The sequence below is a fragment of the Anguilla rostrata genome, chromosome 11, assembly GCF_018555375.3.
Source record: "Anguilla rostrata isolate EN2019 chromosome 11, ASM1855537v3, whole genome shotgun sequence".
In the NCBI taxonomy this organism is placed as follows: Eukaryota; Metazoa; Chordata; class Actinopteri; order Anguilliformes; family Anguillidae; genus Anguilla; species Anguilla rostrata.
The window spans coordinates 11,814,127-11,886,215 of record NC_057943.1 but is presented as its reverse complement, the minus strand read 5'-3'; the positions used below and the strand labels follow the sequence as shown (position 1 = coordinate 11,886,215).

The window sequence follows — 72,089 nt, the reverse complement described above, 5'->3', positions numbered from 1 at the left end:
CAGGTGCAAACACTCCATCTCCGTGACCCAGGAAGATTTTCTACTTCGGGCCCGTACAATTTACCTTGTAATCAAATTATTAGAGCATGCACGGCACGCCACGCCAGCCCAACGAACCTTGCACACTGCCGGTTCAAATCAATTTGTGAAGAGCAGTGTCATTTACTCTTATAGCAGGCGCTCAGGTACGGCACTAAGGTCGGAATACAATGCATATTGACATTTTGTTTCAGTATGCAAAAAAAAAAACAGCGTGCAAGAAAGAGTGTCTTTTTAAATCGTATGGCTTTTTACATTATATTGCTTCACATTTTATAACGCAATCGGTAGGCCTACGCGTTAATTGAAAGGCATTGGGAAATTTATTTGTTTCCTAATTCAGTTATTTCAATTAAATAACTACTACGCTTAGCCTATATTATTTCAGTTATCAAACACATTGAAATGCTGCAATGTGCATTGATTGCAATGCCAATACATGACATCCAGCTTCCATTTACAACATCTGCATGGCAGCAATGTTTAAAGGATAAGGAATAAATGCAATAGCCTACCTGTCGGCTTACGTGTAATGCTGGTCCATGCACTGATAGCTCATTAAGTGATGTAGGCCACCATAATAGTCGCGACTATGGCTAAATATTTACAGTCACATTAAAGCATTTAGCAGACATTCTTATCAGATGGATTTACATCAGCAGTCACAACTATGGCAGGATTAATACTTCCCAGATATTATATTAACCTTGTATATTGTCCTAAGTAATGCCTTTCGATAACAAAAGTGTTCCGAGTAGCTCTTTTAAAATAGCATACGTGAAAAGAGGAAGAAAAATGCTCACTCCTACTTTCACACCCCACAGCGGTTTCCAAGCAACTACACCAGCTCTACCTGTGCTGCAAGGGCAGCGTAGCGCGCAACTCCCACCCCCACCGGGAGTGCTCGGTGTAGGTGACTCAGACGCGAGTCATTTTTCTTCTAGCAATCCATACCAGTGATAAGCGAATGATGAAATGAGGGCAGAGAGTTTCTTCAACATTAGAAAAAATAAAATGGAAAAATAATGAACGCGAAGAATATACAAGCGCAATTCCGTCATTAGAGAAGTATGACTGGCCTAGCAGTTCAGCTATGATATATACTTCCGAACTCAAAACTATAACTATTTACGTTAAGCTTGTTTTATGATTAAAAAAATATTAATGAAACATTCTGTGAATTAAACAGTTTTCAATAAAAAACAAACTTTGTTTGAACTTCTAAAATGTGAATCTTAACTAAAAATAGTTTGGTATAATTCACTTCATATTCTTAGTCAATAGTTACCAACTGTATGCAGCTCTGTTCAGCTCTTCCTTCTTATTTGATTGCCGTCAATTACAACGTAATGACTAGTGTATCATAAACCCACTGTCGTCATCCGCACACATGGAAAACCAAGACTGTAATTGCTCACCTTTTAAATATTGCAGTAATCGTTGTTCTCTCAATAGTCCTGGTGTTTATTTCATGCCCTAGCAGATCCTTTGTTTTGCCGGATAAAGTTGAAGTATATCCTGTCAGTACTGTTACCCAACTATTGTGTGTAAGCAGTAATACGTAGTTTACTGTCAAACCCCAGCGCCTGTTTTGCGGAAAACATTCACATTGAAACAAATCGTGTGCTCTTTATAAGCACAACCCAAAGGCTGGGTGTAGCTCCGCCCTCACTCTTAAAGACGCAGAGTCCCTTTCGAAATGAGCTTTCGACACGGTCCTAATGGAGGACTCATCGACATGGTCCTAATGGTCATCACAGTTGTTTTGAAATTATTTGTTTTTAGTTCCGCCTTCATTGTAAAGGTTCGTTTTGCCCCCTCTCTGTGTAGACATCTTACAATTTTTAACACATATTGTAACCATTGTTTATGTTATATGAGAAAAGTAGTCATGCTGTAGCTTACATGTTTGCCAATGCATTGTAATTGGTCAGCAGACTGCTTGCAATTGAACAGCAAACTGGTAAACGGAAATATATTGTCCTCAAACTCAATGGAAACAATATTTTCTCTAATGATTTATTATTAGTTTTAAATCCAACCTCACATAGCAATATGCAGTGCCTTTAATTGGTTGATGAAATGTGCATAGCTGTGTGCACAAAGTAAGCATGCAGTTGCAACAGCATTAGATCAGTCAAATATTACGACCCCCCCCCCCCCCCCCCCAGGTCTTCGCCTTGAACAAGCAGTTAAGCAATGCTGCTTAAAACCAAGCTAGTGTCAGCTCAGGGACCTGGAAAACTACAAACTCCATTGAGTTTGTTCAGCTCTGCACAGATTTTTCTTTCTTTTTTTTTTTTGAACTCTTTCTTTGCCAGGGGGCTCATTTCTTTTCAAGCCAACAAGGCTACAGGGGACTGATTAATTTGTTTTTGCTTTTGAATCAAGCATCAAATTTTATTGTTTTATTTTGTGCTTTATTGGTGGGGACATCCATGTGAATCTGGATTTTTAAAAGCACAAGAGTGTGAATAAACATTTCATAATTTCACTGAATATCCTGAGACAAACCAAATATTAAACCGCAAATATGTACTCAAACAGGGTTCATTTATCATTTAACAAACAATATTAAGTTTGAATATAAAATGTAGGCTTTTAAGAATAGATTATTCTCAGTGGTTCATGTATATTTAGTGATGTATTTGTTTGTAAATGTAATTGTGCCTCAGTCATGTAAACATCCAGTATTTAAAAAGAGAAATACAACCTTAAAACATCTGATTTGCGTTCCACCACACAAATATGCGCTGATCAAACCAGCTTAAAAACTGACCATGCTTGGAAACATCTGATTTTTGTGAACAAAAACATCCCAAGAGTCACACACAGCTCACATTAAAAATGAGAGGTATGAAGAGAACACAGTTTTGTGGTTTTGCAAGGTCCGATTTAGAAACAGTCTTGGCCTCATTCTAAATGACCTTATCATTGTAAATTTAAGCCCTGGAAGAGAGGGGGGGGGGGGTCTGGCTCTATGTAATCCCCCATTATAATTGCATTTCTCACGTTCCACATGGCCAGTTGTAGCTGGCAGGAAGTGTGGGCCTGTTCTTGCATGTGAGTATGTGTGGGTGTGTGTGTAGTGTGTGTACAGTATATGTAGGAGCATATGAGAAGGTGTGTGTGTGTGTGTGTGTGTGTACAGTATATGTAGGAGTGTATGAGAAGGTGTGTGTGATGTGTGTGGGTGTGTGTGTGTGTGTGTAGCCTTCAATTGCTGCTCATACAGTGATAATGTGTAGACATTATGCGTTCTGAGAAGACAAGGAATAGATATGTGGGCTGGTCAGCACTCAGACTACTGCCGAATGAAAGAAACTCGCCTGTGAACTTTCTTCCGCTGTGAGAGCAGCCCCTCCCTCCTGCTGGGCTGACGTGTCACCAGCGAGCACAGGAACTGCCATATAAGGTCTGGTAGAGAGCACGCAGTCAGATTGGACTGGGAGGCGTAGTCCAACACACTTTGATTCTGCACCTGCTGGAACGGAGGGACCAAATTCAAAACAGCTGCCATTTACTTAAAAATTAAATTCCTCCCGTTGATATGAACGTGATAAAACAGAGATATACAGAGGTATTACACACATATGTGGTGTATATTCTTTTCATGAACAGAAGCACGTATAAAACATAGCCTGTATTATGGGTGATTCCACCGCCTCAGATTTTTAACACATGACAAGTAAACAATTACGCAACACAAGAACTCATCCTTGGCCAGTGCATAAGTTCTTTAGAAATTTAGATCGATTTCTTTCAATGACACTGATCAAGCGGTTACATCATAATTCCAGCCTACAGGGGTGGAGCAAGTGAAATGTCTCATAATAAGAAAGTCATCAGTGTGAAAAATTCAGTCCAACTAACAGTAAGCCTGTTTGATGCAACTTCACCAGAATTACATGTTTCATCATTAACATCTTATCAAAGATATGATGCACAATAGCTATTATGTGTCTCTGAGACACAGTCTCAACACATTTTATGCATCTTGAGATTTTTCTTCTTCTTTTCAATTAGGGCGTACATATAAAAGGAGTTTGGTAAAAAAATTTTTAAAAAAGATTTAGTTTATGTTTGACAAATATTATGTGTACCACAGAGTAATCAAACTTGTGTATTATAATTTGTCCAGTGACTTGTTTCATGGAGCTCCGACACCACCCTGCAGTGCTGCGTTGCAGGAACAACAGGAACAATGGCCTGTAGATCTGGGAGCTGTGGGGGCTGAGCTGTGGTGGGCCGAACTCCCACAGGGGGGTCGAGTCACTTCCTGCCCCTCGGCCTCTGTCCCACACAGCTGCTGGTGCCATGCACACAATCCCCCCTCAACCCCCCCTCCCCCCCCCACCCCCTTCCCACCTCCAAGGCATGTAATGGATTGTTCCAGATGGAATCTCTCAGGCATTTACAAGAAAAAAAGAGAGATTTTTCCAGAATTGTGTCAATGTTTTTGTTGTTTCCTGATGGAAATATAACATGCTGCATCTGCGAAGAATACGGTACTGTATTTCAGAATAGTATACGGTGAAATATCAAAGTCAAATTACAAAGAAAAATAAGCATTATAGCCAATAGTACATTGCTGCCAAAATACACATGGACATAGGCAAACTGGCATAAACATGGCATAGTATAGAAACTGTAAGATCTGTAATAAATGTAGTTTTTACTTATAGATATATATTTAGTTATTGTTTCAGATTACAAAACACAAAAAGGGCTATGCTAACTGAGAGAAAAACAATAAAACAGTGAGAACCTGGAGCAAGAGCTCATTCTGAGGCAATGTGTTTAGATACACTGGAAGATGAAAAACATGTTTCTGGCTTGGAAAAATAAAATAGTTCCCATGGCAACATAATGTAATGTTATTTCTTCAAATAAAGGAAAAGGGCAAGCCTAGATACACCTCATGAAACATATTTATGATCAAAAATATTTTGATCATAAATATACACCAATAATGGCTTACTGACAAAACACATTTATGCCACTTGCTCTCCATGCTTATAGATGAATTATTCATAAGAAACCTATAAGCCTTCTTTTGAGTGCAGACACCAACCCTACAATTGCACAAAATATTCTGAAATCACATTAAATCAGAAGAATAACATTAACTGCAATGTGTTGAAGCGCATTCTGGAAAGCTGTTTAACAGTTCGAAGTGAAAACTGAAGTGATTCAGTGTCTAAAATTGAGGCTCTGTATCAGAGGGCATTAGCTGAACCTTGAATAGAAGTGCTTAAAAAATGGTAGTTATCTTTTCATTCGTTTGGGACAATTTAAATCATTGAAGTCTTCCTTTTGTCTATTGAAGTATCACACATTACCACTACAAGCAACTACACTTCCCAAGTCTTGTCCTTTTCTTCAAAAATAAAATGATAAACCCCAGGATTTCAAAATGAACATAACGTTCCGCTGTTTCTCAGTGCTATGGTGTGGTATAAGACTATGGTTACATTTCATCACTTTGTAATAATTTTATATTTGATAACTTAAATGCTACCAAAGTCTGAAGTGCAGAAGAATAGGCAAAGAACATGCCGCAAGGTGACGAGTTGCGTTTAGACTGCAGCTTATACACACTCCAGACAGTCTCTGCAAAGTGCATCATATGATTAGCTCATTACAGAACCTGAAGGGGACATGTCTAATGTTGAAACCAAATGGTGGTAAACATGTGACAGGAAATGGCGGTTGGGAATAGAAGGGGGAGGTGTATGTGTGTGAGTTGGGGGGGGTGGGGGGTGCTTTGTGTGTACAAGGTGGGGGACTGACCTATGTGCTCAGCCACAAAGATAAACACATTCCCCTTGAATGTCTGCCAATTAAATTATAATGTTCATCAGCATCATTTAAATGGAAACATTGATATTAAGAAATGCTTTTGTCATTTTTAAGAGCATTTTTGAGAAAATATGCCGCGTAAATATGTGGTAAAATGTGTTCTTTAATATTAGGAGCAAAGTTGCATCTGTTCTGTCAACTCACTGTGTATCAGAATGTCGGTCCAAATCAGAAACATGTCCATGCGTTCAATCTAAACCACCTTCAGGACTTGTGCTTTTCAAACTAACACTTTACAATAAAATGTGCCCTAGATGCACTGGAACAAGATTAATTAGGGTTTAAAATGTTTTTTGATTTATTCTTTTTTTTTTTTGATAAAATAATACTTCCCTTTGAGATGACACGACAATTTAATTGAATCAAATATACCTCTCATATACTGAAACCCTTTAGCCTTAGACTTTTAGACTTTAGAGTTCATTGTCAACATTAGTTGTGAATTTGTTTTTCAGCTTCACGTTACAACGTGCATACATTAAAACCATAGACAATCACCACTCACATTTAAATCTTATTCAACATTTAGATGAGATTACATAAGAATTCCTCATATGTTCAGAATTCCATACTATAAAGTATCACACATCCTTGTTGCACATCCCCTGTACTAAATAATAAAGATAAAATACAGCATAAAAAAGCAGTTGTAAGTTGTGTTATTATATTACATCAGTAATTACCTGAATTCAATATGCAAACTGCATTTGGTATGAATATTTGAACATTCTTGGTTGCCTTTGGTTGTCTGTACCCTCTTCCTGATTCAAAATAAGAATATGAAGGATGAGAAATATCCCTTAAGATGCCTAGGGCATTTTTGTGGGTATACACAATGTACATATCATTAAATTGATTCTGTTGTTTGCCAATGATCTTGCATGCAAGATATGCAATTCTATTCTTTTCCTCAGAAAAGTTTGGAGAGTTTAATAATCACAAAAACTAACTAGCCAAACTGAGTTTATGAAAAAAAGTATAACACTTGCATTTACTTGCAAGTCAAAGTTGCTTGAGCATATAGTACATTCCTTTCTTCAACTTTGCAGATAGCTGAACTCCCCATACCATGTTTGAGAAGAAAAAAAAACAACTCTTGAATTTAATTGTGAGTTAAAGTTGAGGGCAACTGGTTTGAAATTGGGACATATTTTTTCCCCCAGTTTAGGCCATAAGCTTTTGAGCCAGGAGAAAAAGGCCCATCGTTCACAGATGCTGAAGGGTTAAAAAGCCTGTGACTGCTCTGAGAGTCGATGCGTATTCCAGCTTTTCCTGTGATACTGTGCGAGCCTTCAGGAGCCGGTATCCAGTTCCATTAATGTAGCAATCAATATAATCTAGAAGGAGAGCTGGTGCCTTCCCTGCCGGGGCCGGCCCCCTGGGTGCTGGGGTGAAACACCAGCAACACCAGGCACAGACACTCCCGAGCACTCATAACTAATAAAGATTTCAGATGTCCAGTCTAAAGACTAAACACAATACATCAAACAGGGGAGATAGGGGTTTTGAATCATTAAATGGGAAAATACATTTTTGCCTTTTCTGTGGTTCAATATCAAGGATTAAGTAAAAAAATTTAAAAACATTTTTCAGTGTTTCTCCAATATCTCTTAAAGGGCTTATTTCAGATACAACAATTGCTATTGAACAAAACATTTTTCCTTTTCATTCATACTCAAATAGGGCTTCAAGGATGTATTCATAAACAATGTAAAAAGGTTTTTATTGTATGAACTCCATGTCAAACATAAGGTAAGCACCTAATCAAAAGCACTGTAAAGCAATGGCTAATTTGCAATGGCTAATGGCTAAATGGCTAAAATTGAACATGAAATTAAAATGGCAGCCCTCAGTACCACACGGCAACAAGACGGCTGAGACACGCAGGCTGTTTTTAGGTTCGGTGTCCTGTTATGACCCTTGTTGTTTTCTCCTCTGTTGCAGCCTGTGCTTTGTGATGTATTTATTTTATTTTCCTTTCAACAGAGCACATTAATCAGGTGAAACTGATGGCTGCAGCAGTCCCGGTCTTGCTTTGGGCAGGTAATGCCTGTTTAATGCGCAGGGAGGATTGGGGCATATCTGATGAACCGGCGTGAATCAGGCAGAGAGCCGAATCCAGATTTTTCCACATCCTGGAGGGGCAGCTTGTGCCCCTGCATTCGTTTATCACAGTCACGCGCTCCCCTCTGCCATTGATTCGAGCACCCTCACAAAGACAAAGGGATACAAGGAAACAGGGGATTTGTTGAAAGTCACGCATTGGTCACCACTTGTGGAAAATAATAGAATAGCCACGGGGGAGGGGGTGGGGGGGGGGGGGTTGGTTTGGGGGCGGTGCAGGTTGGTGGTGGAGGTGGTGAGCTCCCATAAGCTCTGAGTCATCAAACTCCTTTTACTGAAAAGCACTAGGGATTTGATGCCCACCCCAAAGAAGTCCACCAGTCCCAATGTACAATCATTTAATAGCAGAGAAGCAGGGCACTGCAAACATAATGAGCATTGCACTCTGGTCGAGAAGTACACCATCCGCATGCTTACATTTTCTACTTCGGTTTGAGTCATTACTGCAATAAAGAAATACACAGAAGATAATTACCATGCATACTGTTGGGAGGATTGGGAGGATACACTATTGATAATACTGGTAATAAACTGGTATTGATTGCCAGTATTAGGAAGGTAAAAACCTTTAAGGAGCAAACAAGTTAAGGAGCAAGTTATAATGAAAAGAGTTACATCACCTTCACAAACACATCTTGGTAAGTTAACTTTTGGTGACAACTGAACTTGGCAAACAGTGGTTGTAAAGAAAACACAAACGCTCCATGAAAAAAGACTGGCTATTTGCCTGTGGCTGGTTGGCCCTGCAGGGAAGGGAGTATTTTGATTGGCTGGAAAGAGCGCATACTTGTACTCTCCTGAATCGACAACAGAAGCATGAGATGAGCTTTGCACTGTGAGCATTCCATATTCAGGATAAAAAGGGGACCAAGCACAAAAAAATATATACTCAATATTGCTTTCTTCCCAGTCAAGAGGGGCATCTGACACCAAACTTTTCAAATGAAAATAGAGCACGTACATTTTGTCCAAGCCTACATTCAAAGACAGTTTATATTCAAATCAGTTTCTATCATTTTACTTTAAAAGTTCAGAGTTTCAGATTTTATTTTTTTGAAAGCACTATACAATGACTTCAAAATAATAAACATATTAAAAAAATATGCTCAAAATTATAAATATTTGCATTGTCCAGGCTCCTCTTTCTCAAGGATTTCTTCCCCTGCATTTAGGTTCCACTTACATGCATGGTCTTAATAGAGAGCAGAAGTACTGTAAAGGTGAGGCTTCCCAAAGAGATGTAGGCTGTCCTAATGATGCCTACAATAGATGCATTTGTTAAAATTGCTGTTAGGAGAAGTGAAATTAAAGTGGCCACCGGACAGGCACTGCTAAGGGGCATTAAGCACACACAAAAGCCATTTATTTTAACTTTCTTTCCAGCCTTCTGCAAAGGAAGAGAGGCATTAACCACCCATTGGCCCTTTGCTGGCCTGCTGACAGGGCTTAAATCACCGTGGAGTCGCACCCTGTGCGGGAGTCTCGGGCCCCTGGTGTGCACAGGCGTGGGCGAGGGGCTGTTACTGAGCGCTCGGTGGTCACGACTCACCTCCGTCCCTTAAGGGCCTGTGACCTCCGAGCACACCAGTGAGCTCCATAATGTTTTTTACACAGGCGCATCGTTTACTTGATTTGGCTTGGTACTCCACAGTTTTTGACGTGTAATCAAACAATGTCACATGTGGTTAAAGAGCACATTCTCTGCTTTTATTTAAGGGTATTATTATTTTTAAAAAATATATATATAGATTTTCGGTTTCACCATGTAGAAATTACATTTTAAACAACCCTACCCCCCATTTCACAACACCATAATGTTTGGGACATATTAATGTTACATAAATGAAAGTAGTCATACAATACATTGTAATACATTGCTTTGAAGTCTGTGCCCCATATACATCACTAGGTACTGAGTGTGTTCTCTGGTAATGCTCTGCCAGGCCTGTACTGCAGCCATTATCAGTTTCAGCTTATTCTGGGGGCTAGTTGCCTTAAATTTTCTCTTTAGCATATGAAACACAATTGGATTCAGATTGGGTTACTTACTCAGCCAGTCAAGAATTTTGGAAGAATTGGAACTGTCTTTATTGATGATGTGACTGTTGATGACAGCAGCAGGATGAATTCTGAAGAGTACAGAAACATCTTCTTTCCTCAGATCCAAGCAAATGCCTTAAAACTCATTTGGCAGCACTTCACCTTGCAACAGGACAATGTCCCCAAACATGCTGCTAATGCAATCAAGGAGTCTTTCTGGGCCAAAAAGTGGGGTGTTCTTGACTGGCTAAGTTAACCACCCGACCTAAATCCAGTTAAACATGTGTTTCACTGGGCTGAAGACAAGACTGAAGGCAAAAATCCCCAGAAACAAACAGGAACTGAACGGAAGATGGCTGCAGTACGGGCCTGGCAGAGCATCACTGGGGAAGACACTCGGCCAGATTTAGCGCTCGTGCAGGGTGAAACCCCTCGAGAGGACGAGAGCTGATGACAAGCTTTGTTCACGGTTGCCCTGGCCTCTGTATTTGCCCTTGGTATTGCCCCAGTTCTCTAGAATATATAATAGGGCAAACGGCCTGGAATGATAATGAGATTACAGCATGGGCTCACGACTCTGTTAAAAGGCTTGTACTTATCAATCTTCCTCCTCCTCAGGCCCTCCTGACACGGCATAAAACATCAGTGCGCTGGTGGCTCTCCGCTCCAGAGCCTCAGTACTGTATATCAAAATCTTCACTACCCTGTCACAAGGAAGCTACTGGCCGTTTTTAGAGTTAAAGAGAAAACCTGTCGCAGAATTGCGAGCTCCATGCGCATTATAAGCAGATATGGTCTCCTATTAATTGCACGTAGCATGCTGATAGCTTGTAACACTGTGTAACATAAACCTACGTGGAGCATAGGCAGACAGAGCGTTTCTGCAAACACCTAGGAAGACATGTTTTAAGGCCATTGCTTCAGCCCAGGAGTAAAAACAACCCCACACATGGCACTGTAGAGGAGGAAACTCACCCTTCCATGAAGCGTGTCTTCATAAACACAGAGGTTTGCTGTCTGCGGCTGGAATGGCGCCAGATGCCATTACAAGCAGCCAGCCCTCGTTTAACCCTCTCACAGCCCTTCCATTCACACGCACACATAAGCAGGCCCGATGGCACACACGCAAACATGGAGACTGGCACAAATACAAACACACAATGACACGCATTCAATATAGCGCAAACTCACACATACAAAAGCACACAATGACACATATATACAAGCATGCACAATAACACATAGAACATTTCACAGTCATGCACACACACACACACACACACACACACACACACATCCCACAGTGGCACAAACTCTTTCACTTTTGCAGTTCCTGACATTCAGATTCATCGCAACCTAATTCCATGCAGACTTACGCAATACACAGTTCAAACCATTCAAGAATCACAAATGCATTTGTCAATCTTACTATAATCTTAAAATGAATAAATAACTAAACTGTTATGCGTGCACTCAAAGGACAGTAATAAATATCAAAGCAGAATTTTTAAACTCATTTTTTCAAAGATGTCAGAAGAAAGTAGAAAGAAGAATGTTTCTACTCCACAGAGCCGTTATCAGGGTCATCTAAGTATGTTTACCTTGTTATCAGCAGATCCATTAATCAAATAATGAGGTTCTTTGGATTCAATAACCCTGGCTTAAATATTAAAATGCATTTCCAAAAAACATCTGATGAGTTGAGAATGGGCTTGTGCAATCATAGTTTATTCAACCTTAAAAATTCTGCAAACATGTCTTGATCCTTCCATGAAACATGGCATGGACCAGTGCCCTGCCACAAAGCACTATGTAATTTTTACTACACGGCACAAACAACCTTTTTATTGTCTGAGGTATCTGAGTTCACACAATTACTGCTGACTGCATTGTTTCCTCCTCATAAAACCATGAAACATGGCAGGCAAGATGGACCTAAATGAAGAAGCCTTTTCAAGGAGAGCAACAGGTCCATCCTCCTTAATTTTTTGCTTTATTCAGAGAGGTAGAAAGCAGAGAGGGTAACAGACAGAGAAGGGATCCGAAGGCGGGGTGGGGGGTGGGCGGTGGCGGGGGATTGTGCATTTCCGTATGGCTCTGCCCTGCAGACTGCGCCACACTACTTGCTTTGTTTGGTTTTTTTTTTTTTTTGTTTTGGTTTTTTTTTTTTTTTTTGAAAACAGATAAGTACAATTTTTTCACCTTCGTATGAAGGCACAAATGTTGTGGAAGCAGGAGAACCTGATGGGGCAGCTGAGCAGCTCTGCTTTGTTGGTTTTAAGCGCTGCGGTGGCGCTTGGACACCCACTGCATTTTTTCCACTCTGTCACCTGCTTTGTTGTCAGGAGAGGAGCACCTTGGCAGGGCTGGCGGCCAGGTGACTCAGAGGAGCTGGGTGCCGCTGTCAATCTGCAACATCACGCGCGCACACACACACACACACACAAACACACACACGCGACCGATGCCTCATCAATTCAAATAACAGGGTGGGAAGGGGCGTGTGTGCATATGCGTGTGTCTCTATGTGTGTGCGCCTGTGTCAACATTAATCACCTGATTGTGAGCCGTTCCTGGTGCGTGTGTGTGTGAGTGAGTTTGCGCGTGTGCGCCCGTGCGTGCGTGTGTGTGTGTGCATATGCCTGTAACATTGTGATAGTGGGTTCAGTATTTGGCAGCACTTAATGATCTTTGCATAAACTGTATTGTGTTACTTTGGATTACTGCCCCACCTACAATTCTGCTTTCTCTTCACACATGTTCAGATGACAGTTCGGTGTTCCTATTCATCATTAATATGGTGTGGCACCGTTTGAATGGGATTAATCTGTCATCAGATAATGTCACATTTTCCGAAAAGATCTGTAAATTGCAAACCATGAAGTAATGTCTGATTACCAATAAGAATGACATGCATGGGATGGGACTGAAACAAAGGAATTGTACCTGAAATATGCAATACCAGTCAATTGTGTTAGTCTTTTCAGCTCAAATTCATCAGATTTAGATGGACTGTGAAGCCAGTTTTCAGTTGCACTGATGACCTAGGCAATCAAAGTAGGCAGAGAATGAAAGGAAATGAATTGCTAATCAGATATTGGGGGGTTCATAAGATAATTAAATGTATAAAGGTAGTTTTCCTGGCAGAATTACACCTAGTTAACAACCTGATTTACAGAGAACACCTGTTCTAATTCAATGCTCCCCTCAAGGTACTAGGGCAGAAGACTTTTTAAAAATTCGGTCTAGAAGGAAGAATGCCCTCTATTGGCCCACCAACACCTCTTCCAACATTAACTCATTATATCCCTCAAGAGGTGTCCCATCCTAACCAAGTACTAACCAAACACAAACCTGTTCAACGTCACACAGTTTGACACGAGAAGGTTGCAGGGTAATATGGCTGCTGAATAAAACTTCACCATCTGCTCCCGGGTGGCCAGACCTGACCTGATGGCTAGGTGAAGTGCAGCTTACTGTGAGTTCAAATCAAGCTTTAATCCACAAGCAGTGAGATTCAGGCATGAGAGGAAGTGTGTATGTGGGGGAGTGGGAGTCAACATCTGGGCCAGATGGATCTACACCATCCTACGGCACTGTGGCCACAATGACTGTGACCACAATTACACAATGAGAAAACCGTGTTACTGTACACAGGACTGCGGCAAAGAGCACACTAGACAGCAAATATGAACAAGGTGGGAGTTGTTCTTACTTCCTGTAAGGGAATGTAGCGCTGTAGTGATGTCCACTGGAGAGCCACAGTCTTTCATTTCAAACTTCATCCAACTTAAATGGTTCAGAAAGTCTGACAAACATATAGATTGATAAGCACCATCAAGTATTGTTTTCCAAAGCATATCTTTCCAATAGTTGGTGCAGGTGAATTGACCAACACAAAATTCTACAATTCACATAAATAACAGTACAAAAGAAATGGCCTCCTGACAAACGCATGCTGTGCCAATATTTAAAAAAAAAATTGTAAAGTGCTTTCATGTTACCAATGGACCTGATCACATTTATCAAATATCCAGGTGTAAGTAACAAAAGCCCATTGATGTTTCTATCATTTTTAGTTCAGCACATCTGCTAAAAGAAGTTGTCAACTAATATTTATATTCTAATTAATAGTCCTCCATTTTATACATTTAGCAGACACTCTTATTCAGAGAAGTTTATACACCTTAGTTCATTATTTCACACAATGTATTATAAATTTATTCAGCAGGATGTTTTACTGAAGAAATTCAAGCTCAATTGCCCAAGGGTACAACAGCAGATGTCCACTTAGGGGAAAAACCTATAACTTTGCAGTTGCAAGTTGTCCAACAATTACACAACCGATAATAAGCGTCGAACATCAAATATGTACCCTCCCAAGGATGAAGGAATTTGTCGGGAATCTTGCTGTATTTGCATTTGCATTCTTGAAACTGAATATAATGTGGCTGCCACAAACTTTCATACATCTGCTCTAGGTGGTATGCAATTATGCAGTTTGGAATGAGGCCATACATAAAATGAAACCGTGAATTAGCTGTTGTTCCTGGTGGCTTGGGTAGAGAGGCATCTTAAAAATCCTAAAAGTGTACTGCACTTCCAGGAATCGGGGTGGATGCGACTGGTTAAGGAGATTTTTAAAAAGTCTCGCCTGTATAACAATAGTTAAACTGACAGATTAAATCTACCAAGGATGTCACTATCTAGTTTGTAGGTAACCTGAGCTCCAGGTACACTTTTGCGGTAGGAAAATGGTGAGCGTTGTTGGGCTGAATTGCCTGTTCTCGTGATTATGTTATCTTATGTTATGTTCTGAGATTGGGTATCAGCAGGGGATGTCCTGGGATGGAGAGAATGAGACACAAATAGTAATTGAGAGAGTAATTGAACCAAATAGGAAAAAGTTTATTTATTTATTTATTTTTTTAAGCAGAGCCCTGGGCAAGGAAAAGCGACAGAGAGGAGTAAAGAAACTAAAGGGAGCAGAAAAAACATTAATTCATGGTAACAACAGGTTATGAATGGCAAGTGAAGTGGGGCCCAGAGAGTGAAAGGGGGTATTATTTCTGTTTGCCGGGGATACGGCAATGGAAGAAGGGGCAGCCCAATTACTCCTGGTCCCGGGCTTGAGTGAGGGCAGGAGGTTTGCAGGCCCCAGCGGGACGCCTTCCGCAGCCCATTGTAGGAGAGAGACCAGTGCATTAATCTCCCATAGAATCGCTGCCACTGAAAGAAAGAGAGGGACAGAGAGAGAGAGAGAGAGAGAGAGAGAAAGAGAGGGGAAGAGAAAGAGAGAGGGAGAGGGAGAGATTTTGGGAAGGGTGGAGGGGGAAGAGAAAGAGGGGGGGCACAATGAGATAGGGAGGGAGCAAAAGAGGGACCGAGAGACAGAAGGGAAAAAGAGAGAGCAGGAACAGTGAGACAAAGAAAGGGGGGAGAGAGTGAAAGAGGAAGAGAAAGAGAAACAACAATGGTTCTCTCTACTGGAGTCCTGGCTGGGAGTGGATATTTAGAGCCTCTATGAAGGAATGAACAGGAAATAAGGAAAAGGGCCAATGACAAAACCTTCGCTCGGCGCATACTATTTTCATCCACTCGCTTCCACATCTCCGGAAGAGTGATCTGAACTGAAGCCTGACCGTCAAACCCGAGTTAATTATCATCCAAATGGTCCTGATTTCCTCTCAACACAGCACAAACAGAAACACACCCTCACACATTTACTCTCTTACACATGCATGTTACATCCATCCATGAATGAATGTCATCCGTCATTTTGTTTGGGCATGTGATATATGCGATATTGCGATCACACAGTGTGTGAAAATTGCTCTTTCGTTTACTTTTGCACTGTGTGCTTTCAGGAACGGGCCTTTTGTCACCATTTCTAAGAGGACAAACACTTCCATATTAACAGAAAGGCCTTATTGGCAGCAAGTGCTGTTCATTTTAAAGGCATGGGACTCAGCTTTAAGAAGAACCATGCAGTGAGGTCTATGAAAGCATATAGATAGCCAAACCATTGCAAACTGGAGTAGAGATTGTGCAGCAGCGCATGTATGAGACTCCCTTTCATACAGTGAATGACCCCCTTTTAGAATGTAAAGTCTTTCCCCTATCAGTTTGGATGGGCCATGCAATGCTCCCCAACCTCATTTGGCTTTTTTTTCCTTCAGAAGCATATGGATAAACTGTTGAGATCTCAAGAAATCCAGGTTCTTCTTTTCTGATGTTAGTGAGGCTGAATAGGATGAAGAACTGAATTTATCATATAGAGTGGCGATGCGGTGGTTTGGGGGTGGGGGCGGGGGTGAGGGGGGCGGGTGTTGAGGAATGAGAAGCTAATCCCTTCTCACACATACAGAGCACGCACCAGCAGATCCTTACTCTACCCAGGGCAGATAAGATTAAAGCTCACTGAAGGGAGCCAAGTCACATGCCAGGCACAACTATCTGCCAGACCATATCTGGGCAGGAAGTTCCTTACGCTAAGCAGGAAGGTCCGTCTGCTTTCACGAGGGTCTTCTCGGCGTCAACAAGCACAATGGTCAATCGGAAGCTCTTGCACAGCTGAAGGAGAGTCATAACTCCTTCACACAGATATGAAGCAAAGAAACTTTGTGGAGGACCCATGTGTCACTCGGGCAAAATACGTACGCAGGCGCTCAGTGTGAGAATGAACAGGAACAATAGATTGCGTCATGGCAGTGGTGTCCCTGCTTTTCCCCCAAGCATGCATCAGCCAGTGACCCTGGGAAACACTGCAACTAAGTGACAACAACCAATGCTATAGATAGGTGAGAGACTAAAGAGCTTCAGGTACAGTGTGTGCCATATACTGTAGTAGAGTTTGAAAATTCAGTGCATCCCGGGTTGGAGAGTTCAGCCATTGCCCGCACAAGCTTCCCAAACTTGCACATTTATTACACAAGGGGATAGCTGGTTTATGGGGTTTTCATTGTGTTCATTGGCTGGGAGTTTGAGTACCCAGCAAAAACCTTTGTCGATTGCAATGTATCACAAGCCGGAGTCACTAAACATGACCAACAGCTTGCAGTCTACTAGCTAAAATGGGCAATGCAACTCAATATAAAGCCAGTATTTATTTATATATCACTGCCACCAATAATCAAGGATGGAAATATGAGAAATACCAACCAACTCCCATCATGTTTTCACTTTCTGAAGATGCAGTTTAAAGTCTTCTCCCTATTGCGTGCGCTCGTTTCTCTCCAGTCACACTTTCAATCTTTCGAGTCTCTCTCTCTCTCTCTCTCTCTCTCGATATCTCCTCTCTTTCTTTCTCTTTACTGGGGACAGGGTGTTGACAATCTGCTCAGGACTTGGGGAGTATCTAGTAGGCTTTGTGACTGTAACTCTGGGAAGAGCTGTAGACGTCTTTACCTGGCTGCACTGATCTGTTCCTCCTCCATGCTCTGCAGGTGTCTGCACAGGTTGGTCAGTCGTGGGAGGGTTAAGGGGTTAAGTAGGCAGGATCACCATTTCTGGGGGAGTTTCATGTTGTCAATAAGGAAGCACAGTTTTTGCAGTACAGAACAGACCAGGACATGGCAACCTAAACTAAGACAAAGGAAATACCCAAAAGAAATGGGCACATTTAGTCATAATTATAGTGTAGTGCTGTACTTGTACAAGGGCATATTATACCTTTTTCACAGATGTTCTGAACAAACATTTTGTATCCCTTGACAATAGTTGACAAAACAACTACCACTTCCAATTCTAGTGCTTAAGTATAGTTACAGGATGTTGTAACTGACTATCTTAAATAGACCACATGTGACTTCAACAGGTTAACAGAGTTTTTTTCCCGAATACTATATCTATCTTTTTAATCAAAATAAATTGACTTTTACGGTCCAATAAAGAATCCACCCCCACCTCCCCCTTCTCTCACAAGGACAGTGTAGATAGGAGCATGTTGGGTTTAATGACCTGGTGGCAATGTGCAGGAAGGAGAGTCTGGTGTAATTGTGGTGTAATTACAGCAGCAGGCACGGTGACTGGGACGTCTGTGTTTCCTCGTCCCACGGATTTCCTCTGAAGCCTTCTTCACTTCCGGGGAGTTGTTTTGAAATCCACAGATATTACAGAATCTACACCCCCCCCCTCCTCCTTCAGTATTCACCTCAGTCTACATCCTGTGACTCATTGCTGAATAAAGCTGTGATTCCACACTGGTATTCCACATGCACACACACACACAAACACACACACATGCAAACACAGTATATATACGCTTACAGACAAAAACACATTCTTTCTGTCTCTTTTTCTCTCACTATCTCTCTCCCTCTCTCTCTCTCTCTCTCTCATACACACACACACAGACACACATATTCTGGGGCACTAATACGCTGGTAGGCCTGTCATATGGAAACATACATACATATAGAAATGCGCTCTCGCTCTCTCTCGCTCTCTCTCTCTCTCTCTCTCACACACACACACACACACGAGCACACAAACACCCACGCACACACACACACACACACACACACACACACAGTCCTCATCCAGTGTTGTTATCCCTGCCGTATTTACACTTCACTCCGTAATCAGGACAGCCTGTTACTTCCTGACCTTCGCTTTTGATAAGAAGCGCTGCCTGTGGCACTGTGATAATGCTGATCAATTATTTTCTAGAGGATGTTGGCAGCACCCCATCTCTCAAAATTAAACACATAAAACCGATGGTGTAAAACTGGTGTTTGCCTGTAAGAGAGGACTGGAATCAACACTGTGCACTGTGTTCAGACCCATTGCCATTAGTAACACTGAGAAACAAACACTCGCTGTTCATTCACCTGCCAGGGGAAGGTTGTTTTGTGACAGTTTTTGACGACATAATCTGAGGCCTTCCCTTGTGCTCATTCTTTCGGTGATACTGTACTCACCCTGCTTGGGCATGGCTACATCACATTAAAATCCCAGCCTTACATGGTCATCTGGTGCAGTGGTTCATTGTGCCAATGTCACTATGTAATCTCTATGTAAACTACCTGCACTGTTAGGTAGTTTTGTGCAGGTATGTACAGGATGTACAGGACAACCTGTATGGTGGGGGAATGGTCAATGTAGCCATTGTGAAGGCAGAGAAAAGAGCTCAGAGTATCTTTCCTTTACCTTACTGGACTGTGTATATAATGAGGGAACTCAATGTTAAGATTAATCACGGTGACTTGTAACATGGACCAGATGTGGACCCAATTATCCTTTGATGTACAGTGACTGTTGGAAAGTTGGGGGGAAATTCCAAACCCCACAGTGTGACAGATGACAGTGATTCTGCATAAGTAAGATTTTACTGAATGTAGAATCACTATGGTTTCAATAGGTACGATTGTTCCATTTTACAATGAACACCATTGGTTAGTTAGTTAGTTACAGTAAAAAGAATACGGCTCATTGACACCATCATAAAATAGTATGCTGGGTTTTTGGGTTAGGCTTCTCAAGATGACAAGATAAATTTCTCAGGTTTCAGGATCACAAAAAATGATTTTCAGATAAGAAGACGTATAACTGGGTTTTTCAATGTTTATAAATATCTGTAAGGTTTGAGTTAAAGATCCTCAACTGTGTGTGGCATGATCGACGGTTAACAATTATGGTTACATTGAGATACTGAAATAAATTTCTGCTCATCTTGTGATCACAAGATCGCCAACTTCCAATATTTTGTCAGAGCTGCCCACCCCTGTTCCCTGAGATATACCCTCCTGTAGGCTTTCATTTCAACCCAAACCTGACTTTATTTATTTGCAGCTCAGTAAAATCTTTAGCTGTAGAATGAGGTGTGATTTGTGCTTTGAACTTTCTTAGGGTTGGAGTGAAAACCTGCCGGATATCGGATGTTCAGGAATAGGGTTGGCAGCCTGACACTGAACTTTTATTTCATTGTGTAATTGTTCCGTATCAACAATCATAAAGCCCAACCCTGCACTATTAATAGATAATATGAACTAATTAAAAACTCAGCCACACACGCACACACACACACACACATGCAAGCACATACACACACACGCGCGCGCACATGTACACACACACACACACATTCGTTGAATCTGCTTCAGCCAGCTCCCTGAATATACTTGTATTATATTCCAAAATATTTATCCTTCAGCCCCTAGATTCCAGGAAATTGGCAAATGAGAAAGTTCAATTCTTTTAGGGAATATCCCTATAAATAACTTGACTCTGCAACAGTTTTTTTTTTTCCCTTAAATGAACTTTTGATGACATTGTAATGTGCAGATAAGAAAACTTACAAAGATATAATCCATAATCTTATCTGAGGACTGACTTACTGTTAAGTTCTTTACTATGCACGTGACACGTTTCCTGAGGTAAACAGGTAAATGTCTTCTTTTGGGATCGATTGGTGACAAGCAAACATGATGCCTGAGAACAAATTCAACTCATCTGAACCATGGAAAAATGGATCTAATCAGTGTGACGTAGAGCATAGGTCCAAGTGGGCAAATATATCGAGACTGTATTTATTTATTTTTTTAATTGTTGTAATAATACTTTTCCACTATTGATATATTGATCACCATGTTGCTATGTTCTTAATTGCTGGCAATCCCCAGTTATGTTTTGCATTTTTCAGCTTTTACATCCAGGTCACATTTTCACAATCACTTTGGCTTCACACAGTCAGCAGTTTCACTCTGAAGGCTGGTACAAAATAGGATTTAGCCAGCTGGTTGAACAAAGTAAAACTGTATAGTTTGACCTACATTTTACGTTTTTTCTTACGCATTAGCACACAGTGCAGTTTTGGTTTTATCTTTTGCTATTAAATGGGGATGCTACCGGCACTCTGTGCGGTGAATCCAATAAGTCAGTCAGTGTTTCTGGTACAAGAACACACCTCACAATCCAGGATTAAATGATGGCTGGCACCAATGCCACCTGTGGCTGAGTGATCACCAGAGCATCACCCAGGGAGGGAGCTTACAGCCAGCGTGCCACCAGAGCTACCCTGCATTACCACATTTACACAGGATATAGCAGCAATGGAAAGGACTTTTAAATATGGACAAAACATTACAAAAAATGTGTCCAAAAAATTGCATCAAACCGTTCTGTCATAGCACTCAGTTGTCTGATGCAGCAGACAGCATTTACAAAAGCCTTCTCGAAGCAGACAGCAGGAACAATGGAAAATAGAATTAGTGTATTCAAACCCAAAAATTCGAACCCACACAGCCCACACACTGAAATGACTAAGAAATGAATAAACAAGACAGGCAAGAACAATAAACTACCACATTACCGGTCTCTTACTGCATGTCCACTCATCTGTTTATGAGACGAGGGTATAAAATAACCTTTGTGTGAACAATGCTGTCTTGACATCCTGTGTTAAACAAAGTATCACGTTTCAGCTACGTAAAAAAAAAAAAAAAAAGGAAAAAAAGAAAAAAAAAAGTCATGCACTTTCCCCCATCCATTACCTGGCCAGCTTATCTTTTCCTTCTTTACACTGCGACTTTCCTTCCGTTTATTTTTCCAAGATCCTCACGAAGACCCGTGCCTTCATGTGCAAATGTTCTTGTCCTCATTAGTGTATACTTCAGGTAGAGGGGGAGAAGAGATATTGCTTCTTCCTGATTGTTTTATGGCCTGCCGGCACCAGCCAGTCTGTCTCAGCAAGGCTCTGCCGTTGTAGTTTACCAAGGCTAGTTATGACACAGCCTGTATTTCTCTAGTGCAATGAGACCAAGCCACATAACCACTGGCCACATAGCCATGACTACTGCTAAGTACTTCATCACATTTACACAAAATTCTTTTTTTTTTTTTTAGTCTATACTATTTGCAGTCACTATTCATGTTTCAGAGGAAATATGCTGGGCAATGCATAATTGGTGGCAGTGTCACCCAGGGTTTCAGTTGGCGAGGATTCGTGCTTCATCGCTCTCTTGTGACCCCTGCTGGATGACCGGGTAGCTGCAGAGTGCCTGTTAAGCTACACATAAAGAGCAAGATTAACTAAAGGATTGCATCGGAAGAGCAGTTGCTACAAGATCGCAATATTTACATGGGATTCACTAAACTGTCCCAAAGGGTCAAAATCGCTAGACGGATGTAATTTGTGGGGATAAAAACTCTGTTCTGAATGTAAACAATTTAAACAGTTGTTCTGCGTACGCGTTCAGTAGGGTATATAAGGAATTGTGAATACAGTTTTACCTGTATACGCTCCATGGCCATCTCCCATCACAAATAAATCAGTGTTGTTTCCTTCAACCACCACGATTTGCTCATTTTGCAGAGATTTTTCCACCTGTTCTATCAATGTTAATATTGATTTTTTTTGTTGAACCACCACCTTTCTTTTGCCCTCGTACATTTTTTATTTTGTACGTCGCCTTTACGCCATCTTTTCTTTTCTGTTCTTTTCTGTTCTTTTCTGTTCTTTTCTCTACTGTTTGTTTTATTAGACCTAAATAATTAATTTTGCATTGTGATGTCATTCCGAATTTCTGACCTCCTCGTCCTCTCTGGAGTTGTATTCCTGTAATGTGACATGAAGCTGTAGCTACCTCGTTGACCATTGCCCATATTTCCTGATCTGTAAATTAACTTTTTCACGTGGTTCCCACGCTACTTGTGCCTGGGTGCCCCGTACTCATTTCTTAGCGTCTTGTAATCTGGACGTGTAAGCATGCCATATTTTTTCTGACCATTTTTATGGGTGTCTCCTACCGCACAATTGTAAATGAGGGCATATAACTTATTTGACTGCGTAAATAGAAACAGTCTTTGTAAATCAGTCATTAATGTTTAGGTATCTGTGGCCGCAACAGAGCCAAAATACAACAAATGTTTATGCGCTGCGACTGTTTCCGCTGTTAGTCTGGCCCAAAGTGCCTTGCTCCCACTCATGTCTGTGTGAGTCGACTTGGGAGAGCTGTAGGGAGATAAGAAGTGATGCTTTGCATCACGTGCTTCCTAGCACTTGTACTTGTACAGCACTCTCTCAAATTGATGGCTGAGATTCTAGCAATTAGTGCTGATATATATATATATATATGACTGGGAGTTTCAAACTGGAGAAGAAAAAGGGAAAGAGCACAAAATAGGTTTTATGCTATAAGAAGCTACTGTAACATTAATGAGATTTTGATTTTGATTGGCTTATAATTGTGACATCATCTCCTTACCCGCATGGAATTATCATGCTATCTGTAAGGGACCTTGCGCGGACTGCATTGGGCAAGCCACTCAGTGACAAGAACATCTGCCCCGCTTCCTGATGGTGTCGTGTTACTCAGGTTTTTTTTTTTTTTTTTTTTTTTTTTACAGACTCCTGGCAGCGCTTCAGGGTTGTACTCCTCAACACGCACAACCTGATATGTCAGTGTCATTCCTTCAGCCACCCAAGCTGCGTTTTCTCTAATAGCACAGACAGTGTCTTCTTTAAGCCCGAAACAAATTTAGGTATACAATATGTTTCTCAGCGGCATCGTTTTACAATTCAGCGCGAGAGCCAGGGAACACAGCCCCCATTCTGCATTCCAGCTCTAATATCAACATCCTTAGTCAAAGTTTAACTCTGACCTGGGTCCTCAGTGGCCTCACCAGAAAGAAAAGAAAACCCCATGGAGCTAAACTGCATTATCAATCTTAAGCAGGTTTCTGTGTAAAGTTCATGGATTGAAGAATACTGTTAGGTTGTATCTGTCTTGCCTATTTGTTGAAACAATACCTGCAGCCAGGTGTATATACACACCTGTCGCTCAAGTACTAGCTCCAAGCAATGTTTCTGACCAGCCCTCACCATCAGCCATTAGTCACTCTGTCAAAGAATATTTAAAGTGAAGTTCAAACATTAGCAGAGGCAACTGTGCCTGGAGTGGGGCTCTTTTTTTTTGCATCGATTGGGTGCGTTTATGCTCTTAGAAAGCAGGTTCTACAGTATGTAATTTGTTACTTTACAATGCTGAGTGATCATACCGAAGGGTGTTTTTCAAGGCAAAGTCTATTGTTCACAGTGCAGGAGTAGTTGCCCAGTGGTTTGAGGTACACAGTACTAATGATGTTCATACATGGCAGCATTCTCAACCATCAGATCAAAACAGCATTCAAGCATTTATGGGATATTCTGAAATGACTGAATTAGTATTTCCGCTTTCATCAACAAAATGAAAAGTGACAGTAAGTTTAGCATTGAGAAAGTATCTGTGCACCGGATATCAACAGGTTTGCATGCTGAGACGTAGCTGGACAGAGTAGGAAGTTTTGGCTCCGCATCGTCCTATGGGCAGGCAGTGCCTCTGGTCCAGGAAATAGCAGCTGCCACCTGGCCAGCATTTACAAACAGAGCGAGCGCATCTCCTGTGACCTGTGCCTAACTCTGCTGATGAAGGTTGCGAGGTGACATTCTGGAAGCCTTCCGCATTCCGCACAGGGGAGTGTGTCAGTCACACTGCGGTGCATCTGCAGCGAGCAGCATTCCACAGCTCTTTTACCCCAGACAGGCTATATCATACACGCACGCACACACACACCCACACACACACACACACACACACACACACACTACGCACACACACTACACCACACACACACACACACACACACAACACACACACAACGCGAGCACACCTACACACCACTCACACACACACACACACACACACATACGCAAGCACATCTACACATGCACTCACACACACACACACACACGCACACACACATACACACACACACACATACACAAGCACACCTACACACCACCACACACACACACACACGCGCGCGCGCGCACAGACGCACACACACACACACACCACACACGCACACACACACACAGACACACACACGAGCACACAAACACCCATGCACACACACACACACGCACACACACAAACACCCACGCGCACACATGCACACACACGCACACGCATACACACACACACACACACAAGCACACAAACACCCATGTACACCCATGCGCACACACACACACACACACAAGCACACAAACACCCACTCACATACATGCAAAAAATATGCATGCAAACACATATGCATACACACATGGAAACAAGTGAACAAATGCATACAAACACACACGCACGAGTGCACCAGGTGCACACACATACACACTTGAACGCATTTGCACACAAGCACAGAAACCCACATGCACACGCATGCACATGCACACACATGCGCACGCACACACACCCAAACCAGAAACACACGTACACACGTGCACACACAAACTCTGTCCAGAATTGCCCTTTTCTCATAAAACAGCATTCTTCAGCAAATAAGCACACACGCACACACACACACACACACACACACATACGCACTGTATGTGCTGACCTGTCATTCAGCTGTATCACACAGTCAGAGCCTCTAACCTGAACACAACCCTGGAATGCAGAAGGTACTGCTTGGAGAGGTTGCACTAACAGCGCGGGCGTGTGCAATGTGTCCCGTCACGCCTGCACTCAGACGGTCCTAAATAATCGCGCTAGACTCTAACAGCTGGAGAACATTCAGGAAGTGTGTACATACACTACACACCACTGTTTCCACTTTCAGCTTGAATTCGCCTTTTGTTTCAGTCCCAAAACAATCCTTAATCTTGCCTGACCTGAGCTGACTTTTTTCTCAAATGGTCAAAGAACCTTCCTGAGGTGCAGGATTGGTGGTCTTTTAAAATGTGTGCGTTAGATTTCTTGAAATGAGAACATAAGTCAAGATTATTTGTCAAATGGTTAGTCAGTTAATATACTCACCTTACACCATATGCTAATTTACATTGGCCATTATGAAGTAAATATTCCAATAATTATAATATTCATAGTAGAATTATTGGAATAGTAGAAGTTTGGTGAGTTACAATAATGATAATTTTCTTTATTTGAAACATAGTACAATTATTTGAATAGTAGAAGTTGGTGACATAAAAATGTGAATTTTATTTATTTGAAACATCACAATTTTCCCAAAAAAGGAAAGGTGCAAAACGGACTTAGTTCTTGCTCTTTGAGCATACGAATGGGTCAAGATAGATACATTCACTTTCAAGAGCTAGATTGAAAGCATATAAAAGAAAAATAACTTTTTCACATGAATAACCTCCTCAGATTTCGAATTTACAGTCATTCAGAGGCCCACAAAATAAAATTGTGAATAGAATGACACAGAGTCAAAAACGGGTTTAAAAATAGAAATGTCTGATGTTGGAGGAACCGTATGATTGGGGGGGGGGGGGGCAGTCTCTTCTGAACACCTGGTCCTGCACACAAAAATTGTTCATCCTTGAGCTGCAGTCCTGCTAGAGTCATTTCTCAACACCCACACGCCGGTGCCAATCAAAGCACACTTTGAAGATGGCTGCATCGCCCCAGAGGCTGGGAAATCACTCTGAAAGAGGTCTGCCAGACCAAAACGCTTCCCTCGATACCCCCTCAAAGCCCGCTCTGTGCCACGTGTGGTCACTCAACAGGCAAACACTGACTTCCCTCGAGTCTTCAATTGCAGACCCAGATGGACAGTGGTACCAAGATATGGGTTCCTCGACTACTTTTTTAAATATTTTTGTTGAATAAAATTCACCAATAATATTAGCTGTTTGTAGATACGTTGAGGTAGAGTTTGTAATGTGAAATTGCAGCATGGCTTCTCGCTTGTCCAATACGACTCAGGAATATCTCCTGCTTATCAGTTCTGGGGCTGGTTTATAGCCTTAAGTAGCATGTGCGCGAAGGGGACGAGCTTCAGCTGTTCTAGAAACTGGAACGTTGTCTACCAACATCGACAGAGGTGAGGCCAGGACCACTCGACCCATTTATTAACGGCAGCAATGCCTTTCACAACTTTACTGGAAGGTCTAAAATATAACGGCAACCCAGAAGTGTTGGGTTTCCGACGTCCGAAGATGATCTCTTTATGAGTGCAGCTCGGTGGTCTTCTGGGGGTCTGGGTTGGTTTCTATGTTTGACTGTCGGCGACTGGAGTGTGTGTGTGTGTGTGTGTGTGTGAGGGGCGGGGGTGGGGGGGCGTCTGGCTTTTTCTGGACCGCGGAGGGTCCAAAATGGGAGCGAGGGCAGCCCGTGTGAATCAAGAATATAACCATTTAAAAATAAAACGTCTCAGTCTGCCCTGATGGGTCCCCGACAGAGCTGACTGGAATATTAATAAGTGGCTGAGATCGGGGAGCAGCTGGCCTGTTAGTTTTGGCCCTGGGCCCTGAAGCGCTAGCCTCCCCTGGCTCCACTCTTACATCTGCAAGGTACCGCATGGTAAACAGCTGCTTTTTCTGCCCCAGACAGTAGCTCCTTGTAGAGAGATCTGTCAGCAGCTCCGGGCAATGTTCCTGCTCCTCTGTGTCGACATCCACCCCGATTCCAAGAACCAGGAGCCGGCTTCGGCTGGCCCACAATATCACACTCACTTCCTGCGATGCTAAATGAGCCTAAATGACAGCATCGGCCTGAACCTGGCCAGACTCGCATCAGTAAACACATGATGTGGTGGTGGGGGGTGTCAAAATCTATTCCAGGAGAGCCAGCATGCAGGATGCGTGTGGTTTTCTGCATTTAAAAAAAATTAGCTTCCGAACCCAGTAACAGACTGACATCTCTGCCTTAGATAACTGCTGGTATAAAAGCCTATGTCGTCACATATTGTTTTTGTGATGATACATAACAGGGAACTAAGGACATTAAGGATGTGAAAAATCCCATTATATAAAAAATAAGTATCCATTATTTGCCAAAGGATCTATGTGTAATTGCGGATAAAACTCATAATGAACATCTTGGCTGTAAATCCCAGAGTAGAAGGAGGTTGTGGTGAGGACAGTCTGTCAGGCTGTCAGTCTGTCAGTGCTGGTGCCAGTTGACGCTTTTGTGCAAACAAGCTTGTTGTTGGAGGTTGTTTTCTCAGTGCTCAGAAAGACACTAGGCCTGACGGGACCAGGATAATCCCAGGCTGAAAGACTGGTGTTTGAAGACTCAAGAAAACTGGCTGTGTTTCAGATGGATGGCCCTTTGGTGGAGGAGGAGGAGGAGGAGGAAGAAGAGGAGGAAGAGCGTTTTTGGACAGGAAAAAAAAAGCCAGCACAGCACAGCAGGTCTTTCTGTCAGTGCCGGAGAAATGCAAACGGAGAGAGAAGGGAGGTCTTTGTTCACTGACACAAAGCCAGTTATGTCTGATCCACATTAGTGAGAGCGGTCTGCTGAGACCCCTCTCACCAACGTTTAACCGAGGAAAACACTTTCCCTCCAAAGCTCCAAAGTTACATTACGCAGTTCTGTTCCGCATTTTCCCCGTGTGACGCCGCAGACAGTCGCGTCGCCTTTGACACACTACCAAACAACACGGGCACCACGGCAACGTTTATTATGCGACCTCCCACGCCATTATTCCCCGAAATCCAAAGAGCCGTTTCCGGAAATACAACATGAGGCAACAGATGACTCCCCCCACCCCCCCTACCCCCCCCCCCCCCCAACCCCATAGAGCCTTCCACCAACCCCTTAAAGAGGGGCGGGGCCTGTGAGAGAACCCGAAGAGCGAATGAGGGAGAGACTGACAGACAGACTGAGTCAGCAGCTGCATTCCACAGGAGTCAACCACTAACTTTACCCTCTGAACTCCTCCACACACACACTCACTCACTCAGACACCATTTCCTCCACTCCCACAGCCTCTATCTGCCAAGCTTTCTTTCCATCCACACTCCTCTCGTCTCATTTTATCAGCTTTATGCCCCGTGGTCATGCATTAAAAGCTACGTTATTCATAGAATGACAGAGCACACTTGTGTATTGACTCATTTTAATCTTTATTTTAGGGCCAAAGGAAATACAGTTCTGTTTCTCATGCTTTCATTTTGTTTCTGTTATGAGTAAGTGTTTTTTTAAACTTCATATTCCCCTAAATTTCACATGAAAATGATTCCTTAAGTTGCACAATCAATTCAATCACTCAGTGTAACTGAATTAGTGGCTCACCTGGATCAGAGGGGAGAACCATTGTTTTAACCTGTAAATTTTCAAGCCTAGTAAAAACAGAGACAGAAAAAAACACAGAAAGGAGCCTGAAATCCAGCTCATGAAAGAAACAGCTACATGACATCAGTGTCCAAAGGCCACACAAAGCCAGCACACTCACGGCAAACAATACAAACTGTTTTCCAGTTTCCTGGAAGTCCCTTGAATTTTAGGCTGAAGTCACAAGAGACACTGTTAGGTAGTACTGGGTTATTCAGTTATGCTAATTCAGTTTTTAAAGAATTTAAATTGTACAGTCAGGACTGAATTTTCAGCTGATCTGCAACTTCAATACCTTTTCATGTTCAATACCACGTTACAGTATTAGCTTCCAATATCCTTAATAATATATAACAATAAGGAAATGTCACCAGTATGTGTGGATGGCATTTCTTTTTTTTTCATAACAGAGCTTTCATTTTGAACAATAAATACCTTCTAAGACTATTTGGGGAACAGCCTCATCATAATGTCAATGCACAACCAGACTTATATCTAACTGTTACCCAATGTGGCAGTTAGATTCCAGTTTGGTAACGTTAATTGCTAGCTGGGCTGCTGCTCGCCACCAGGGGTTTTCACTGGTGGTTATTTCTGAATGGGCAAGACTGTGCAGTCAATCACAGTTCATCCATGATAGGTCGTGACCTGAGAGACCACACACCCACAAAGCCTTCCCAAGAGCACAAACAACATCACTGCAAGCCATTTATGAGGCTGGTCCAGAAATATCCGTCCAGTTTCCCCTCCAGAGCTCCCACTATACCCTCTCACCAAAGTCATTTTGTAAATTTGTTTGTGTTTATTTTCTTCCCAAATTGGAACGCCCAGCCAAGATCATAAACCTCATATCACTCAATTCAGGAAGAGTGCAGTGCAGACAAGCATGCCTATTTTCTCAAGTGCAATTCGTTGCCCACAGCTACAGCAGGGCCAGATACCTCTCAGCTCCCCCACCCGTTTGTGCTTTTTGGCCATTTCTCCAAATCAGGACACTGAGCAGGGCTTCCGCGCAGAAAAGCTAATATCCATCTTGCCAGGAAACGCATGGAAAGGAATCACAGCGAGGCGGAGGCGGAGGCGGAGGCGGAGGCAGAGGCGGAGGCAGAGGTGGAGGCGGGGGCAGATGGAGTGAGTTCTCCGCTGGCAAAACTGAAACCGCAAATCAGGAACAAATCAGCAATGCGGCTTGCAGCATGAGTCACGTCTGGTGCTTGCAAGGGTGAGGGGTGTCCACCCAAAGTCTGACATGTGACTAAACCGAGCGTGGGCACGCACATACACACACACACACACACACACACACACACACACAACGTCAGCACCAGCAACACACACACACACACAGGAGCTTCCTGCAAGTTTTCTGCACGACTCACCACTTCCTTAGACACAGTAATGCACCCCTCTTACAAGAAGCTATCTCAATGGGGAGAAGAAAAAACCAACATGGCTCCCCAAGGTACCTTGGCACTCGAACGTGCACTTTGAGAAAAGACTCAGCCCCTGGGAAGCTTGCCCCACGCGCTGACTCACTGTGTTTATATAACATCCGCATCTATCATCAAATTACCCTTCACTTGCAGTTAAGGAGAGAAATAAAGGGGTCACACAAGCAGGCCACTTCCACTGGAGCGGATGGGTATGCTACTCCCCCTGAAGAGAGGGTAATAATGTGTTAGCACAGCTCACTGCTAACACTGAACACATGAGCGAAGAAACAGAGGGTGAGCAAGGGGGAGAAACGGTTTTTCTCTGACAACTGCTACACTATCAGCCTCGGTGACTAAAAATTGCATGGCTACACTTTCGTAATTTATTTAAAATTATTTATTTGTTTATTCTGCATTTTAGAATTTTTAAAAATTCCTTTGTTTAAAAAAAAAAGGCATGTGGTGACATCACCCAAAAAGCAAGACCAGGACAGGAAGCAGAGAAATGGGGAGATGAATTGCTTTTTAAACTGACCACAGCTCCAGCATCAACCTTTGTGACCCCCCCCCCCCTCAAAAAAACAAAACAAGGCCATACTTTTCTTTTCTTTTTTTTACAAAGAAAACCTATTCCACCTTCATTTTAACAGTACAGGACAAGACATTATGTGGTGATGCCTGTGTGTGTGTGTGTGTGTGTGTGTGTGTGCGTGTGTGTGTGTGAACGTGCACCTGCGCACACGAGTGTGCATGTGTGTGTGTGTTTGTTTGTATGTGTGTGTGTGCACGTGCGCCTGCTGTGTGTGTGTCTGTGTGTGTGTGTGTGTGTGCGTGCGTGTGAAGTGTGTATGAGTCAGAAGTCAGTCCGGGCCATTCTTTCCCAATACCTTTTACTCTTTCTCAATGAACTCAGAAATATGTCCTCCGATACCTGTCAGGTTTTATTTATCTTAGTAACAGCGCAATTAGCAACAGTCCATCTTAGTCAAGCAAAGCATCAATCTTCCAGGAGGGATGCTGCAGTATTTTCTCCTCTATACACAATCAGAAGCATTATATTGTACATACATCCTATATAAAGTGATCAGAGTAAAAATGCAGCCTGTCTGTGGTCCTGCAACTGTCCTTGACAGGAAAAGTTTCTCAGTAGCAATGAATCACCTGCTTATCCAAACAGGAACCCTTTGAGACCAAACAGGAACTATTCGAATCTCCAATGGCCTGGAATATTCAATAAAGAGCTAACGAAGTTTGCACTGGCCAGCTGCAAAGATGGCGCCGCAATGTATGTCAATTAAATGACCTCACTGAAAAAATTCCAGCCAACCACCAATCCACCATGGCTACTTTATTTCTGTCTCACATCTGTTGAGAACTAAGAGGAAAGTAGAAAAGAGAATGGCTGATTGGTCCACAGTTAGTGCATCAGGCTTGGTGGGTCACTGAGAAGACTATCTGAGCCATTATCTGAGTCATCTATAGGTATTTTACAATTCAGCACTGGTACACCTGCACAATGCAACTGGTCCCCTCTTCTAGTTCACCTGCATTTGACCTGCTAGGCTCTTCACATGTCAGTCCAACAAAGGAGAAAGGGTCACCCCCCCGCAGGACCAGAGCAGCCATGCATGCACGCTCACACACACACACACACACACACACACACACACACACACACACACACACACGCATACACACACTCATGCACACCTACACATACACATACATACACTCATGCACACGTGCACACACACACACACACGTACACACACACACATGCACACGTAAAACACACACACACACACAGTCCAGAATTACCCATTTCTTATAAAGCAACATTCTTCTACAAATAAATAAACAAATATCATGCAACATTCTAACTCTGTTTGAATGTTTTTCCCCCAAATACGAGAAAAGCTACAGCAGAGACACGTGGACACTAGGACACATATGGTTCTGTTTTAATGTCACAATGTAACAGTACTAACAATAGTGAATGTTCCATTGAAATGAAATGTATAAGGGATTTCTTGCGCTTGTTGAAAGCTCATTATCACACTGTAATCCTGAACTGGTTTTAAGAAGTGTGCCAGCAGCAGCAAAGGCAACTGCCACCTGCGGTAAATTCTGTAAAGTGGATATTCCTGTATTGCCGGAATGTAAAAGGTAACATTGATTTGTTTACTTAAACCAAAGTGTTAAAAGAGCACAGTAGAGTTATCTTTCACTGCCTTTGCTAGATATGCACAATTTTCTGCAGCTACATTACAGGAGGGAACTGGATCTCAGAACTTCATTGACTGGACTTTTTCCACAGAAGAGACAATCAGTAAAAAAAGCTGAAGACTAATTTAAACTTTTACAAGTTTTAAACAAACATTTTATAGTATGTATAATGCTGTTACATTTTTTAAATGTTATTTGAGTTTCCATATGCTACTCCACAGTTTATTGCATTTCTAAGGGCAGATTTTCTAGCAAGGAGATTTAAGCACGAGCATTTTCATCGGTAACATTTCACAATGCTAGATTACTAGATTAAAAATAACAGACATTAGTGTGTAATTATGTTATTGATTTACCAATGAAAAATCAGTAAAAGCCTGACATTCATCTGTTTCCAGGCTATTGTCAGTAATAAAGCACTGGAGCTAGTTGTATTGCCAAGCCCTTATTATCAAGATATTGAAAAACATCACAATAATATTGAAAAAAAAAATTAATAGTATTTAAATATTAATAATTTTTTTACAAAAACTTTTCACATATATAATAATATATTCCATTTAATTGAGACAAGTAAAATGGGAAAATCTGAACATTTAAATGAAATTGATTCTATTTATTTTAATGACAATTAGCTTTAGTTCTGGCTGTGCATTCAAGACTTCAGTGGTGAATATTATACAGTAGGTTATATGTTAATGTTTTTACTATTTGACCATTTTTACATAGCAGACAACTGCTCCAAAAGGTTTAAAAATTTTATCTTATCATTTCACCTAGGCTGCCATAAATAAAATGCCTTTCAAAACTCAATGAGCTCTGCAGCCTCAGGGCATTAGGTGGGTTCCTTAACCTCGAACAATTTGGCTGCTGTAGGGCAATCAGGTATAATTATTTTTAACCATCTTGAGTAATTTTTTACTCAAGAAGGCTGTGTGTCATAGGTTTACACATAAGTGAGACTGATATTACTTTTTTTTTTTTGCTTCCAATCAGAGTGCTAATGCCAGACTTCAATTTTTGTATTGACACTCCGTTCCTTTAAAAGCAAAAAAACATGTTTGATAGTCAGGGTTGTCATTTTAAAATGCTATAGCTTATTCACGTCATAATGTCAAGATAATCTTGGCTGATCTCTTTGTGCGTCTTCCTTGGGCGGGTCTATTCTTCAGAAAAGAAATTAGTCCTTGTTCTCTGCATCTGTCTTACCTTCTGTTTCTCTTCTCTCCATCTTTCCTCTGAAACTTCTCCCTGTGTCTCTTTCCATACTTCATTTCTTCTCCTGTTCTCTTCATTCTTTTTGTCCTGTTCTCTGTCTCTCAGCTCCTTCTCTCGCCCACACTCCTAACCTTAGGCTAGGCTCACAACATATACAGCTGAACAGCAGGAACACTTTTCGATTCAGCTTGTGTGTGTATTTGTTTGCTTGTTTTTCATTCGTGTAAGCAAAAAGAAGACAAAGTTCATTCTTAAAATGGTGGATGGATAAAGAGGCTAGCATGAGAGGTCCTCACTGGAAACCCAAGTTTCTTGGAAACCCAAACCACAAACATTTTTTTTTGGGGGGGGGAAATGATATAATAAAATTCAGTTATTAGCTTCACATACGGCTGCAACATAACAAGCCTGTTGATCTGCACATGAAGTGCCTTCATCCAACTCATGTCTGTGGATGGCTGACTTTTGAACTGAATAAAACCAAATAACTTTTTAAGACTACCCTACTTGTGTCCATAGTGACTAAACAGATAATGTAAAAATACTGAAATAAGGGACATTCAGGAACCCAGACTAATTTCTGTTGGGACTGTTAACCACAGCTTTCTGAAGTATTTTTTTGGGGGGTCAGAATTTTGTTAGCTAGGTTGTCGGTAGTTTCAAGAATGGTTGTTGTTATTGAGAAGCTCCAGGCACAGTCAAACAGTCAAACACAAACAACGTCTCAGGCATGTACAAACCAGCGCTTCACCACATCCGTGACTGCATTAACACCTGGAGACCATTCACAGCGTCAGGTAAGTGTGACTGGAAATACGATATGGCACGTTATGATCCTTGACACTCAGGGAGGCCTGTTTGCGTGATTCCTGTAAATTGGAAAGACACGCACCTCCGTGGGGCAAGTGTTGCTATACTACGCAGGCACACACACACACACACACACACACACACACACCCACGCACACATGTGCACACACGAGCCAGGATGTACTGCTAAAAACAGGCTTCTCACCTTTCTTCCCTAACCACACTCGCCTGCCCACCTGCCTTAGATTAAAGCATTTTTTCACATGAGTCAAAGGGAAAGAAGTCATCTCGCCAAATTACCTGCATTATTTATAATCGCCCCTCGCGATTGGAACGGTGACTCAAGCACCAGTCATCTGAGGGGAGCAGACTGCCTGGGTCACCCACCAACATTCTCTATGCCATTTCCTCTGCCTTCATTCAATTCACTGCACTGGTTTTCTGGACTTAATTTGCATCAGAACAACCAGGTTTAAATTCAGCAGTCCAATTACAGGAATCCAACTTTTTCCAGCTCAGTAGAAAAAAATGAGATGGGTTGCAAGAGAAAATGTGTGATGCACTATATAGACATTCAAACATCCATGACATCCAGGCATTACTAAGTGTAAAAATACACATGACTATCACAAGGAGCCTAACGATGCAATATTGCCAAAGGCCAATATTTAGCTGATCTCAAATCTTGCCTTTCAGAGGAGTACTGTACAAGAGAGCTCATAATTCATGTTTTTATATAAGCAGTACCTATACCATGACAGTTACTTAACTCAATGGCCCTTAAGGGAAAAAATTCAATCATCGACATCGACACTCAGTTGCATGTACTGGTTTTATCATTTCCTATTCTTTCATAATACATAATAAAATAATTGCTGCCAGCTTTACTTTGCATTTCACGTTTGCTTCCTGTGAAGGACTAGGCACCATCAAGTATATCAGAGTTTATATCAGCATTTAAGACATTTAACTCGACAGTCCTCAAAAAAAAAAAAAAAAAAAAAACATTTAAAAAGTCGGGCCGGGAGGCAAACAGGAGGCTTTGTGTGAGGTCATCAGGGTTCAGAGCCTTACATAAGACTGACCAGGTAAAATTCCACTGCGCGCACTTGGCTTGGCTCTGCGGCGGCAACAAGCACTTATTGTTCTGCCAAAGACACTCACTCCCGGAATATTTTTCCACAGCCCAGCTGACACGGTACTGCTCGGGTTTTACTGAGGCGTATAATAAACCAGACTGCATTTAACGCGCATATATATCAGCATCATTTATCACTGTAATCACCACCAACTCTGTGGCCACAAGGGTGGTGAGATTCCACAGCTAGTGATGGAGGATGTTGTTGCGTATCCAAAATATGAGTGGGGTAAAACAATCAGGCTTTTAGCGGACAGTCTTAACCACAGTAACTGACTGGCACAGTTTACAATCTTTTTATATACAGTGCATTTACACAGCTAGATATTTCCTGAAGAGGTTCAGGTTAAGCACCCAGCTAAATGGCAGTGCCCCACATGGAAATTATACCTGCAACCCAATGTTTGTAGGAAGAGACAGGGCAGGTGTACTGTACGGGTAGGCACTGGAAGCATTTTAAAGCATTTTATAAATAAATGTTGGCTTAAAAAAAACAAAAAACAAATGCAGTCCCTTAATGCAGGTCAGAGGCACGTTTTCACTTGTTTGCCACAGGATGTGAAACTAGTCTTGCCCTGATTCAGAGCTGCAACACCAGTGTTAAAGAACATATCCCTGGAACTGGTCCAACACCGAGGTGATGACATGACAGTCCGTTTATTCATATTATCGGTATGTTCTCACACCAAATGTCATGTTTTTTTTTTTGTTTTAAAGAAAGCACACTCTGTCACGAAATCCTGCTTGTTAACACACTGCATATACAAACCCTCCTTCCGATTTGCAAGTCAACCCCATGGTAAAGCTTTGCCGCAGCTAGACGCTCCGTTTGGAGTTTCAAATTAAACAATCACTGCCCAGAAAGAGCAAAGCCTTTGCCTGTCAACACACACACACATAATACACACAAAATGTATTTACAGTGTTCACAGTAGCGGTGCACCTGTATTTCATGAACCTTTAAAAACTTTTACATGCATTTAAGAAGATAATTTTATAGGACATGCAGTAATTCCTGTGGCCGGATGTGTGGCCAGAGAGACAAAAGGAAGGGAAATACTGGAATCTGGGTCTACCGGTCTCATACAGCCTCTTCATTTCCTCTGGTTAGGAATATAATTGTTATAACCACGATGACACACTCGCCTGGCAAGCACTCACATCCCATGAGGTTACTGGGCACACTTTTTCAAAAAATGTATTTTGACTCACATGTACTTGTTACCCATATTCCACTCACCCCACCCAACCAGACTGTACATCGAGTCATAAAAAAGAATCTGATAAAACAAGGAAGCGTAGGCGAAATTATACGGTACTCTCGACAGCACAAAAAACAGTGGTCATGATGTGATTTTAAATCGGGGAAGGAAATAATGAGATCGCATTCACATACTGAGTAGGATCTGGGACAAGCCATTGGCAGTTGCTTTCCACGCGTCCTTTGTGAAGTGTTCGGCTGTGTTTATTCAGGCTGAGGGGAGCTGTATTGGATCAATCTCCTTAAAAGCGGCCATGGTTGTGTAGGCCGTTGTTGTGAAGGAACAGAATGTTCAAAGCGGATTTTCCTTTTACACCTTCCGGGTGAATGAACAATGGTGCCGCTTTCACAAGTCAGGGGTCAAAGAGTGGGGATGAGAGAGAGCTTCTTCCCATGATCACTTGGTGCAAAGCTGCATTAACCTGCACGGTAAAATGTTCAGCCTTAAAGCAGCTCTTACAGAGTTCACACGGGCCCACCTGGACGCGTATTTACTCAGTTAGATGAACACTTGACCTTTTACTGCGTGGGCCCTTGTCCTCGCTGTGGCGAAGGACACGGCTGGAACATCATGTACGGGAAGCGAGGGAGCCTTTCCCCATCTCCCTGTCACGCACACCCATGGCTACGCCTCCACTGACTCACTGACGCACTCACGCCATTTACCAGCCGATAACCTCCACCTCCATACACACCCTCTCTTCTGGTCCCTTGCTTCGCTGAGATCTCTCTCGAGCCCCACCTCCCCTCCCCCAAACCTCTCCAAATCTTTCATCCGCACTCACTTCACAACACCCCAGCACCTTAAATGCTATTTCACCTCCCACCAGGTAATCTAATAACAACTGAGCCAAGTCTGAGGCACTTAATAACCTGTTCGCCATAGCCAATAACAGGACGGTAAGCAGGAGTCAACTGGCACAATTACTTCAGTGATGCTGTGTCTTTACTTGCTGGTCTGGGAATGTTTGTTTGCCAGATTGGGCATTATGTTCCTACAATGTGTTTGAATCTTGACAAGGAGCATCACCACACACCGCTCAACAAATATGCAAAAAAGGCTCTACTTTAGTCATACATATTTTTGCATGCGGAAAAAGTAGCTTTCCGGGGTTCCTTTACTCTAACAGGTAAGTCACGGTCTAGTCCAAATAAACTTAGTTCTCAGAAGTTAACTTACTGATAAACTATGCTGCAAGACTACTGAGTTCCAAAGCACATGGTTCGTTTTTATTTAGCTGATAGTTTCTCAGTAGTTGAGGTGAGCTCCTCCCTCGCCCTGAGTTCACAGACCGCTCCAGCCTGGTTACCTCACCCTGGGTTCACGGGATTGCTTCAGTCCTGTCCCTCGCTCCATGGCCACAGACCGCTGCAGCCCTGTTCCTCTCCAGCCCATGCCTTGACACAGCCTGGGGCTCCAGATGTGTCATCCCGTCCCTCGAAACTGCACTATACTAAACTACACAATTTGGCCTACTAATCCAGTTAGCTTACTACCTCAACTGTAACCTGCTCAACCCATTTTAATTGCTGTGATAGATCTCTTATTACATTTCTGCTACATTCCATTCTACCAATACTTTACACCAGGTCAGCCAGTGGAGGATGGGCTCCCCCTCTATAGTCAGGTTCCTCCTGAGATTTCTTCCCTTTGGGGAGTTTTCCTCGCCACTGTTTCAGAGTTATTTTTTACCACATGTGCTTGCTTTCTAGGCGTTCAGGCCTGGTTTGCTCTGTTTTTTGCTCTTTTTCTGATACTCCATAACACATCTTTTTTATTTTCACAGTTCTCTGTCAAATTGATTTGACCATGCAGCATGTGCAAATGTGCATGTCTCTACAAAAGTGTGTGTGTGTGTGTGTGTGTATGTTGAGTATATGTGTGTGTGTATCTGTGGGTGTGTGTGCGTGTATGAGTTTTGTGTCTGCACAAATGTATGCATGTCTGTGTCCATGTCGGCATGTGTGTGTACATGTTTGTGCGTGTATGAATGAATTATCACCAATGGCAACAGCATACATAATAATGAGCCTTCAAAAAACTGAAGTCATCTGTCAGCAGTCCTTTGAACCACCACCCATTCGAACACAACCTTCGAAATAGAAAACAACTGTTCCAGGTAACAAACCATTTACAGGTATCTTGGAAGCATCCTGTCCATAGCTGTACCATAAACAAAGATAATAAAAACCACCCGAAGCAAACATCACCTGCACCCATTCGCCTCAAGAAAAGGGTTTCGTCGCCTTCAAGAGGTACAAAATCAACTCCCAGAAAAGAAGAGTTTACCCTGTACTGCACTTTCTTTGAAGATAAATGAATACCATATAGGGCAATGTGAAAAGAGGCACATGTCAGTGCTGCCTCTGTACACACCATCCAAACCAGTTGTGCATCCAGGATTGGACAATCACTTAGAAGCTCACTGCTAATGGAGAAGATGGCCATCACCAGACAACAAAGCAGCAGCAGGAGAAACAGCATGAATGTACATGCTGTATATGTGTCTGTGAGGGTGTGGATGTGCATTAATGTCTGTAAGCATGTTTGCATGCACAAGCATTTTGGCCTGTATGTATGTCTGTGTCGGGAAGAGAGAGAGCTAGTCTGGTTGCTTGCGTTTGTGCATTTGTGAGTGTTTGTGAATGTGAATTTTGGCGGATGCTTTTGAGCAATCCTGTGGTGGACTGTGCTGTTACTCAGTGTCTCTGCAGAGAAAGAGATCCTGCACTGGACTGTGCTGTTACTGTGTGCAGAGAGAGCGATCCTGCACTGCACTGTGCTGTTACTCAGTGTCTCTGCGGACAGAGCGATCCTGCACTGGACTGTGCTGTTACACAGTGCCTCTGCACTGTACTGGACTGTTACTCAGCATTGAGAGAGATCCTGCACCACACTGTGCTGTTACTCAGCATTGAGAGAGATCCTGCACTGTGCTGTTACTCAGCATTGAGAGAGATCCTGCACCACACCGCGCTGTTACTCAGCATTGAGAGAGATCCTGCACCACACTGCGTTGTTACTCAGTGTCTCTGCACAGAGAGAGATCCTGCACTGAACAGCGCTGTTACTCAGCACTGAGAACACGCAGGTTTAGCAGGAGCCAGTTGAACAGGTCGGGCCGCAGGAGACCGAGGCGCAGCAGGACAGGAGGTACGTCATGCATTTAACCCTGCGTGGCGTGCCCAGGTAATTACAGGGCATCGCTGAAACACGCTGTCTGCTGATGGGATGTACAGTGCAGTCCGTACATACTTGGACAATGACACAATTTTTGTAGGTTTGGCTCTGTACTCTGTCAAATTTCATTTGAAAGGAAACAATGGATTTGAGGTTAAAGTGACTCAGCTTTAATTTGAGGGCATTTGCATTCATCTCGGGGATCCACGGAGGAATTTACATTGTTCCCCCATTTGAGGGGACCAAAAGTAATTGGACAATTGCCTGCTCAGCTGTTTCTTGGCCAGCTGTGTGCCCTTGAATCATTAAGTCTTAACTTTAAACTCATATTCATTTTTGAATTTCAAATCATATGTCCTGGAGCACAGACAACAAAATAAAAATATGTCACTGTCCAAATACTTATGGACAGCACTGCAAACAAATCCAAAACAATTCATGGTTTATTCAACCATTGTCACAAACTGTTTGATTTGTTAAAGGCATTCAGATTCTTTTTGATCACAAACAAGTTTGCATTCTGGATGCAGAAAACCTCATTTTGATTCTGTCCTGGGCTTGATGAGGAACTGCAAAATTACAAACAACACATTACGGTGCAAACACTCAAATGTCTGCAGAACCAATATTTCAAGTAATACTTCCCATCACTTTAAAGAAAATGTATTTTATGTGTCCTATTTGGACTCTGCATGCACTATGCATTATTTAATACAGTACATTGTGTCCTTCCCATGACAGGAGCCAATGCATATAAACACTGAGCTGGCATTCTTCTCATGCACCAGTAAAGGGGTATTTGGAAGATTAACCAACAACAACCACAATCAATTTAATGGTTGTTTGACACATGGCTTGAAACAGGAAATGCACGTCAAATAAAAATCTCTCTTGACTCTGCTGGATGTAGTCTAACAGCTTCAATGTGTGTCAGCACCAAAAATGCTGACATCTTTCGTGATTAATTAATGGCAGAAGTTAGTCAGGCACAACGGAAAGTGGAAAATAATTACAGTTTTCCAGATATTCTGAACAAGGCTTCAGCTGTCACGGTGCATAGGTGTAGTAATTGTCTAATAAGGTCTTGTCCCTGTTGCAAATGCTTTCAGCACAGATCGTACTTTAGATCAGCTCTTCATACTTCAAAGTTGCATTCTTTTTTTCTTTTTTTGCTTTTTGTGGAAACACAGGTAATTTGTGTCACACATGAACAGCCACCAGAGCTGAGGAGGGCAGACAGCGAAGCGTACACCTCCACGACTTAGTATTCCGCGGCCAGCCGGGCTCCCCTCCGCACAGGGGCCGGTTAATAATTTGTCAGAGGCTGTGGGTTTACGTGACCGGGTTGTTGACAATAGACTCAGTGTTCCTCCATTCAGCGATGATGATTAGTGTGGGCCTGCAGGGGAGCCAGACCTGTCCCAGTCACTCTCAGGGCCAGCGAGAGAGGAGAAAAGGAGGGAAGCATAAAAAACAACTAATCCGGTTTCCTGAAAGTGGGCCCTGGAAGAATTCAAAGTGCTCAGCCCCGCAGTTCAGGGAAATGCATAATATCACCTTCTGTTCAGTAGTAACAGATGCGTGCATGCAGGCGCACACACACACACACTCACACACAAGCACACATTCACGCACAAACCCTTGAACATTCACATGCGTGCGCACACACACACATACACGAACACGCACACACATATGCACCCACATACACACACACTCACATATATACCAAAGTACACATACACACAGATGCACATACAAACGCACATACGTGCATTCACAGACACACACGCAAAAAGTGTTTTTGCAAGACTCTTTCACAGGCTTGCAACAACACCCACAGGAACAAACAGAGCAGCGGAGCCCACAGTGCGTGAAGGCCAGACACACATCCAGTAATGCCTACATCTCCCAGACAGCAGGTTCACTGACCTCCGTTATCACCTGTCCAAGCGGTGATTTGTACACAATCCCTGACCCTTTGACCACACTATCTTGGGGGGGAGTGACCTCCACCCACTCTCCAACATCACCGTCCCACCTACGTCCACCACGCAGACCTTTAACTTGACATGACCACCCCAGCGTCAGTAAGTCATTTCGTCAAATGTTTTCACTTCTCTTCATATTCCGTAATCACATGTTTTTGATAAGAGATTGCGCAAGAACCTGTTGTCAGACATCCATTTGCGTAATTGCTTCTGTTTTCCAAACAGTGAACTGCAACAGCTTGAATTGTAATGACTGTGACAATCATCAAACACACAATTGCTAGTCCAAGTCCAGGAACATAATAAATAAATAAATAAAAACGTAATAAAATTACAGCAGTGTAAACACCATCAATACTTTGCAAGTTTGTCAGACAGTTTTTGAGCACTTCAAGAATGCAAGAGGTGTTACCCTTTCAACACATTGAAATGCATAATGTTTTGTTATTTTTTACATATATTATCTAACAGATCCTCTTATCCAGAACAACTTACGTATGGTAGGAAAATATAAACATATATTAAGAAGCTCTAAGAAGAAAAACCTAAAAACAGCAAAGCATAGGATAACCTGATCTAACAAGAAAGGTTGAAGTGTTGGGGGGTAGGGAAAGGAGAGTAACCAAGCTGTAGTATGAAGAGCTTGGTGTTCAGTGTAAAGACGGACAATGATTCCACTGTGTTGACCGCTGTGTGAAGTTTGTGGCTCAACACTGTTTTGCAAGTAACTGCAAAATAGAAACCGAAACTGCTGTGTGATGTGCAATGCTTCACACTGGCTGAAGCAATACACAATGCCTACACAAGTCCTTGGATGAAACATCACCATTCCCTGACATAAGATGGCCATCGCAACAGTCCACAACAATCTACCTGCACAGAGAGTTGCACAACTACACAACCAATTGTAGCTGAGCAGCAAGGTTCAATAGAAAAAAAGGTTGCCAGGTTGCTTAACACTGCACTTGCTAAACACATGCTTTGTTCTTCCTTCGCGTTTCGACAATGTATAACACTACTGCCCCCTAATGCACCATTGGGAATTTACAGGTGATTCAAAAGTAAAATGAATATTGCTGCAAGCAGCAATTACGGGAACCAAGCACTCACACCCAGAATAAAGCCAGTAAATGCACTCCCAGCATTTAACTGAGGTCCTCTGACATCCTACAAAGATTAGGAAAAAAACACCAAATTTAACATGTTATAGCACTCCCTTGAGGTCAAGTATGTTTCAAAATTTCAAAAAAATTTAATGGTGGAATATCATTTCTGGTTCCTTGTAAAAAAAAATTTTGTCACCAAAGAGAGGGTTCTTATGATGTTGAATTAAAGAATCCATGTCAAATTTAACACTGGTTAAGCGATCGTTTTTTCATATCTCTCTATCAATCGAGCAGCTAGTCCAGAACTACAGTAAGTGATGGCCAATTCAAGATGGCGGCCACACACAAAGCTCATATATATATGGTCACAGCTGCCAGCATATGCTTTCCACCTGCATTGCATGACTCCCCAATAAGCACATATTCCACTTCTTGGTAAACAAAGTCTGAAAAAATGTCATAACCAAGATATTTTGTTTATTTCGGATTTTAACATGAAATTATGATTTTAAGTGGTCTGTTTTGAAGTTATGCTTACTTTGAGTAATGAGCCATCCATTATACTGCGCTATATTAGATTGGGTCCACGGGTTGTTTCAAAGCCAACCACATAATTGTTTAATGCTTTCTGTTAAAACCATGTTTTTTGACAATATTATGTCATGTGCAAGCAGCCCAACAACTGAAAAGTAACTTTTTACCACATTTGATAAAATTAATAATCCATATTGATAAACACTCGCATAGTCCCTTTTACTGTATATTTCACGGTCTTTGCAGAGGTCATACTGAACTGTTTACTTTCAAATTTTGTTCTGCGACTTGACAGGATGTTACACATCGAACAAAAGGCAGAGAAATGCACAGCGCTGGATCCTCACCCGTAATCGCACAAACGGGGACCGAAGCTGAATTCGCCCCGAGGCGGAAGGACGAGGCGAGCGAGGTGTTAGCGCGTGCTAATCCCTGCCTTTCCGTGCGCGCTGCAGAAGCAACGGCGGGCCACCTCTCCGCAGCCGCACATACTTGTGTGCGTGGGAGCCGTCTCCCCGCTGAGCAGAGCCGCAGACTACAGGTGGGCGCTCCGAGCGGAGCGTTCAGGGGCGAGCTCCCCCGCGGCGGGGTCAGCGCCGGGAAGCCGAGCTCCCCGCGGACCTCGGGGCGAAAGGCGGAGAAGAGGGGCCGATCGTGACTAGCAGGAGAAATCTGATCCCACGATGAAAGCTTCCTTGGTTAGAGAGATGAGATGCCTATCAGCGCGTCTGCACAGCATCCTGAGCCTACGCAGATTCAAGGACGCTATAGATTACAGGGCCTGTTCCCAACGTCATCAGCTCTGCCGAGACATTCTCACTTGTTTGCTGGTCAAACACTCAATGTAATGGAGAAGAGAAGACTCTTTCTAAATGGCAAGAACCAACAAAAAAGATCATGCACTAATGCACCAGAACCACATTTATTCATTAAATTACTAAAGAACAAAACATAAATGAATACTGATATAAGTGGGTATATAATGCCTGCATAATGTCAGACATATATTGAATGCTCCTTAGTTAGCATTAGGGCCAAACTGCAAGTGACAGCTAGAGGCCTGAGCCTTCATAGTCAGCACATACAGTATTTCAGCATAATTAATATACACAGTATTAACCACTTTGCACCAACGAGTAGGACAATCGAAAGTGCGCAAACAGATGAAGTGTAAAAAAACTGTGTCACAGAACCCTCCCTCACCAGCACACACACACACACACACATACACATGCCCAAGTGGACACACACACACACACACAAACACAAATTGTATAACACTAGCCACAGGACCCCAGGTGTTGCTATTAAATGCAATTTGGCAAAATGCACAAATTTCACAAATTTGACTAATCAGCCATGTACAAAATGTTCAAATTCATATATCCTAATACTTTCTCACAACAAAGAGCAAGAAAATCGCTTCCCTGGAGTGCATTAAAAGTAGAAGTAGTGGAAGATGCATAAATGTTATACTGCTTATACCTTTTCCCATTTATATATGAACATCAGTCTATTAACCTCTCATGAGCAATATCAGTTAATACTTGATTCACAGAAAGAGCTGGTAGAACAACCACTAACGAGCGCAATTCATTTCATACATAACCCTTTGAAGCAAAACCACTGAGAAAAGGAAAGTTTTTTTGGCAAAAAAAGATGTACTCTTAATGTTCGGAATGTTATCTAGAGTATAAGATCACGAGCAGGAATCAAAAGGACACGTTTTGTTTCTGAGCCAAAATGCATAAAGAGAGTTCTTACGAGGCCTGTGTGCAGTCAGATTCTGGAACACACAGTATATGCGTCTAAGCCTACCTGCTTACGTCAAGATCTCTGAAGAGATAGAAAAAGAATAGCTGCTTTATCAGTCTGCATCTGGTCTTTCCATCCCTCGCTTTCTCTCTCACCCCCTCCCTTCCTCTCCACCTCTCTCTCTCCCCCTCCCTCTGTCTCGGAGAGTCAGCAGCACATAACTTGCGATCACCTGCTCTTCTGCTGCATGCCCCTGCCTGTGCACAGTGAATGATTCCCAAAGCCATGCCCCCACTCCTACACATGACGGAGAGCTGTGGGTCTCAGCAACTGTCCTGGAGTACCCCTTCGCATGCAGGGTTTTGTCCAGACCTTAACTGAAATTCCTGACATATCAAGAGCTGTTCATTATTTTCGATTTAGGGCTTTTAATGCCTAATGTCATCCTTCATCATTGATGATTTATCCTCCCTGGTATATTATGCCTGGAACAGATACTCATGTAACAAAGAATGACTATTCCATATCAATTTCCGAAACACATGGTGTAACCAGCTGCTTTTTTTCCACTTTGCATACTACAGCTAAGTTTGCATAGCGCAAAGTCAGAGGAAGATCTTTCATATGTGGCTTTGATTGCAATCTAACACAATCTACGAGCACCCAATGAGCCATCCAGCAGCCCAAATTATATAAATTTAGTTTATTAATGCTTTCTTTTTCAGGAACGTGCTGTGGTAAATGATTCCATACAGAAGAGGTTACATTATGTTTTTATGAATTGATAGACCATCTACACATAAAATCACTAAAGCCTAACTGCTGAAAGTGTGGACATCTGGTATCTGAAACTGAACCATATGCGTAAAATGAAGTGTTCAAGGACAACGTGACAGGGAATGAGTCAAACCAATATTATGTTAAAGTCTGTTTAAGTGCAAAATGACACATGAGACTGAAAGGCAAATGTTATGAAGATGTTATGACCACTCCTGGTTATGAACAGTCCCAGTGCTCCACATGTTTCCCTGTCATCACTGCATTACTGGGGTTATAGTTGGCTATGTACTCCATGATTTCTTTGCAAGAAAACAAGGTTTTTGAAGTATGGAGTGAAGAGTAAGTGTCACTTTCATGACAATTTTGATTGTTAATGTGGCTGTAGATCGTTTCCTCACAAACTATTTATTATCTGATCATTTCTAATTTCTGAACGTCTCAGTTCGTAATTGTCCATTATAGATCTGGTAGAACTTCGACCCCTGCTGGTTGGTTTGAGTTTTTGCAGTCTGTCCAATCTAAACTTAACGTCGAAATTGTGTTCTGGAAAGCATAACTGAATTCCTGGGAACGCCACTGACAAGATCAATTCACTAAAATGAGGAAAACCAACACAGGCGCCTAATAAATCTGAACCTCAAAAATAAGGAAGTGTTTATATGAAAGCTTACTCGTGGACAGATGCTATTGCAAAGACAACAGCCAAGAAAACTGCGCAGCCAAGAAAAAAAAAGGTTAACCATGTAGCTAGCTTGGTTTTAAATGAAAATATTCCAAGGTCTGAACGCTGCCTTTGTTTTGTTAAGATGGATACAGGCATTTATTAAAACATATAAAAGGTCTACATTGTAGTTACTATTCATTTTCATAGGCCATAATTTTATTGAAGTTCTCTGCCTGATATTATGCATGTATACAGACCTGGAGTGTTTTCAAATTTTACAGTCATCTGAAGAGTTATAAGTAGCCTGTTTAAAACACTAAAACTAAATTTTTTAAATATAGCTCTAAGAGAAGCTTCTCTAGAGACTTAACATGTCCTTGCCATCAGTTCCTGCATACAAAAGTTAATTTTTGCTATAAACAATGTAATCGAATGATTAAATTGTAGAACATATCGTGAAAAGTAAATATAATGCAACAGCCATTACGCGGCCTACATCTTCAATAGCATTTGCAATTTATTAGGCCTTTAAAAATATATGACTGAACTGTAATATTTTACAATATAAGGAGTATGAATTTCATTTGAAAATGGTTTCTCACTCGGCGTAAAAGTCAGTGTAGCCTAGACTGTAACAGGAAACCGAAAGAGAAGCCAAGAGTCCGGATTATTCACGCAGCCTACAAAAATCCTACCGCTCGCGTTTATTAAAACCACTTCCTCCCCATCTACACTGAATGGTGCGCGTGCAGTGGGGAAAACGCCATTCTGTAAGGTTCCAAGGTAACTTCAGACCAGACTGTTGTCTTTTATAAAGATGATTACAACTGCCCTAGACAACCAATAAATTGTGCATGAAGAAATTCGATCTGATATGTGGTAATACTTAAAAAGGCCAAACAGGTTCCCGCGTGCGCCACATTGTTTCCCCATTTCTTTCCTGGAAACGGTTGCTAACAACATACTACTGCGAGCGAGTTTGCTAGCGAACTAATTGTGGCAATACAAGGGAGCTATAAAAACTTTAAAAAAACTAACCAGAACGAAAACTTTCAACTTTCACCCACAGGTAATAAATGTAATCAGTATTTATATTGTGCACGTTTCCTTTTGGATAGATCAAACGTGCAATGACAATTCTGTGCATACCAGTGACGTTAGTTAATTCATTCCTACCTAATGCAATCGATCGAATGCAATGGCATTTACATGTTTAACGTGAAGGTTGCTTTTGTTCCTCGATAATGTTAAATTTAGGTGTAAGTGCTCGTACGAAAACCAAGATAGGCCACGATATCAGCAAAATACATTTACATTTACGACACGCTGCAAATTGACGGCTTGCTGATTTGTGCATTGCTTGATGTCAGTGTTTGCTTTCCAATGTCAATATTGTCATTTCGTATGTAACTAAGATGTGGCGTTTTATCATAATTTCACGTAGATCTAGATAAGATGTACACGTATACATTGCGATGATTTAGACCTATACCGAGGAGTGTATATATACACGTCAGTAGCAATATCCCACGACCTACTGTACACGTACATGGCCTGCCTTAGTTTACAACAGCCCAATATTTCTAGCACATTTCACTGTGAAAGTATGGTTTAGAAGGCACTTACAGTGAGGATGTAGGCTAGTAGATTTTAGTTTATCACAGTCATTGTTTGTTTTTAAGTAAAAATTCAGAAACCACTGCACTGGGACTGTACAGAATCAGAAAACAGACTTTACTGGGCTGAGGCACTATCTGCAGTATTAACAGGACTAAAAAAGCTCTCCATCTGTAGAATGCATACCATTTAAAAAAAAAAAAAAAAAAAGCCTCTCTCTTTCCCTTTACAGTCAAAGTTAGGACACAATGCCTCGTGGGAGGTCAGCAGTCAGCATCCTCTCTGACAGTAGTGAGATGGACATCGATGGGATTGGTATTCATATTTTTTCCTTCAGTATATCAAATGAACAAATGAATGAATGCACATTTTATTATTTAACATACTAACTTGTGGTGCCCAGACTGTATGGATTAATAAAACACTATTGGTCATTTCTATATCGATGTATGTCAGTGCTAATATTATGCATCCAGTTTTAAGTGTGACAGAATATATATGTAATGAGGTATTATATTTATGTAGCACATTTACCAATCTGAATGCTCTTTAGTGAAGATCCTGCCACCTTGGTGATACACTGCAGCTGTTATGAACCAGAAAGCTCACCAGGGAGGCGATTATTAGAGCAAATAAACTGTAAATACACTTTAAAGGTACAGAGGTTTGCCTCACAGTGATTTATTTATCTTAGGCCTTAACTTGTCCAAGGTAAACGTGTTGTCTGCTTCACGTGTTCTGCAGCGGAGGCCGAGCTGGCCAAGCTTCAGAGGCAATTCCGTATCATGGAGGGCGACCGGCAGGCTTACAGCATCGAGACCCAGAACCTGATTCGCAGGCAGCTGTAAGCGCGGCCTCTTCCGCTGCCCCCTCTCACCACCACTGCGGTCCGTGCCGATATTTCCCCACCACAGTGCATCAGCTCTTCGGTATTTTCTGAGTCAAATCAGCACCTCGCAGCCCTGGTCCCGGTGGACCACTGTGCACGCCGTGATTCAGCCTGAACCCTCCTTAACCCTGGGCGCTATAATGCTGCTGTCAATTACCCCGCTCGGTTCTGAGGGCTTGGCTCTCATCCGCTTTTGATATCAAATGACAGTTATCTGACAACAGATCACCGAGAAAGCAGAGCACAGTCACACCTGTTTTTATGCAGAGAAATTAAAGAGGCCTGTCATGTAACTTACAGGAAGGTACTTGACTTTAGCAATCTTTCTAGCACAGGTGACCTTCTGTTGTGTTATGGTAGGGCAACACATAATTATGAGTGGGAGTAACCATGACAGAGAGCTCGGTGAGAAATGTAGTGAGCAAGCCGCCCCGAGGGGCAGAGCAGTTTGTCAGGACACCAGCACAACGGCTAGCAGCCAGGTTTGACGGACGGCAGAACACACTTCCGTGGACGTGCATGCCAGCCTGCACTCTTCTGAAACGCTGGACAAAGTTAGAGGGACGGAATAGGAATGACTGGCCATCCCACACAGGGAATATCCCACACTCAAGAGTATATTAACCCTTTAAGGTAAAAGATCACGAAACATGTGATTAGAATGTTCTTAACTGAAATTTCATATTAACCCTTTAAGGTGCAAGACCACAAATGTGATTAGAATGTTCTTAACTGAATATTCAAATGCAGATGTAACAATAACTGACTTAGAATTTTGCCAGAAACATTCCAAAAAAAACCCAACTGTTCAAAGGGTTAAAAGTGCGGAGTAAACAGCGGATAGGAAGGAAGGCCGTTCTGACCCGAGGTCCCCGTCTGTGTGTGCCTATTGGCCGGGAGCAGGCAGGAGATTCAGAAGCTCCAGAAGGAGCACGAGGAGCTGCAGTGCAGCCTTCGGGTGTCGGAGAGCCACGCCCGCCGGCTGCGCGACACGGAGGCGACGCAGACCCTGCGCAGCACGCTGGAGCGACGCGACGAAGTGGAGGAGCAGCTGGAGAGAGAGAAGCAGGCTATCGCGCAGCTGGACCAGGAGGTGGCGTATATTCCACACCAAACACTTTGGGGGGGGGGGGGGGGTTACTGCCCGATGTGGCACTTTGATATGCAGGGAGGGGGTTGGTGTCACGCATGGCACGTTGTATGGGCGTGTATCATGGGGGGATACACTGTTCCACATGGCTTTCTCACGCAATAAGACTCGTACATCTGTGGTCTTCCATCTTTTTATACTGTGCGTAATAATACCTCAAAGATGAGCGTAAGAAAACCAACATGAGTAATGCATACTCCAACAGGGCCAAGTATTGTAAATCTAACATCTGTCTTGTCTGTACGCGGGGAACAAGATTTTTAGCCTGGAGAGGAAGCTGGCAGACCGGAGGAGAGGGGGCAGTGCGGTGAACCTTAACCGAAAAGCCCAGGCCAGCCAGACGCACCAGGCCAGCCACACCCTGGAAAACAAGCTGCACAGGGTGAGGGGGCGTGTTCGTCGTGAGCAGCCAGCCGCCACTCGCATATCCGCCTCAACCACGGCAGCAGCATGACCGAGAGGAAGTGAGGTCAACAATCACGGCAATTCAAACGGTCGCTGGTATCCCACGGTCTCAGTTCAAATCCCGACCGTGCCAATGCCAACTCTGGTTGGTAGCTCCACAGGGCAACACATAATTGGCGGTAGTCTGAGCCAGGGTTAGGGAGGGTTCAGTCAGCCAGAATCTGTGTCTTAATGCTCTCAAGTGACCCCCGCTGGTCAACTGGGTGCTCAAGATCTGTCTGCTGAACCTGAAGAGTCTTCCTGCGACTCAGGTCTGTGCAAGCTTGCCTGGTGGGCTGCCATGTCAAAAAAGAAGCAGCTAGTAACATGACATACTTTGGAGGAAAATGCGTGCTTGTCTGCACTCTCCTGAATCAACTATGCAGATCACATGGGCACTTCTGTGTACTATTAGGCATTACAAATTGTGGAGAAAATTGCATCTAAAAATTTTTTTAGATGCAAAGGACATCATTGTCCTGACTTGTAACTCACTCACTCACATTAAAGATTCTCCACAAGAGGGAGGTATTGGGATGCTACGCAAGAGTGGTGCTCCACATCAATAATACTGTGTGGCCTTGTTAAAAAAAGTGGCTAACAAGTGTCACCGCTGCATCATCCACAGGCCTTGACCAGTTTTAACAAGCAGCTGGCGAAGATTGGCAGTCTGAGGGAAGAGCTGGAGACTCTGCATGTGGAGCGGGACAGGTTTCAGCACCTGTACCGCAGACTGATCAAGGTGGGCGGCCATCTTCCTGATGCTTAAAGAACACCCACTTACTACTCTCCGTCTTGTCTTGGTTAGCATTGATAACTGACAATAGTTCTCTAGTGGTGTTGCTGGTCAGGAAATATTGTTACACAGGTCTGGCTATTGCTTATATAAATGAGATAAAGGCACTTACGTTTCTCCTACACCGTGAGTTTCACTGGGTGAGAGTGTCCGCTAAATTAATGAAATGTAATGTGCCTCGGGATGGACTAAAGGCCACTGTGTCTGATCTTACAGGAGCTTCAGGAGTTACGCAAGGACATTGGGGATGTAGTCGACCAATCCACATCCGCCTACGATGCTAGGTGAATGAACACTGTGGAACGTGATCTGTGCGGGAGAGAAAATATCAGGATGGGAGACTGAACCCTCCAAATGGATGAAATTTGCAATCAGAGACTTGCCTATTTGAATCACCGTGCTCTACTTTGGGGAATGGTGTCTTTTGATTGGTTCTTACAAGTGCGTGATTGACTGCATTGTGTCGTCCCACCCATTTTCATGTTAATGAACATCCGGTCTCAATATTCCATCAGCAGGAAGTGGAATGGTGGTAATCCTGTGTCTGTCAGTATGTGTATGTGTGTGTGTGTTTGTGTTGATTGAGGAGGGGTTCACTGTGGGGTTTGTGTTACAAAAGTCCGAACTCCCGATTAGTGAATGTGCCTGTGCACACGCATTTTCTGGGCAGGTGGGTGGATAGTTGGGTGACCAGTAGTGTGATCGTGCCCATCTCTATGCCAGGGTCGAGGCCCAGTGTAAGACCGTGACGCTGAACGAGAAGGCCGTGAAGGACCTGGCGCAGTACAACGTGGAGATGCAGGAGCTGGAGAGGATCATCGCCCACGAGCACCGGCTCAAGACCTTCATGAACATCAAGAACCAGGAGCGAGCCGACGAGGACGCCCAGGACCTGAGCCGCAAGCAAGGTCCAACATTGCAGTTTTCTGGTTACAAACCTGGTTCCCCAACCTCTACAGCACACTGCCAAGCTCTCACAGCCAAAAGTCCCCCACCTGTAGTCACATCTACAGCTAAAAAAGGGAAATGGAGGAACATTGTAGATGTTTTTCAAAAGGCCTCATCGTGCTCTTGTAGGTGCTACAGATTGGTGAAGGCTGAGGTGTGTTTTCCCCCTTCACTGTGAAACCTGTCAATGGACTGCAGATGTTTAACATTGCACAGGGTCCCTCATAAATAAAGAAAAATGCTTTGAAAGCATGAGATGAAAAGCACTGCATAAATTGAAATGATTTTTTATTATTATTATTATTGCTGTTGCGATATGATACAGGGGGTAGAAGAGGTGTAAAAGTGACAGCATCTCTGCATTCACAGCCACAGAAGAGAGGGAGAAGAGGAAGACTGAATCAGGGGAGGAAAGCATAGCCTCTCTGGAGGAAGCCTTCATTCGGATCCAACGCATCACTGGAGAGGAGGACCTAGACCTGCTCGTCATGAAGTTCATTGAGGGTCTGTACCTACTGTGTTATGTATGTCTGCGCAGATCTTAGAGCAGGGCTGTATGTACCAACTGCGTTATGTCTGCGCAGACCTTGCAGAAGGGTTGTCTGTACCTAAAAAATCAATTTATTCTCACAGTTCAGGAAAAAGTATATCATATAGTGCCAGAATGGCCTATGATAAAAACTTAATTGAAAAGAACAAAAAAATGAGGGATAAAGAGATCAAATTAGACCATAAAACTGGTCTAGCAGCAGCCCAGCAGCAATTTTAATGCAAACTGACTTTTACATCTGCAGTTGAAGACCGGAACTTTGCCCTCTTCAATTACGTCAACGAGCAGAACAACGAGGCTGAGACACTGAGGGACCAAATCAGCCAGGTGAGTCTGAGATAAAGATGAATTTAAAAAATAATAATAAAATGTTAAATCTCTTGCGTAAAGTACATATATATCATTTTGATTCATTTTGGGGCGAAAGACATCCTAACTCTGCACTTCCATCGGGGGATGAGGTTTTCGAAAGACGCAAACGCAGGCGTCTTGTCGAGCGGCCATGTGGCCTGGGTCAGAACGTGTCCTGTCACATCGCTCAGTAAAATAAATATCTGGTTTTTGTCGTTTAAACAATAAGGTTTAAGTGAAGGAGTCCAGGTGCCTTGCTAAAACCAGAGGTCCTTGCCTCAGAGCTTAGTTTATGAAAGCGCTATAAACATGCTGCGCACCCATCTGAGCAGACGAGTGCGCTTTGTCAGATCCAGCAGGAGATGGCCCAGTTCCGCCAGGAGGGGCAGAGGCAGGAGAGGGAGCGAGGGGCCCTGCTGAGGGAGATCGGCGAGCAGCAGGAGGAGACGGAAAAGCAGACACAGGCCTACGAGCAGCGCGCCACCGTGCTGGCCAAGATCCTGGACCAGCTCAAGACAGGTAGACCAACAAGAGCCAGTCTCTCTCTCTCCCTGTCTGTCTGACACACACACTCTCACACACATGCACTCATGCACACACTCACGCTCTCGCTCTTACATGCTCACTCACACACACTCTCACACACACACACACACACACAAACACAACCTCTCCCTGTTCTTCTAGATCACAACCATGACAGTGACAGAGCTACAGACATTTCATGCACACAGACAAGCTGGGCTGGGCTGAGCAGAGAACTGAAACAGACCAAAACCAGCGATGGCAGAGCCAAGCTCCACAAGAGCCGTGTTACGGACGTGCGCTGCTCTGGCTCTCTCTAACTGACCCTGCCCTCTGCGCCCCAGGAGTGAGCGACGTGTTCCAGGAGATCGGCTGCGACCGCTCGGTGATCGAGGACATGCTCGGCTCCTCCAGTGGCATCCGGGACAGCGACCTGATAACCTACCTGAGCCTGGTGGAGCAGAAGACCAACGAGCTGCTCACCATACAGTCCTACCTCATGTCCAAGGTACTGAACCACAGGCCTAGTCTCCAAGCCGTATGTGACAGGAAGTGGAACGATCGGCGAACGGGCGAATCACCGTACGCATGTACATTACATTGCGTAACGTAATTTTGGTTCTGAACGAGCGTTTTAGGGATGTTGCGTCGACACTCACTGGTTTGGGAATGCTGTTAGTCAGGTCTGACACTACTGTTCATGTGAATCAGGTACAGTACTGAATGTACTGTATGGTAGTATAATGTAATATTTAAAATCCCCTCCCCTCCCCGCCTTTTCCTTAAGGACCTTGAGAAAGATTACGACCCGGAAGATGTCGCCCGTGTCTTGCTGGGTCAGAGTCCTCAGCTTACCAGACAAAATTTATCTATCCTGCCTCCCTCCATTGGGTAAGTTTAGAAATGTGTGTGTGTGTGTGTGCATGCATGCGTATGTATGTGTACATGTATATCACAGTGTTCGTCTGTGTGTGTGTGTGCGCGTTAGTGCGTGTGCATGTATATGTATCTGTGTGCGTCTGTGAGGGTCTGTGTATAGGTGTGTTTGCGCGTGTTTGAATATTTTAAAATGATGGACTGCATGCCTTCAGAGACACCATTGACCCGGAAGAGTCCTCCCTCACTGACGAGGAACGCCCCCTGACAAGGAATGAACTCCAAGAAAGAGTCCTGAAGGGGGTGAGAACAGCCTCCTGGGATAGCCGGGGGGGGAGGGTTACAGTCACCTGGGTTTAGTCTCTTCCGTGATCGCACGATAATGTATTGAATGACATACAAAAACAGATAACTTACTAGTTACCTGAAAATTGCCTATCAAAGACAATATCCTCATGTAGCTTAAAGCTTTGTCTAATGAGTTGTGTTGTGCCTGTCACCAGATAGCAAGCACAAGGATTATTGTAAGTACCCTCTGCACAAACAGCTGTCAAAGTAAACTGACAATTTTGCCTGGCAAATGGGGGGGGGGGGGCATGACCCCTCAAATTGAGCGTGCATGACACTGCTACACCATTAAAGAGGTGCCAGAGCTCTGTTCGTGTACCTCAGTTCACCCCCCGTGTTCTGGCCCAGGTCCTGCGTAAGGAGAAGAGCACCCGGCCAGAGGCCAAGCTCCCCAAGGTCGGCGTGGTGACCAGCAGTCGCCAGCACCCTGCCGAGGTCTGACGTGGAGCACCCGCACCAACCCCCGCCTGGTTCCCGCGCACCCGAGTCGGTTTGTTTTCACTGTTCTACTGCAATGGAACAGACTTTTCAGAAGCAGCCAATCATGGGTCAGCTCCAGTGGGCTTGATGTGCAATGCTAGGATGCTTCAAATGCAATTCATTTACGAAACAATGATGTACAGCAACCATATCCGTGTTGCCACAACAGAATCCAAAGAGCAGTGATTAAGTCCCTAAAAAAGTGAACAAGTGATAAAAAAGTGAAGCAAGATGAATCAGTTAATCTTGTTATCCATCAATATCATTGATAACTCAACACCACAATGGATATCAGCACAGCATAAAGAATCTAGATGACAAGGCTTCATCTTGACTAAGTTGTAGGACCCAGGGATGGGGGAGGTTGTGCCAGGGGTAAAGGAAAGATCTGAATAAATCTTTGTTAGAAGCTGCTGAGCCCCTTGATACTGCCTTCCCATTAATCTGGGACCAGCTGAGACAGCAAGGCTTTAATTCAGCCAATCACGTTTGTCTTTAACTTTACTAAGATATGGATCCAAGTGTTTGTGCTTTCTTTGTACTGGTTACAACTTACTTATGGCAATAACTGAACTCACAAAAATATATTTGTGAATAAAACATACACCAACACTTGCATTTCATCCTTATTCAATGGCATCATGTACTTTTTACATTAAGGAGACTTCTACTTACACTGTTCATGTCACAAGCAATGGTTTGGAATGCATTTTACACCTTACTTTTATCAAGTTATGGTGGGCTAGGTTTCAATGTCTTGCAAGATCTCGATCACTTCACAATGTGGAAAATCTTTTCTTTTGAATAATTGCAATACCGTGACATAACAACAGAACCCTGGCATCAATCAACTTATTTACAGAACATTCAGATTAAAATATTAAAATTATCATCAAAGATTATTTCAGTTGCTACCTCTCTAGGATATAATTTCACAGATCTGCATTTTGATGTCCTCAACAAAAATATTTACAAGATCACAAAAAGCTATCCATAGTTCATTTTAATGTAAAAAATGATTTAAACAAATAATTCAAAAAATGTATATTTCTACATAGGCCAGTTTCCATTCTGCAGCATTTTTAAACAGAAACAAAGTAGTGATTAAATCCATAACAACACAAAGGCAGGCAGTGGTTTCAAAGTGAATAGTTACTTCATTTAGATTGTGAAAACTGGCAAAATGTTCAAAATTCAATACAGTGATCAACACATAATCGAAAAATGTAATATTACATTTGTGTACAAAAAAGTCTATTTGTACAGGACACTCAATACTTAAAATTGTTATAACTGTACCTTTCTTGTATAAATAAATTCTGATATACATTGCCAATAGAAAGTGTTCCCCTCATTCAACAATTTAGTTTTGGTCTTATTTTGCTTCCTCAGATCTTGAACGTAACATTTTTGGGGGACCCAGTGAAATCGGTGTCGTATCTGAACCACAGAACTTGATTTTTTCAGAATTCCTCTTGGCCTCACAGTGGGCTCCCTAACAAGTTTAGTCTCCCCCCAGTGGCTCGAGTTGGAAAGACAGTGTTGGAAGGAAGAAACTGCTGGAAGACTTTAGTGGTTTGGAGAAACGGCTCCCTCCAGTGGTGCAACATGGAAACATGTTCTTTGTAAACAACTGAATTGGCGCACAATTGCTGTCAACCAGTGGTGGGGCTACAAGGGGGGGGCCCCATTACAAATCTGCACAGCACAAGCACAGCCCCCCCCCCCCACCCAAACATTTTCTTACAATTTTACATTTCACATTAAAAAATAAAAATTATAAGCACTTACAAGTTTTTGAATTACCTCGATTACTGTCAACAAAAGCTTTTTGTGTTTTTTCTTTAGTGTTTTTAACAGGTTTTAAGTGTTGGATATAGTTTACAGAGATGCATTATTTCTGCATGTTATTTTGTTTGTAAAATTTTGTAAAACAAAAAAATAATAGAATAAATAGTTTTTTATATATTGTTGCTTATCAACTCCATTCTGACACCTAGGTTTCATGTTAGCTAGAAGTCTTTACTGCTTTTTTGGTTTTTATTATTTGAAAGTTTCAAATCTCTCCTCAAACTCAAATGTTTTTCCAAAAGGAAAAACTCTTTTATGAAAAAATAGTACTTCATTTTAATATCCCTTTTACTGTATGTGATTGAACTCAGTACTGAGCCGCGTATGAATGTTAAACTGATTGTTTCATGTTTCTGAATTAAATTCATGTTCATGTATTCTGAAGCAAAGCTGTCAAGTAAGTATTTGTTGTTGACAAAAAGCAGTGAATGTAGATAACAGCAGTGGCTGCGTAGTGGGAAATCAGAGAGAAGAGTTTCAGGATTCTCTTGGCTGTGTCACTCACAGTGAGTGGGATTGGAGTTTGCCGCCGCCGCCCCCGGTTGGGTCACTCGATCCCATTGGTCCGTTTGTCCTGGCCACAGAACACAACCCGGTTTTCCCGGCGAGCACGCTCTGCCTCGAACACCAGCCTGTGACTGGACAGGGTCTCTTCTGGGCCTGAGCGAATCAGAGACGGGTCTCCACTCTACACGCGCACAGACACACACACACACAGCATGTGCACACGCACATACACAGACAGACAAATGGACACGCAGACACAAACACAAACCATCAAGCTGTTACTGACACTGTAAATGTTTCACTGTGTGTGTGTGTGTGTGTGTGTGTGTGTGCGTGTGTGTGTAAAGCTCTTACAGAGACAGCGGAGATGAAAGTGTCCAGTAGGTGATAATCGGCCCCCCCGTGCCCATGCATGCCGAAGTTCCCAGGGACCCCAGAGGGTGCTGTGTGTACAGTGGCCCTCTGGGTGAGGAAGTCAAACACTCGAATCCCATGCCCATCATAGTGCAGCTCTCCCTGTAGGAGCACACAGGTACACATATTAACATCACATTAACCCCATACAGCAGCCCTCCCAAAAAATCAGGCATAATCGCCACATAATTGCTGCTTGTAGCTATATGTAGTAGTAGTAGTAGTAGTAAGCTTACCTTACTACCATATATGGTAGTCTTGCGCTGGCACATCACCTCTGTGAATGCCACCATTGAAAAAGCAGCAGTGAGACCCCCTTCAAACTCCATGTTCACCACCTGGCAGGGGAGATGAGGGAGAAGAATGAGACCGGCTAAATATATACCTATATTTGTCTGAATACATGACCACTCTGCTCATTCAATTGTATCTGGGGGGGAAATGACAAATTAACTAGGAAGGATTGGTTATGAAATCATGTTTTTAAATTGTGAAATCAATTCAGTCATTCATCTCCATTGAGACACTGCCATTGCACCCTTGCTTTACTTAAATATCCAGCTGTATGCATGGTGTGTAGATTGTATACAGAAAGTATGGTCTTGTGCGTGATTCTTTTAATTCAGATAAGAGTGCGTGCTGAGTTGAATAATGAATGATAATAAGATAAGACTGCATAGCAGACAGTAATCCTAACACTTAGTCTCCTACCTACAGTCTCCTAACCGTTACACAACACTATCAGAACCCAAATGTTTAATTAGCAGCGGATAGAGAGCGTGCTGTGTCTGGCAGGTGCGTTCCTCACCTGGTTGGTGCAGACGTCATTATCGCACTCATACACGCAGCGGCCATAGGGCCCCGAGCGCAGGGCCTCGGTCACAGACTCGATGTCCGGCACGGAGCTGGAGCACACCACCGACACAGGCCAGCCCACGCATCCCTGCAGCACAGAGTCCGAGCACAGGCTCACTGTAACCTTGTACAGTACCTTACCGTTACACAGGTGCAGAACTAGCCAATGTCAGGCAAACCCAACAGGCAGGGAAAAAGCTTTTAAAAAGATTACGCTACGACAGAGGTGGACAACGATACAGAGGGTCGGTGTATTTGCAGGTATTTGCCAATTACTATTCCACCAATTACCCCTGCTAAACTGGCTGTGTACACCAACACTGCTTCTCTCATAGATGAGTCATGTTTCATATAGGAACACAAGAACAGTCTTGAGCTGCCATTTATGGTCTTATCAAGAAGTTAAGTCAAAATGTCAGATGACGTAAAAGTTAGGGCTTATTAAGTCATTAAGGCCTGAAGTTGGCATGAAAACCAGAAACAGATATGGCCCAGCAGGTCAGACACAAGTTTTTTAAAAGTTTACACAATACCGCCTAATGCGAAGCAACCAAACAGGCCGGACAAAAGTTTTTAAACGATTACGCAATAATACATAATGTGAGGCACCCCAACAGGTTGGACAAAAGTTTTTAAAAAGTTTACACAAGACTACCCAACGTGAGGCAAGCCAGCAGGGTGGAAAAAACGTTTTAAGATTTAAGTTTATGCAATTTTGAGCCCAGCCCCATGAATTAATCTCTTTAATTCTTCCCTTACGTTGCATGAGTTTCAGATGACTAACGTCAGATATTCTCTGACATTCTTTTCTAAATAACTCGTCTTTCAGCTCCCCGATCAAGCAAAATCCGTAACGATTTCTCTCTGGTATTGAACATTTTTCTAGAGGGAAAGAGAGCATTGTGGAGAAAAGGTACTTTTGGTTTCTCTAAAAAAAAACTAAAAAAAATTGTCATTTTTGACAGACAGCAAGCGCATGTTATTCTGAAAAGTCTTCACAAGCTGAATGGAAGTCGCATGGTTAATGCAGAAGAATGCATGGATGCATGGAGGAGTTACACAACACAGCTGGCCAAGAGTGCGCCGGGGTCAGGAAGCTGGGGCCTTTTCATGCGCTGAGAAATGCGAAAAATCTGCCCTTTTCTCAAGGCGTCAAGCGGGCTGAGATTTCTCATGCATTGATGCATTGTTCTGGAAATATTTCACCGGGGCAAATCCACCATTCCACACACTTCTCCCTTTCATTCGGTGTTCCGCCTGTTCCGTTTTCTCCTCCAGCCTCCCTTCATCCCTCTCTCTCTCTCTCTCTTTCATTCATCCTCTCCTTCGTCTCATGAGAACATTAAAAAGTGTGACAAGTACACGACCCTCAGCCAATTCTCCCTCATAATTTTCTTTATAACATGGAGCGAGTCTATTTCTCTGTTTATAACTTAACACACTGCTTTTTTCCCCTGTCAAAACTATCATCATCTTTCTATTTTCCACATAATCCTCATTCTCCCTTTCAACATCAGTGCCACTGTCTCCATTACAAGGCAACTGGTAAATTACTGATACATTTCAGGGAAGGCCTTCAAATATCACAACAGAATAAAAAGATTACGATTTTATGCATTACATATATACCATTAATTAATGTATTCATTAAAACTTCGTTGGCATTTAAAATGTGTTCATAACTTCCTGCCAAATAAAACAGTATTAATAACATATCAAGTTCCCTTTCAGCCCCTAAACAGAACACTGTACATACTGTATGTGTATTAAAATAGAATTAACAAATGTAACAGGTAAAAGTATAGTTTAACCTGTCTAACTCTATCCAGGTAGATCTTGCAAGCAGAGTACGGACAGGCTCCCTCTACTGGACAGTCTAAGCATCGCGCTGCAGCTCCCTGGGGCTAGAACAAAAAATAAAAACCTGCTGTAATCACAAACAGGCTCACATATGCAGTGCTTTGGTGCTGCCTCAAACACTGGGTGTGTTCATTAAGATACAAATTAACAAGTCTAACTCTGAAAAAACAGCATGCCCAGTGTTAATTACGGGGTGAACTGGGTTAAACTGTCAAGGACCTTGTTTTCTTTGGTGAAGTGGCTCAGTGACCCAAACGATGACACCTTCACGCACCTGTGAGACACAAACTCATTAACGTTCAGAATCAGGTCAACAGGTTTCCACAACAGGCGCTCCCTTTCTCTACATATAGACCCGTATAATGAGAAGAGTATCTTTGCGCCAACAATACAATCCACCATCTTATACAGTATGTGACATCATTAGGCCGGATGAACAGTGGGCGGAGCTAACTGGCAGCATCAGCTGGCCGTACCTGCGGCCTCCCGCCCAGTGATGGATGAGATCCAGGTCATGACAGGACTTAGCCAACAGGGCGAATGAGCTCGTCTTTTCATTCCTCCAATTCCCTCTAACAAAGGAGTGAGCAAAATGATAGAATCCCACCTGGAAGATGACGGAGAGGGAGGGAAAGAAAGACAGATCAAGGCTGCAACAAAACAAATATCTGTTTAAACGCCCTTTTTTAAGATATCACACTTGTGGTAGCTATAGCATGCTATAGTAGTTACTGTGGACCTGATGAGGTGTGGATCATGAATCTTGGTTTCGGTGCCATTACAATGTGTCAGCATAGATACTGGGCAGGGAACCTATAACCTCCATTTCAATTTTAATCTCAGAAACTTGGTATTGGCACTGAGTGACAGATGAGACCAAGTGTGTTACAATCAGTTTCAATGACAGCAACGATATTCTTGACATGTGTCTAGATGCACTCACAACCTTATAGACTACGATAAGCCAATTTATTCACTGTTCCAAACAGCTCAATTTTAACAGCGTTTGGAACAGTCAATAAATTATCATATCATAGTCTATAAGGTTATAAGAGAATCTAGACACATGTCAAGAATATTTTTACTGTTACTGCAAACTCAAGTTAACAGTGATTCATTTACAGTGCAGTGGACAAACAAATAGGATGACATTGGCATGGACTGCGATCTATGTCATCCATTCAATATCAATGTCACCCTGTTCGTTTGTCCACCGCACTGTAAATGAATCACTGTTAACTTGAGTCATTCTATCTGCACATTCCTTTGAGTTTTCATAAACTTTTTACTCTACAAATGAAGGCAGTTTTGATTTTAGACTGTTAATGTGTTACAAGCACTTTGCTTGTGTGTGTTCTGTAGCTGACAAGCTGTGTTCTAACTCTAACCCTAACCCTAACCCCCAGCCCCTACCCCTACTGTTTTGAGGTGCGAGTCAAAGGGCCTCAATCACAAAACGTTTCTTAAATCATTCTTACTTTTGTCCTTAAAAAGGTTCCTAAATAAAACCAATATGGGATTCATGACACATGTGCAGGCCTTTGTTTTTGTGCATACCCCAGTTGTATGTGATTATGAATGCTGGCTGTTTGTAAATCTTATGCGCAATCCTGTTCATGTGATTAGCATAAGGAAACAGCCATGAGCAAATACAGATAAGGAAAAAAAATTGATGAATGCTGAAATGTTCCTGGAAACGTTCTGAGACTCAGGGGGACTGATTTCATACCGGCTCCAGGTGCTGAATGTGGATCACATCTCCTATCGTGCCACCGTCAATCAGCTCCTACAGAAACACAGGACTCTGAGCCAGCGGTTCCCAAACTCTTCATTTAATTTCAAGGCCCATTAAATGACTATCACGTGGTTGAGGACACTCATGTCATTAAATTCTCGGACATGTTCGTTCAACACGTGACACAAGCAGCAATGCAGTGGCTGTTCAGTCAATAGATGAAAACATGCCTAAATAACTATATCATTACATGACAGATGTATACAATACATAAAATCAATTTAATATGATACACATATTTTTAAAATGACAGTTTGGGAACTGCTGCCCCATAACAATTAGAAAATAAAGATGCACACTGAAAACAACATACATAGTGTGTCCTTTACATAAACATTAGCTGAAGGTGAACTCATTTCATTGTACTGCCTGGTACAGCAGCAAATGGGGCTCATGTATACGCTCTCTCTCTCTGTAACAGACATGAAAGGGGCCACTTTACTTTTATCTTGTGGATGGTAGGGTCATATCTGAGGACATGGCAGACTGTAAGCATCACATGACTCTGAACGCAGGCCTCAACAATCTCTCTGCAGTCTTCAGCAGTCACCTGGAACATGTAAAAAAACACATGCATGTATACACACATATATCCAAATACACACATGCCCGCATGCATCCAAACGTGCCCACAGACAGGTACATAATGTCAAATCACACACACATAAAAAAACAAGCCTATAAGCCCACAAAACTCAACACATCAATGTAACAAAAAAAAAAGAATCTGATTAATACAATCTGATTAACACTCACAACCACAAAAACAAAAACAGAACCATAAAGGTTAAGACGTGTTGCTGTAGCGTCACCTCATTAAAGGGCTTTTTCACCCCGAGGAACAGATGCTCATCACACTCATGAAAATAAAAAGACCAGGGGGGAAAAGGTGCTTCCCTGGCTAACATCGCTCAAAGCGACCCGTACAACACTCACGGCCATTGGCTTCTCCAGCAAGACATGGTAGCCTCGCTTGGCCAGAGCCACAGCAGGGTCCTAAAACACAAGCGGAGACACGTGTCCAGGACTGAACGTAAGAGACCGCGACCCCACCAGAGAGTGCCCGTGTCCCAGACACTCAGATCACAACAAGCCACGCAAAGTAACCACACGGCAGACAGACTCATCGCACACAGAAATATAAACTGTCAATAATAAAAAGCTGGCCTTCCCAAACATGCAAACACTACACCCACTTAAGTATGCCATTCGCCCACAATAAAAAGCAGCCTAATACGCAATAAAATATTGAGCAAGCAGAATTCTAAATTTATGGGACAACAAAGGCAAAGTACATTAATCTGATCTGTGGGAAGCTCTTTGTGTTTCCCTCTCCCAGCCCACATTAACCCCTCTCCCAATCCATTTTAACCCACTCCTGATGCATTTTAACCCCTCTTCTGATCCATTATAACCCTCACCTGATCAATTTTAACCCCTTTCCTGGTACATTTTAACCCCTCTCCAGATCCATGTTAACCCCTTTCCTGATCCACCTTAACTCATCTGCTGTCCAACCTTTGGGTCCCAACCTGCAGTTTAGAAATGACTGAAACAGGAGGTAATATTTCAGAATGCAACATCATTGCCACCCCTCTCTGCATTTACCTTGTGGAGCCGGTCAGGGGTGCAAATAAATACTGCATCTGCAAACTTCTCCCTCTCTGCAATGCTACGCCAATCTGGTGGGGGGAGGAGGTAGGTCACAATGAATCTGACTTTGAAATGAGCTTAGAAAACTCAGACGTAGGTGAAAATACAGAATTAAAGAGTGAGGCGTGACTACCATCATGCACATTCTCCTCAGCAATATGGTGCTCTTCCTGTAGCTTCTGACGGGCAAAGACCCTGGGGTCTGCCACCCCGACCACCTGGTGGGTAAAAACAGTCATTAGAAAGTATTACAACCACTAGAAACCCTTTTTAACACATACAAGACTATACAGGAATACATATATAGAACTACATAGGAACTATAATAAGACACCAATTGTTGCCCTTCAAGGATATTCTGTCCCAGAACTTCTAATCTACAACCTGTTTTCATAAAACTGGCAGACCAACCTCACATCTGAAATGCCCCCCTCCCTTTTTACTCATACTTTCTCAGCAGCCAGTACGTGCATTTGTATTTGCACACTGTCAGTGCAAAGTTTGCGATGGTGTATATGTTTGAGGGCATGTCTATGACCACTTCATCTGTGAGTCACACGCTCATGTGGCAGAGTGGTCATGTGACAGTCACCATTTATCTGCATATACTCATCATGGTCCCAAAATCACAACCAAACAACAGTTTTTCAATGGTCACTTACAACTACAAGTTACAAGATATAGAACATGCACATTGACCTTTATGAAAATATGAAATACAGCAACACCAAGCTAGGGGATTTGGCTGCCAACCAATCTATTGCAAAATATGCCCTCGCCATTTCCACTTAGGGGTCAACAGGGGGCACTCACTTTTTGGAATAGTAGAAACCCATGTGGAATGAAAAGATTAGGAATCATTTAGATAGGGATGTGGCCCACATTTTATCTAAGCCAAACTGTCAAACTGAAAGGCACATAAGTACAAGCCATTAGGTAATCTGCATAATCAGAGTAAAGGTTTATGTGCCGTTTACAATCTTAAGAATGAATCGACACTGATAAAAAACTGGTCAAATGATATTATACAATGTCTACACATACTGCACATATATTTTTTTATGTTATAGCAAATCCAAACTAACAGTACATTTCTAAAAGACTGGGAAGGGCAGCAGACTGTGACCTTCATGCGATAAATATTTATAAAACATTGAAAAGAAAATAGCAGGCAGGCAAAGTAGCAAAACTTACCCTCATACGATGAGGGTGGATTATGGCGAACTGGGCATATGTTTCTCCACGGTTCCCAGCTCCCACCACAATGACAGTGACAGGTGAGGGCATGGTGACAGCCAATCAGAGCCAGGAATAGGGTACACAGCAGGCTAGCCCTTGAAAAAAGAGCCACTCTTTGGAATATCCTGGGACAGAGGAACTCAGTGACATCACACACGTTCTATTCTCCAAAGTTTACTGTTCAAACTGGACAGTAATACTCTTTCAGCTTTTGGCATGTAGGTAGTATCGTAGTGCAGACATACATTATAAGTAGACATACTGAAATAATACAGATACTGCATCATTCACAGTTAACCTACTTTCTTTGTCTCAGTTCTTTCTTTTAGTTCCAATTTCAAAACAACTATAACAAGCATTTGATTATGTTTACGCAGCTCAATAACAGCCGTTAGCCAGCCCGAAATGATCAGGACCCTGTTGTACGAAGCAGAGTGAGTAGCTGGTTAGCTGCACAAAGTGAAACTAGGAGCTCTCCAAACTTAGAACATGGACTGGAGTAAAAAATAAATTTAAAAAAAAGAGCTGTTCCGGGTTTTACTCAGTTAAGCAGTTATCCCACTGAACTCTCTATGAGCTTAGTCAGCAATCCTCATTCCTGGAATACCCCCCGGGATTCACCTGAAAGCATGGTTCACTGAGTGAGAAGTCTTATAGGCCTATAGTTAAACAAGCACAAGGAATAAGTGGAAAAACTGTCAAAATAAAAAAATATATTGCTGATATACCTTCCCATAGACACTTCATACACCACTACTAAATATTATGCTTGGTAGCATTTGGTTGAAACCACATAAATCGCGTGTTATGCACACGATATTTTTCGTAAAATAAAATAAAACAGGTCTGACCAAAAGAGATTCCTGATGGCACTGTCAGTGGTTTGGAATGGTTTTCATTAGGGGGCGCTAGCTGGCTAGTTCTGTTCTGCTACTTCCTTGAACGCTGATCGTGAAAGCAAACAAGCTTATCACTGACATGGACATTAGCTTAGGTATCATACTTAGGAATTTCAAGCAGTGAATTGAAAAGAAGAACGTGTGTGTGAATTTTAGCAAACGTCCGCGATTTAGTCACCTGACAATGAGCTTACCAATATAAATATCGGCTTGTCTGCTTAGCCAGGTAACCACAAGACACAAGATTCCCTGGTAGCTGAACTTAACATAGCTACCTAGCTAAAGTTATACGCTACAAATTATCGTAAATTAAACGCAGACGTTATCAATATACTGAACTTCATTAAAGGTGATGAAAAAAGCATGTTCCCATGCACTCCATACCCTTACGTCTCTTTCACCTGCTGCTGTAACGTACCGCTCTTCAGCGCCGCCGGATAAGCACGTCAGCGCTGCAAGTCGGTGTTTGGTGTTCATGCAGTCGGCTGACTGCGCAGACTGGCACGAGGTTTAACGGCCTGGCCTCCTTGACACCCGCGAGAATTCGAGATAATGATGCCGCTTGTTCAGCTATGACAAGAAGCTTTTGCCCCAACGCATGCAATTAGTATTTCAGAAGTAGCAAATGTTCAATCGATTGCAGAATCTGGTTAGTCGTTCAATCTTTTTATTTAATTTGATCTAATTGAATGCTACAGGCTACGTTAATGAATTACGTCGCTCGTTATGCTTTTACGTTCAGGTTACGTTTGGTTTAAACCATAGACTGTATAAAAATGGTTTAAACCTATCGGGTCAACTGGAGCGTGCTTAGCTAGAGTTTAAATCTCGTTTATATCCCAGTTCCACGGAACAGCTTTATAACTGAAACGGCTTTTAAAATCTCGGAATGATTAGCTATTCCAGTTGTAATGCATTTCTGTGGTCTAGAGGTTTTAACCTGAGGTTTAAAGTCCAGTTTATGCACATTGTAATTGGGACCCATTTGGTCCAGTGTGTGTGCTTGCAGTGAGTCATACAAGAAGTAATTTACGGTCTTACGCGTCCTAAAGTATGCATTTTACCGCAATTCATTGTAATCTTAATATTTATAATGTACATAATATTTTCCGGCGAAAAGCCAGATTGCAGTGTAAGTGAACCTGATTCAATTGAACAGTTTCTTGTTAGCTCGAGATTGGGTTAATTCCTTAATTCCGCACTTTAAAAGTGATGTTTTACGTCCTGGGATCTGTATTCAGATTATAGACTGCCTCTGAATAAATAAATAAAAATCTCCGGTGTAACAAGAAATTGTGTTGGTTTTTTATGAGGCCAATGTGTGCGTTTAAAAAGATTTGGAAGGTAACTTTACGTTTTTAGGCTGTGGCTTTTCTTAAATACTATTTAAATACAGATATTTATTTTCTGAAACGTATTTCCGTGAACCGATAATGTTGAACATCGAAGGCATTATTTCACAAGTTTGGGTTGGTTTTAGCCACAAGATGGCACTGTAGTACTGCACTATACCTCTACACTGAGACTGATATTGGGGTAATGTATTGTAGTAGGGATCATATAAGGGTATATTTCTGTATTTAATGCTGGTTAAAACAAGTCGTATTTAGCAAAGTACAAAAGGAAGAAATAGCAAAAAAAAAAAAAAAATACTCTGCTTGCCAGATAAAAAAACTTTAAAAAACATAAAACCTAAAAAGTTGTTCTGTTCAGTTTTTTACATGGTGAGAGTTAGTTAATTCCAAGTTAGATGTATGTCTTTGTCCTCCTACGCCGTGTCATACATTTGTCAAACAAACGTGGAATCCAGTTACAATGCAACCAAGAGGGGAATCCAAAGGCAACTTTATACATAATTTATATATATATATATATATATATATATATATATATATATATATATATATATATGTTTAACTACTATCCTTGTGCAAAGAGATAAATATAATCAACATGTTTAATTGTGCTTGTATTGTATTATGTCAGATGTAGTTATGTCCCATCAGAACATCCTGTTTCTATAATAATTTGGATTAGGCCCTTATAAAACTGTAGACTTCTTCAATCTTAGTTTGTTGTTTGTTGGTATTATTAGTCTTGCACACCCCGAATGTACAAAGCAGGGGAGGGATTTTGTAGCATGGGTTGTAGTTCATGTTCCTTTCTGTCAAGTTATTTATGGGCAGCAATACACTAGACTGACACAGGAAAAAAATTATGAAAGTGAAGTGACGCAGGAACACAGGAAGGCAGGAAACATTAACCCTCCAACCCCCCACCTATTATTCACATACAGGCCTGGCTATGTCTGGCTATGTTTATGATTTTTTTGTTAATGAGGTCAGAATATCAATGTATGTGTTTATGACTTGATCAAATTATGATTGTCTTTCTGCTGTGGTTGGAATAGCTGACGGCCATTGTTTTATCTTAAATGTTGAGGGTACAGTTAGCTACACAATTCATGCTTTTCATGTCTGAAAGAAGAATGGTGGAGAAAGCCAAATATATTTATTACATATACTGTATTAAAATATATTTATACTGCTGACTGCTGAGAGATTTTTATCCACAGACTTATTCCTAGAGCATATTCATAGCTTTATCATGTATTTTCTTTTACCAAGCTGTTTTTGCTCAGGTATAAACACATGGAGTCTCGGCTAATTTAAGGAATATACAGGAAAAGAAGATAAATGACATCACCCACACACCTCTCCTTTCCCAGGAGGGACGAGGGTATTAGTCACAATGTTCTGACCTTCATTGGGGAAATGACACAACATTTGTTTAAATCGTTTCTCATGACCAAGTTGTCTTCAGTGATTTAAATTTTATTTCCGTGCACACACTCAAAAAAGCCACCGCAGAGACCATTTTTCAGACCTGCTATTCTAAACTTTTCTAAGGTCTAGTGAAAGTCAGCCATCGTGAACTGGGTCAAGCACTGTCTGGTCCAAAGTTGAATTATGAGATTCAGATGAGATGGCATCTATTTCAATTTGGACACAACCTGTTTTTTTTTCTCTCTCTTTTTTGTAAAATGATTTTCTGTAGGACAGTACCTACAGTACAAGTAACAACAACTTTCAGCACTGCAAATATCTCAGATAATAGGCCATATCTCAGAACTGTTTGAATGTCATACAAATGGGAAATGGCAGAAACTCGTTCTAAATACGGCAGCGTGTTCCTGTGTGTGCCTGAACTGTCGGAGTCTGTGTCTGATAATGAGATAATGTATGTGTCTAGACAGCGCACTGACAGCTGAGACCCAACAGGTGACGGAATAAATACACAAATTATTAATATGAAGAGGGTGGGAAACGCATGTCCCAGTCCTGGGTGCCGTCCAACTCTGGGTGTGTGAGCATGTGCGTCTGGTCTGGCTGTAAACAAGCTGTCCCATCGAGGGCTGTATCTCATTTGGGATCTCGCAGACAGATCTCCCATGGCCCCTTGCTCCGACAGCCCGTGCCAGTCTAGGGGCCCCTCAGATTAGGGGTATTGTTCCGCCCATCACCCCCCCTTGTCCCGCCCGTTCAGGAAGGGGTCTGGTCTGGCATTGCAATTGCTCTAACGAGCTCATTGTTCTCGGACGGCCACTTCGACAGGACAGACGCTGTTCAGTGCTTTTGCTTAGGTGAGCATTGGGATATGGAGCGCTTTCATGGAAAAACTTGGAGCTAATGGAAGAGCCAGCTGCCATGGTGTTCACTTTGTGGTGCATAGACCACACTAAGCCTTTTTTTAAGTAAGAGAACTTAATAGAGAAACTGCACATGAGTATTATACCCTGTTACGTATAACCCAAAATGCTCTTGTGCCGATATTAGCATTAACCAAATGAAGAGAAAAATCACAATTCCATCATTGTTTGGTAAAATAAGTATAATGACCATTGCTTTGACACTCATGAACAAACTACTTTGTGAAAAACAGTTTGGTTGACTTCTTCAGTTTTCAGTTTAACTGATTGTTTTCACAATTTAAGCTTTCCAAGCACACAGTTTCCCTGTTCCAAAAACAACAGAACATAATGAACCGCTGTTGACCCAGGTGTTGAAAAGCACCTTATTGTATAGAACTGCGTGGTTATGTGAAAACAGGATCTTCGCTCCTATTGTATTGGAAGGCACTGCTGCCGGTTCTGCGACCATCAGTGATACCTTTGCCATTTCCCTCCTGCGTCTTTATTTAGACCGGGTGGGATGTGCTGCTTTCACACACACTGAAACGTGTAGACGGAGTGAGAAAGAGAAGGTTGGAATGGACAGAGTTCTGCTGTGTGGGTCATCTAATTCTGGGGCCGTCTGTGGCCTCTGAACCTGTTCAGGATGAAAATTTACGCTCAGGTGTGGGAAAATTCTAAGAATGGTGCCATTTTACTCCTACTCCTCTACAAGCATATTTTTCTAAAAGAAGAGTTATTGCTATTGTTACTAAACAATGCAGAGTTTGATCATAATAATAATAGCCTGATAATAATAATAATAGTAATAATAATAGTAATAATGATAATAATACATTTTTTTATATATAGCAATATTCTTGAAACATGTTTACAGTGTCCTTAAGCAGTCTTTTTGGAGACTTGCCTGGATTGTTGACGTACCCAGATACAGTGAGCTTGCACCTTTCATTATCCCTGTTGAGTTAAAAATAGGATAGCCTGCCATCTTGATCATTGAAGGTACTTTGTGATGAACCTTGTCAGAGATTAAATTTTGCCACCCACTACAGGAAATTCAACTCTTACAGCACCAATTAAAGTAATTATAGGAAATAACAGCGAGCAACACAAATGGCTGTGGAAACGCTG

At 42.4% G+C, this 72,089-nt stretch overlaps 3 protein-coding genes across 14 annotated transcripts in view; 1 reads left to right on the top strand and 2 right to left on the bottom strand.

The window, feature by feature from the left end:
* Positions 1 to 1,660, bottom strand: part of LOC135233936 (ERBB receptor feedback inhibitor 1) — a 9,956-nt gene extending 8,296 nt beyond the window's left edge. The window contains exon 1 of one of the 2 annotated variants that reach the window (XM_064297935.1): positions 1,458 to 1,660. The gene's annotated coding sequence lies outside the window, so the exon portion shown is untranslated. Of the gene's footprint in view, positions 1 to 554; positions 1,318 to 1,457 lie in introns of those variants that run through there. The other variant, XM_064297936.1, reaches the window with a different exon arrangement.
* A 27,625-nt stretch (positions 1,661 to 29,285) lies between these two features.
* Positions 29,286 to 68,134, bottom strand: zgc:154075 (uncharacterized protein LOC556929 homolog). Of its 9 annotated transcripts, XM_064297927.1 has the most exons (15): positions 67,652 to 68,134; positions 66,324 to 66,493; positions 65,263 to 65,347; positions 65,085 to 65,158; positions 64,413 to 64,472; positions 63,919 to 64,026; positions 63,411 to 63,467; positions 62,158 to 62,288; positions 61,901 to 61,955; positions 61,633 to 61,725; positions 59,775 to 59,909; positions 59,203 to 59,304; positions 58,907 to 59,068; positions 58,551 to 58,733; positions 29,286 to 30,275 (listed from the first exon to the last, which is right to left on the bottom strand). In XM_064297927.1, the coding sequence occupies exons 2-14, from the start codon at positions 66,414 to 66,416 to the stop codon at positions 58,593 to 58,595; spliced, it is 1,296 nt and encodes a 431-aa protein (XP_064153997.1). In that variant the 5' UTR covers positions 66,417 to 66,493; positions 67,652 to 68,134; the 3' UTR covers positions 29,286 to 30,275; positions 58,551 to 58,592. The 9 variants fall into 9 exon arrangements, with proteins under 9 accessions (XP_064153997.1, XP_064154000.1, XP_064154003.1 ...); XM_064297930.1 differs by lacking the exon at positions 29,286 to 30,275 and having other exon boundaries at positions 57,180 to 58,733; positions 66,324 to 66,463; positions 67,652 to 68,133; XM_064297933.1 differs by lacking the exon at positions 29,286 to 30,275 and having other exon boundaries at positions 57,180 to 58,733; positions 66,324 to 66,463; positions 67,658 to 68,133.
* On the top strand, positions 47,983 to 56,810 carry LOC135233934 (outer dynein arm-docking complex subunit 1-like). 3 transcript variants are annotated; one of them, XM_064297923.1, is made up of 16 exons: positions 47,984 to 48,289; positions 49,070 to 49,152; positions 49,582 to 49,681; positions 50,630 to 50,819; positions 51,133 to 51,258; positions 51,949 to 52,062; positions 52,333 to 52,400; positions 52,840 to 53,024; positions 53,434 to 53,568; positions 53,859 to 53,941; positions 54,316 to 54,484; positions 54,835 to 54,998; positions 55,278 to 55,381; positions 55,582 to 55,669; positions 55,870 to 55,890; positions 56,063 to 56,810. In XM_064297923.1, exons 2-16 carry the CDS (start codon positions 49,086 to 49,088, stop codon positions 56,153 to 56,155), a joined length of 1,707 nt encoding a protein of 568 aa, XP_064153993.1. In that variant the 5' UTR covers positions 47,984 to 48,289; positions 49,070 to 49,085; the 3' UTR covers positions 56,156 to 56,810. The 3 variants fall into 3 exon arrangements, with proteins under 3 accessions (XP_064153992.1, XP_064153993.1, XP_064153994.1); XM_064297922.1 differs by having other exon boundaries at positions 47,983 to 48,289; positions 55,870 to 56,810; XM_064297924.1 differs by lacking the exon at positions 55,870 to 55,890 and having other exon boundaries at positions 47,985 to 48,289.
* Positions 68,135 to 72,089: the final 3,955 nt, after the last annotated feature.

Excerpts from the sequence above, each read along its gene's own strand:
- zgc:154075 (XM_064297927.1), bottom strand. The coding sequence starts at position 66,416 with ATGCCCTCACCTGTCACTGTCATTGTGGTGGGAGCTGGGAACCGTGGA. Across the intron at positions 64,473-65,084 it reads CCCCTGACCGGCTCCACAAG|GACCCTGCTGTGGCTCTGGC; the intron begins GTAAATGCAGAG and ends CTTGTGTTTTAG. Across the intron at positions 62,289-63,410 it reads ACATTCAGCACCTGGAGCCG|GTGGGATTCTATCATTTTGC; the intron begins GTATGAAATCAG and ends GTCATCTTCCAG.
- LOC135233934 (XM_064297922.1), top strand. The coding sequence starts at position 49,086 with ATGCCTCGTGGGAGGTCAGCAGTCAGCATCCTCTCTGACAGTAGTGAG. Across the intron at positions 52,063-52,332 it reads TGTACCGCAGACTGATCAAG|GAGCTTCAGGAGTTACGCAA; the intron begins GTGGGCGGCCAT and ends CTGATCTTACAG. Across the intron at positions 55,382-55,581 it reads ATCCTGCCTCCCTCCATTGG|AGACACCATTGACCCGGAAG; the intron begins GTAAGTTTAGAA and ends GCATGCCTTCAG.